Source organism: Cricetulus griseus, chromosome 8, assembly GCF_003668045.3.
Source record: "Cricetulus griseus strain 17A/GY chromosome 8, alternate assembly CriGri-PICRH-1.0, whole genome shotgun sequence".
Lineage (NCBI taxonomy): Eukaryota > Metazoa > Chordata > Mammalia > Rodentia > Cricetidae > Cricetulus > Cricetulus griseus.
The window spans coordinates 1,569,639-1,641,727 of NC_048601.1; the positions used below are offsets into that span (position 1 = coordinate 1,569,639).

At 43.4% G+C, this 72,089-nt stretch overlaps 1 protein-coding gene across 1 annotated transcript; it reads right to left on the reverse strand.

Annotated features, from left to right (window-relative positions):
- Window positions 1–1,368: 1,368 nt before the first annotated feature.
- LOC100758702 (fatty acyl-CoA reductase 2) lies at window positions 1,369–34,455 on the reverse strand. Its single transcript, XM_035448500.1, has 11 exons — window positions 34,267–34,455; window positions 25,916–26,091; window positions 19,935–20,114; window positions 13,292–13,469; window positions 12,927–12,971; window positions 11,901–12,019; window positions 11,229–11,296; window positions 6,156–6,327; window positions 3,089–3,218; window positions 2,579–2,706; window positions 1,369–1,531 (listed from the first exon to the last, which is right to left on the reverse strand). Exons 1-11 carry the CDS (start codon window positions 34,453–34,455, stop codon window positions 1,369–1,371), a joined length of 1,548 nt encoding a protein of 515 aa, XP_035304391.1.
- Between the last annotated feature and the right edge of the window lie 37,634 nt (window positions 34,456–72,089).

Here is a 72,089-nt window from a genome sequence, read left to right on the forward strand (position 1 = left end):
GTAACTTAGAAGTGTCCTGCAGATATCTCACACGGGGAACCCACATCTCAGAGTTGAGTTTCCTGTCTGGAAAGTAGTCCCTGACCTTAATCTGACTTGCAGAAACTGTACCAGAAAAGGCTCTCCTAACATGTTCCTCATGGAACTAAGGAGAGCTCAGTACTGGGGGCACACTTGAGCCACCAGAATGTAAGCATACACATGATAACTGCTTGTCTGTAGTTTGCAGTGATTTCTGTGCAAATGCCTTATTTGAATAATTCATGTTTTTAGCATGCAGAGATCCTGCAGTCCAGTCCACATCTCACATTTGAGCAAAACTGGGGTGATGGCTGAGTATGAGGATTTGTGAATGTATATACGTATTTAAAATATCTAAACAAAAACCTCACTTTTCTGTTTTTGAGCTCACTGGGATGACTGAGGTACAAGGGGCCTTTGGTGCCACAGGAATGTGCTCTTCCCAACTCCACACATGAAGACAAAAAATAGAACTTAAAATTTTATTTGAAATTCTGCTTTCCTCACTGGCAAAGATCGGAGGGTTTCCATAGTTCTAGTCTAGGAACTTCCATCTCCCCATTAGCTTTTCTGGCTGACGCCTGAGTGAAGTACGTGTAAATAGAAGGGCTTTGGCAACATCAATAGATGAGAGAGATCTTGAGAGGGTTTTCAGGGCAGTGGCCATTAATTTAGACTAAGGGATGCCAAAATCATAAGAAGCTATAAACTTTGGCTTATAGTACATAGGACTCCCTGGTGCATGTACAATTGAGTTCATATTTGGTGTGTAATTGTTGTTCCTTTTAGGGTTAAGATGTGGACACAGGTGAGAAATGGCAGATGTGAGTCTGCTTCTCCCACTCCTCAAATCAGCCAGGACTTTAGTGTTTCATATAGTAGGCTATTTCTATGGCACGGTGAGGATGTTGAGCTGCCCTCCTCTGTTCACCATGGTTGGAAGTTTTTGCCTTGGTGTTAAGCATGCTTCCCTGATTAGTGCTGCCTTTCTCTAGCCTGCATAGGCTTCTGCCACGTGTTCTGCCATGCTCAGTAAGTTGAAATTAGTTGTGTCAGGAGGGGAAAGCTAAGTATAGGAAAAGGGATGCTCTCATACTTTGCGTGTGACAGAGTGGTGGTGTCAAGACAATCTGGAATTTAGATTTTCATAAATGTATGCAGTTAGAGGCTTTTCCTCTCATTGAACCAATTTTTTAAAAAATGCACACAGTGAAGAAGTAGGAAAGAAGATGGAATGGCAAGTTTGACTGGAAGCTTGGGTGTGCTTCTTGTTACTTCCTAGTTTAAGACACAGTTTACTGCCTTAGAGGTATCTGAGGTTCCAGATGATGGGCTGGTGGAATGTTCTTAGACCTTGAGTGTGCTGGAGGCCCTAAAGTAGGAGATGAACTTATAGCAGAAGCTCACAATGAAGAACCAGACGTTCCGAGCCATCTGAGACCTTGCAATGAGGAGGCGCCAGATGATAAGAAACAGGGCAGTGTTGAAGAGGTAGTGAATGTTCCGGAGCCTAAGGATCAGAAACAAAAGCACATTTAAGACGGCACCTGCCCCCAGCTGTGTTACCTGAAATGTCAACGTGACCAGCAAATACCTAGTTCTTAGAGACCATGGCATGACTTGGTTGTTCCTTGTTTTTTATGTCTTTCATTTCCTATTCTCGAATAAACCATGTTTCCCTAGCTTGTTACTCTTCCTCCTACTTTTCTGTTTGGAGGTCTTTTTACAAGCACGATCATGGAAGAATGTAGTATTTTCAAAATATACTCTGATCTTACAATATTGAAAATCCTCTGTGGCCAGTGAGATGGCTGAGTAAATAAATGATGTTTGGAGCAAGTCTGGAACTTGAGTTGCAACTCATGTAAGGGTCAAAGGAGGGAGTTTGACTCCACAAAGCTGTCCCCTGACCTCCACATGCACTGTGGTGTGCACATCTACACACCATGGACAAACACAGTTTTTAAAAGCCCTCACTCTTGTTGGCTGGAGGGTAGATAGTGAACTTTGCAGCCTGCTTTTCAAATATCCTCACTTGGCTGGCTGTTTTTCTACCATTATCACCTTGACTACAAACCTTAGTTTTTGCAGGAATCATGACCTAAATCCATTAACTTGTTTGTCACTAAAAGAAGTAGGAAGGAGTTTTAAGAATTGAATAATAGTTACATGGTTTTCCAAGTTATGTGGCATGATCTGTCTTTTAGGTGTTCCTTAGGTCACACTGTGATATGGTGCACAAGAAGAAGCAAACTTGGACTGAAGCCTGGCTCCAATACTTGTTTCCAAGAACAACATTCTTAGGTTCTTTGCCCTAAGTTACTTCTGTTAATGGGTTAACAACAACAACAACAAAATACTGCTTCAGGAGTGCAGTGAGGTCTAAATTCAATGTTGTATATTATAGGATAGTATGGAATGCAGGGTTTCTAATGCCCAAGAAGTGTGAGTCCAGCTTCAATAGGAACTGCATAAATGTGTGGTTTAATTAACATGCACAACCCGGTGTAAAGTCAGTCAACCGTAACCCCTCACACACACCAAGGAATGTCCCTACCTTTTTAGATGTTGCTTTGCTTTGGGGATACCAGCCAGATCCTCTTTTAGTAGATACTTCTTAACCCCCAAAACGTAATTTTCAATGTATTCGAGCCAGTTCAACTGGCGCACGTCAAAGTTGAATACCTGCGTAGTGAAAGATGTTAACATGCTTTGTGCTGTTGAGCAGTAGTCACCTTGTTCAGTGTGGGTGCCCGGAGCTCATCAGTATGGCTAACTTTGCTGGCCAATGATCCTCCAGGATCCACCTGTTTCAACCTCCCCATTACTGGGTTGCCAAACATGCCACTACCCAGCAGCAGTGAAGGTTTGTCACAATCCACAAACTTAGTTCTAGCTGCACTAAACTTGTTTCCTGTGAATGCTGCCATTGTCTGGTTTCCTTAGGGAAAAACATCTGCCTGTACCCTCAGCACTTCCCCCATCAGCATTACTGGCCACACAATTGTGAGTTCCCAGAGTGTCTGTCCCTGAGGCACTGGCTTGGTGGAGCCAGGGCTGCACTTACTCTCTGATCTTCAGGACTCAGCTCTGACAGAAGCATCTCCGTGTTGTTCGTGCTCCATTCCCAACTGTGGTTGATGAAATACTCGAGCATGGAAATGGTTCTCAGTAGGCGGTTCATGAGCTTCAGCATCCTGAGGGAGAGACCACATAGCTGGTGCAGTGCGTCCAGCCCACTGCCTCTTCCTCCACCACAAAGGTGGCCCAGGGTTGTTAAGGAAGTGCAAGCCCTAGTGGGCTCATGCCAGTAACACCAGCACCGGAGAGGCTGAGGCAGGAAGATGCATGAGATCAAGATCAGCCTGGACTACCTACTGAGACCTAGTCCAGTAACAGTCTTTCCTCCAGTTCCCCAGATTGTTTTTTTCAGTTTGTGGGTCATATCCCTCCTTTGGCTAGTTAACAACAATAGCAGTTTCCACCATCAAGCTTCTCTTTAATCTTTTTTAAAGTACCTTGTCCCTTCCTTCGTGTGAGTGAGTACTAGCAATAAATCTAACAAATAGCTCATTCTCTCTAAAGTCTACCTGTACTAAAAGGGTTTATGCATGTCTGTGAGTTAGAGTTACCATTTGTCCTCAGTTTCCATCTAACTCTGTTAATAAAGAGGCTAAATCTTACAGTGTCTGTCAGAGCCTTTACAACCTCCTCTCCCAGACACCCATCCCCTTCTCATCAGACATTGCAAAACTGAGTAAGTTAGTTGCCTAAAAGGATTGCTGTTTTGTTTTGTCTTAACAATCGAGGCAGATCTTTAGAAAGCTAATTTCTTTTTAATTACATGTTCTTAAATTTGTAAAACAAAAACAGCATCCCAGATTTTAGTATGTAAACTTTTGGCAGAGTATTAAAGCAAAAACTAGTTGTAATTCATACTTATGAAGACAGACTTATGTTCATAATCTGCTCTGTTAGACACAGTGTTGGCATTTGTAGGAAACACTGTTTTAGCTGATTTTCATAACAGCCTTGTAGGTAGCTCTTTGCCCACATTTTCCAGAATATGGTTCATAAGCTTAAGAGGGTCAGCATTCAAACTCCCACGTAGTTCTGACCAACTCAGGAGAACCTCTACTGTTGCAAAGCCACTGCCCTGTGTCCACTTCTTCTGGTGGTCTTTGTTTTCTAGCTCCATGTTCAGAACATGAAACAGCTTTCCTCTAGAAACCTCCTAGGACTGACGGATTTATTCACGTTAACTTTACAGAAAGGCTATTTTCAAGGTCACATAGAAAATGCTCCAGATAGGTAGGTCTCTGAGCTTAAAAGTGGTTAGACTCAGCTTGGTACTAGAGTATAGTCAATTCTCTTAGGACTCTGATGCTCTGGGAATTTGGTCTTACTCTTAGTTCAAGTTCCCACCAACAATGGAGAGACTCTTTACTGTATCATGGGAAACTTGTTTTTTCAGGAAGTAGATTTAAATGTTCTATGATTGGTAGTTGTATATCAATGTCCAAGGATTATTTGAACTAAGGTAAGTTTTAGAACAACAACAACAACAACAGTTACTCTTAGGTAGAGGCCTTTTTAGTACGTAAAAGACAAATACAAAACCTGATTGTTTTATTATGTGCACCTTCGTATCAAATAGATCATGGTTAGAACCCCCTTTTTATAGAAGAGAAAGTTAAGATTTAGAAAGTAAATGTATAGTCCATGGCTAAATTAGTGAAGCTCCAGACTTGACAATGTCGGATCCTACAGTGTCTGACTGGTCCTGTAAAAAGCTGTGAAGATTACTGGGGGCCCGTGATGGATGACCTAATGGATAAAGATGCTACTGCCAAGCCCAACAATCTGGGTTCAATTCCCAGAACAACCATAGTAGAGAGAATACCTCCCTTCAAGGTTCCCTCTGACTGCTGCTCTTGTGCAGTGGTAGTATACACACCATAAATAAATATCACAAAACAAAACAACACAACTCATTGTCCAATCCAGTGTTGTTTAGTTTCTCCCAAACAAAAAGCATATTGACATTTTTGTCTTGTGTTTTTCTCTTATTTATCAACCTTGCTTTATCCAAGTGTTCCTAACCCTTCAACCTGACCCATTTTGATAGAATTTCTGCCTGTGTTTTCCTTCTTGTCCCATCTATATTAGGTAAAACTCAGATGTTCTCCACACAGTCATAATGCTTCCTTATGTGGGTAAAAGAAGCTAGGTAAGTCACATGGCCTCTGTGTTGCAATTGTTTTTTTGTGTTAGTCCAGAGAATGCTGCATGTGCCAGAAAGGCCTTCCACCTAGTCCCGTGCTTGTTCAGGTTGTGATCACAGGAGTTTCTTCCTGTTGAGTGTGTTTTGGAGGTAGCCAGAGATGTACTTTTATCACTGTTGGGTGGTAACAGAGCTGGCTTAGTTTTGGTACCTCATCTCTTTGAGGTTTTTTTTTTTTGTTTGTTTGTTTTTCATCTCTCTAGGTTGTCAATAAACCTAGTCTGTAGTAGTGACTGTGAGGTGGTTCTCTGCACCTCCTTGCTGTTAATACGTGGGTTCTGCCCTTCGCTTCTCTTTTGATGGTGAAGTTTAGTCATGAGGTGTGAAGATGAAAACGGAATCACCATGAGACCTTGCAACAGGATGGCCACACAGCAAGCATTCAGTGAGTAAAGTGTGTGTGTGTGTGAGAGAGAGAGAGAGACAGAGAGACAGAGAGAGACAGAGACTGTGTGTGTGTGTGTGTGTGTGAGAGAGAGAGAGAGAGAGAGAGAGAGAGAAAGACAGAGACAGAGAGACTGTGTGTGTGTGTGAGAGAGAGAGACAGAGAGACAGTGTGTGTGTGTGTGTGTGTGAGAGAGAGAGAGACTGTGTGTGTGAGAGAGAGAGAGAGGGAGAGGCAGAGACAGAGAGACTCACACTGTATCATGTCTCTGTGTGTGTGTGTGTGAGAGAGAGAGAGAGAGACAGAGAGACTCACACTGTATCATGTCTCTGTGTGTGTGAGAGAGACAGAGAGAGAGAGAGACAGAGAGAGAGACATGTCCCTTCCATCCTCAGCCGTAAGGAGGATGAAAGACTTTGGGTTCCATGCACTGACACTACTAAAACCATTGTCCCAACTTCACACCTGGGTTTCCTTCCAGTGAGCCTCAGGTAGAAGTCATAGATGATGGCCGGGGCCCGGTGGCTGACGGCGTTCCAGTATTGGGTGGTGAAGTTGTTGGTGGTGAAGTCAGCATTTGGCCTTCTGAAAGCACTCTCGAATGGGATCTTTTCCATGGTTGCCAAGACATGTAATCCTGGAAAAAAGAGAGGAAGTGCTAAATCTCAGAGAATGTTAAGAGTTAAGCAATACGGGTTTTGGTGTGACAGTGACTGAGGCTGAGACAGTGACTCACTATGCAGCTCTGGCTGTGCTGAAACTCACTCTGTAGACCAGGCCAGCCTTGAACTCACAGAGATCCACCTGTCTCTACCTCACAAGTGTTGGGATTAAAGGTATGTACTACCATACCTGGCCTTTTCTTAAAACATTTACTCTCAAATTCTTGGGGAAGTTTCCTCTCCAATATAAGAACAAGCTATTCTGAAAGGTGTTTGATTCCAGGTTCCCAAGTCTACTCTAAAAGGCCAGAGGCTGGGAGGATCCCTTTCGGGCTAAATGTTCTTAACAAAGGCTTGCATAAAAGTATGAAGACGGATTTCTTTGTGTGGTTCACTTTAGATACCACAGCTTCTTTTGCTTTAATATTCTTGCTTTTCTGTGTGTGCATTTGACTTAGGTTTTCACTAGTAGAATATTTATAATTGCCTTTTCATTTTCATATTAGCTTAGTACACATTTTAATATTTATAGATTCAATAGTTCTTTTTAGAGCATTCATTTAAATTCAATTTTGATTTAATTGGATATTTTCAAACAATGTAGTTCATTGTTCAGTCGATGAAGTTATCAATTGATGTGGTAATTTGATTATTCCCTTTTTGAAATTATATCACCAAGAAATGGACATGTAAAGTACAGATGTTCCTGGATAGCTTTAACTCAGAGAGAGTTAATTGAACAATTGTCTGGATTAGAGTGTCCTGTAGGCATGTCTCTAGGGAATTTTCTTGATTGTTAATTGCTACAAGAGGGCCCAGTCCACTGTGAGCAGCACCATCCCTGGTATGGTAGTTTGAATAAGAATGACCCTCATAGGTTCATATATTTGAATGCTTAGTCATTAGGGAGTGGTACTACTTGAGAAGGAATAGGAGGTATGGCCTTGTTGGAGTATATATAGCTTTGTTGGAGGAAGTGTGTCACAGAGCTGGGGGTGGTTTTTGAGGTTTTAAAAGCCCAAGACAGGTTCGGTGCCTCTCTTCCTGCTGTCTGAGGATCTGGATTTATAAATCTCAAGCTGCTTCTCCTGTTAGCATGCCTCCATGCTTCCCACCGTAATAATGGACTAAACCTCTGAGATTGTAAGCAAGTCCCAATTAAATACTTTGTTTTATAAGAGTTGCTGTGGTCATGGTGCCTCTTCTTAGCAACAGAACAGTAACAAAGACACCTGGGCAGGAGGTTCTGGACTGTATAAGAAAGTTCAGCACAACCTGTACAGATGAGCAAGCATCATTCCTCTGTGGTTTCTCTTGTGCTCTCATTGACTGTGAGTCAGTTCCTTGGTCAGAAGTAATTCTCTGTACAATAGCAAGCAAGCCTGCCTTCAAATGTCTTCTTGAGTTCCTGCCCTGCTTTCTCTCAATGATGGACTGCATGTAAATAACCTGGATTGTAAACAAAATAAACCCTTTCTTCCTCTAAGTTGCTTTTGCTTATGTTTATCAAAGCAACATAAATGAAATCACAGCATGGAACTTAAAGGCAGCTACATTTGAAAGAGTCAATCAGGAGAATTCTGACTTTAGTACTGACCTTCTCACCTATGCATCTGCATGTTTGCTCCACGTTTTCATTTGGCTATTTCATATTTAACAGCTCTAAAACTGACCTCTTACATTCCCACTACTAGCCGCCCTTTCCTGACACATTTTACACTCTTATCTTTAAATGATTATTTTCTTTTTCAGTAAGCCAGCCAGAACCTTTAGAGGCATCATGATCATCCTCTTTGTTCACCAACAATACAAACTAGAATAACTGGGCTTCCCCTTGAAAAGAATCCAGTGTCACCATTTGCACTGTGTCCGTGGTTGAGAGCTGTCCCTGCTCCTTGGAATATTGGGAGAGCGTCACCACTGGACTCTTGTCCCCCAGGAGTCTGCTCTCCATACAACAGCTAGGATGAGTCTTGGGAAATGTTGCTCAGAATTTGCTTTTTATAGAATTCTCTTATTTGGAGGGAAGCCAAACACTTAGTCCAGTTGGTAAGACCTTGTCACATCTGTATCTTCTCATACAGAGAAAATGCTCAACGTGGATAAGGCCTCAAAGGATCCTTCTGGGTTCATTTACTACCACTTCCCTCAGGTCTCAGCTGAGATGTCACCTTACCAGAGCTATTTCCTTGGCCTTCACATAAGAAAGCATCCTTCTTACCCCGCTCTATTTTTCTTCAAGCACTTAATCATAGCTGGTGTATAATTTTGCTTTTGTGCCTACTTAGATATTGAGAAATGGCTGTCAGGCAGTTGGTACTCAGGGAATACTATTGGATTGAATGAATGGGTATTTCAGTAATGCATAATAACTTTCTATTTTTTGTCTGTCTTGAGTCTTTAGTTTTTTTCATGGTGACCTCATGTCACCAAAACAGAATCTTTAGAGCATTTCAGATTTTCAGACTAAGAGACAATTACCCTGTGATAGTTTAGCTAGGTATAAGATTAATATACTAGTCTTTTCACATCTTCCCAGTAACCACTAGAAAATGAAGATACCATTAATTATTAACAAAGTGTTTATATTTCCTTGATCCTAGGTATAAATCTGATAAAAATGCTTAAGAACCATATGGAAAGAGTTTAATTTTTTTTCTTGAAAGGCATTAACAGAGGTAACTAAATGGATAGATGTTGCATGTTCAAGCCATCCAGCTATCAATTATTCTCCATTGTTAATTGAAACAACAAATGTTCACCCTATCATGACATTGCTAGTGGTTCCAGTTAGAAGCATTTGGATCACTTCTAATAGCCTTGTCATGAAGCATAAATGCATTTCAAACTGAACAAATGTGAATTAGTGGGTAATGGCATCCTAATGTTCTGTATTAGGCTTCTTGTGTAGAAGCTTGGCACTGGATGAAAGACATGACCAGCTAAGCATATCTGCTGCGGTGTGAGGGGCTGAGAAGCAAGCATGTATGTCAAGTGTTTATCATTTCTAAAAAGACATTCTTCAAGTTACAGCCTGTCATACAACAAGCTACAAGGATTTGGCTTTTGTGCCACACTGTTCCCAAGATGGTACCACTGAAACATGTAGAGAGAATTACTGCGTAACACAGAGAGGGAAACTGAGTCACTGGGAACTATTATAAGATAGCCAGACTGCCTTCCTTAACCTTCTGTCATCATTAGATATTTAAATTCATTTCCATGGGTCTGGGACATTGAATAGATCTAGTCCCTTATGTGTAAACATCATGTGTTGGTTGATTAAGAATGGCCCCCATAGGCTCATATATTTGAATGCTTAGTCACCAGGGAATGGAACTATTTGAAAGGATTAGGAAATGTGGCATAATTGGAGTAGGTATGGCCTTGTTACAGTAAGTGTGTCACTGGGGGTGGGCTTTGAAGTTCCAAAAGCCCATGGCAGGCTCAGACTCTCTCTCCCTTGCTCCCCTCCTCTCCTCTCCTCCTCTCTGTCTCTCTCCTCTCTCTCTCCCCCTCCCTCACCCCCCCAACACCCGACTATGTGTCAGGATGTAGCTCTCTACTTCTCTAGCACTGTGCCTGCCACCATGCTCCTATAGTGATAATGGACTGAACCTCTGAAACTGTAAGCCAGCTGCCAGTTAAATGCTTTCTTTTATAAGAATTGCCTCGGTCATGATGTCATGACAATAAAACAGTGACTGAAACAGAAGTTGCTACCAAGGACTCACTCCATTATTGCTTTGACAAGCCTGGAAAGTTTGTTGGAGGAATATGGAATTCTGTCTTTTGGACTTACTAGAAAAGTGGTTGGATTCTTTAAGTGTGGCTTAAAGGGCCATTCTAGTGGGAGCATGGAAGACAGTGCTGAGAGTGGTTTGAACTATGTGGGCCCAGATCAAGAAGTTTCAGAGGGCAAGAAATTAGTAAATAGCCTAGAGATCATCCTAGTGCTATTTTGGTAAAGAATGTGAGCCAGCTGATGTGGGTGCTGGCAACCAAACTGGGTCTTCTGCGAGAGTAGTCCACGCTCTTAACTGTGGGCCATCTCTCCTGCCCCGAGCTTATAATATCTTATTTGCTTATGTTAATATCCATTTATATGGGTGGAAACTTAGATATCTCCTATTACTGATACAGAAACAGATTTCTTACTATTTTAAAATCAATTCTGATTTAGATGTGATCTAAAAAACTGGGTTTATGATGAAAAGAACTTGATCACAGATTAATTCTATGTTTGCAACTTTGCAAGTACAAATAACACGTGTGTGTGTGTATGCTCTGAGTGGGAATCAGACAACAGCTAGAGGTTCTAAAATCTCAGACTTTAGCAAGAAAACCAACTCCTAAGTCAACAAAGGAATGCACCATTCATTGATTGGTTAGGCAGATCCCTAGATGCACGAGATTGGTTACCAATAAAATACTTGGCATCACAGCTACTGCACAGTTAGGGTGGGGTGTGGGCAGGCAGCTGAGCAAATGAATGAGCAATACCACTGCCCCATCCATCACAGGCAGACTGTTGTGTAACCTTTCTGAAATGGCCACTGTGAGGGGAGAGGTGTGGAGGGGTTGCTGATTGCCAGCAACGTTGTTTATCTTTGCCAGCTTTTGCTTGGTTTCATAGTTGTTTTTAAAACCTCCTGTAAGACTATTCTGTGTAATTACGATGTGTTCCCTCAGCCCACTTTTCTTTTTATCATTGTACATTCTAGTTGACTAAATCTCATTTACAATCTGCAGAGATTTTTCTCTTTTTATGGTTGGTTTTGTTTTGGCTTCCTCCCCCACTGTGTTCCTGGCTGCAAGACGTACTGTTTTTTTTTTTTCCAGGTAGCTATGTACTTACATAGTTAAAGGCACTCACCCATTTTATGCCAATTACAGGGATTGAGATTACCAGATGTAGAATGGTAGATTAATGTTGATTTAGGTCTGGAAGATAAGACAGAAGTTAAACAAATAAAACCAAATTGATCACTAATAGAAAATAAAAATAACACTGAGAAAAGTATCAAAGTTCCTGTGACTACTGCAATCTACACAGTACTTTCAGAGTCTCTGTTCTTTCTTTGGGTTGATAGGAAAAAATGAAAAAGTACACAGCCCATATATCAAATAGGTGTGACCTGTGGAACATGCATGCCTGAGTTCAAATGAGAAAACTTCCCATTGTCCTTGTCATTTACTGACAGAACCACATCCACACAGGCACCCTAGGCTTTACTTGTGTCAGCAAACTTATATCTTATCTCTTGGCATTTACAAGCAACTAAATAGTAGTTCAACAAAAATATAAACTGTGCTGCCATTTCATCAACTAGTTTCCTACTTATTTTAAGATAATAGAAAAGCCTTTTGGTCATTCACAAATTCTTCGGTAAGTGGTTTGATAGCAAATTAGTTTATGACCCACCAAATATTAATCAGTATTCACACACCTTAGCGTATATAGGAAGGTATATTGGGAATTCTGAGATACTGGAACAAACATCCTATCACTTTGGAGTCTTGTAGAAGCTTGTGTAAGCATGCTTACCTATGAACTGCAGTATACCATCCTACGGCTATGGTGAGATTGACAACTGTGTCAACTGGAATCACATCTGCCACTGCCATGGGAGTAGCTTTTATGGACCGAAGAAATCCTTTCCCCGTCTGCTCAGGAAAAGATGGAGCATAAAATATAAACCCAGGGGTGAAGTCACAGCCAGGACTAGCTAGCCACTTTGTGTGTGGGTTGGACATCAAGCACCTTCTTTTGCTGTAAGAATCCATAATGTGTGTGTGTCTAAACTAGCTATCATCTTTGCCTACTAAAAATATAATGTAGAGTTGGTGGAATTCAAGTCAGTGTGATGGTGTGCACTGTAATAAAACTGATTCTAGCCCATGTTAAAATGGTTTTTATCCCCATCTAAACTGTCAAGGGGAAAAGAATGAAAGCAGTCAGAGAACAGAAAGAGTATGGAAAAGCAAGAATAAAGTAAGAATACATACACACAAGCTTGTGTATTTTATCAAGCATTCCCTAATCTTTGGGATAAGATTTTCTTTTCTTTTTTTGAGCCATGGTCTCATGTAGCATGAGGTTCTGATTCTTCTGCCTCTCTGAGGGCTGGGATTACAGGTGTGAGCTGCCACATGCACTCAGTTTATAAAGTGCCAGGGGTCAAACTCAGGGTTTTAAGCATACTAGACCAAACACTCTACCAGCTGAGCCACATCCCTGACCCTTGAGGGTAATATCCCACCCCCCATACCTGATTACATTAGTTCAAGCCATTAATAAAGCAATGAAAAGAAAATACCTCCACCTTGTGGTAATCAAAGGAAAATGGTTGGTGTGCAAACATTTCCCAAGTAAAACTCTGGGATAGCAACTGAACATATCAGTCACCTCTGATAATGATAAATGCCATTGATAAAAGCAACTTCCTGTTGCTTTCATCTTCCCTTCAGTAACTCTAGATAAGCCACTTCCTTTGTCACCACACAAAGTGGACACCAAGGTCTCTGCCACGTTCTCCATTTCAAGGGGTTACTCTCTCATCTTTGTACATACCGCAATAATGAGTCCGCTGGGTCCATTTACATTGTCAACCCAACCCTGGAAAGAGAGGTCTCTGTTGATTACACATTTCAGGAAATTGTAACCCTTGGACAGCCAATCTGTTTGTGTGTGGCAGGGTGTGTGTGTGTGTGTGTGTGTGTGTGTGTGTGTGTGTGTGTGTGTGTGTGTATGTGTGTGTGTGTGTGTCCATCCGTACCTACGCCCATTTATAATACTAACCAATTGGTCAAAGGATGTAGGAAGAGAGGGATGAAGGAGAGAAAGGGTAAAAGGAGGGGGAAGTGGAGATGGACAATCAGAAAGAAGCTGGTTCTTAAGGCGCCTGGATTGAAGTAAAGCAGGAGAAGTGTGTTCACCGGGAAAGGTTCCTGCCAGGTTGCTCCCACGATGGATGGCCTGACAATGGCCACATTCAGGTTTCCACTTTCTTGTTGTACCACTATCTCTCCCAATGCTTTGGTGTAGGTGTAGGTATTGGGCCGGTCCCCAATCAGCTTGGGAGTGATCTCATCAATGATAGAGTCATCTAACCACCTAAAAGCAGAGGGAAAAAAATTGTAGCATCACCCACAGCACAATAGAACCAGAAGAAAACAAGAAATAGCTAATCCAACAAAACTAATACCTTCTGGCTTGAATCTGGGGAGGCAACCATCCCAGGTCACAAGTGCAAGTGTGTATGTTCAAATCATTCCTTTCCTTGTATCTTAGTCTGCTCTGCCCGCCCCCCCCCCCCCGTCCCCAGATACTTGATGGTCTCCACGGACATGTAATGTGATGCATCACATGTCACCCCTATCTTTACTTCCAAAGTTACATTAGTGTGTCCACTGAGCATGTGTATGAGTACCAAGCCCATGTCCAAGAGCAAGGGAGGACTGTGCTCCCCAGCACAGGGGCTCCTCCTCCAAGCTGCTTCATTCAGGATACTCCAGTGAGTTGTCTTGTACAAATCTTAAACCTGTAGTTTTTAATTTTTAAAATTTCAATGTCTGAATAAAGCAGCTACAATTGGCAGACATAACCCTAACGTATTCTTCAGATTTGTTCGGAGTCTGAGCTAACAACTTAGTGACTGTGGCGGTTTCCAGTGATTCTGGTGTGGAGTGAGTTCAAAGCTCTGAGGAAGCTCCAATAGCACAGCTACTGAATAGTTCCACTTAGGGGTGACAGGCATTACCAGAGCATCATTAGAAACAGGCCAGAACCATTTCAATAATCCCATGTTTATTGTGACACTTCCCTAAGAGCAGCATTATTGCCACTTTAGTGTTTTTTTTTTAGTTATCAGGGCTATTTGGTTAAATCATTGGTGTATTCAGGCAGCCTAAAAACTTTAAACTATGTCCATGTAATTATAAAATATTTAAAAATTGTATTTATCTTGGGTGTATGATTGCAGGGAGTGTGCATTTGCCACAGATGACAACTTGTAGGAGTCAGTTCTCTTCTTCCACCATGTGAGTCCTGGGGATTAAACTCAAGTCATCAGACTTGGTAGGGAGTGCTTTTATCCACTGAGTCATCTTGCCAGTCATGTCCATGCAATTCTTAAACTAACAAGTTTAGTGCATTTGTTCCTATTTTGTAGGAGAAAGCATAACTGTGCTATTTTGATTATAGAAAACATTAGCAGTTTTCCCTCCACTCCTATGACAAATTGTTAAACACCATGTCGGATGCTAAGATCCATCCAGTCATGAGGCTGTATTTTAATCACACTCATTGACAGTGGGGTAGAATACAAAGACTGGCTATAATGGTTCCATTTCCCTTCTTTTGCTTCTATTAATACTGAATATAACCTGGACACACAGATGCCTTTGGGTTGAGTGTGGAAAAGTAGAGCAATTCCTAGAATTGAAACAACTTCAAACACAGAGAAATAGATGATATTAAGTTAGATGAGGACAGGGCTGGGGTGATATCTTAGTGTATAAAGTACTTGCCATGCAAGTGTTGAGTAGTAAAGTTTGGGTCTCAAGAACCCACACATGCCACTTTGCTGGCCTATCTGTAATACCAGCACTGGGGAGGTGGAGTCAGGCTCCCTGAAACAAGCTGTCCAACTAGACTAACCATATCAGCAAGCTCCAAGTCAGCCAAGAGACTCTGCCATGGTGTATTCTATAGAAGTGATTGAGTAAAGGTAGATACTTGACATGAACTTTGAGCTTCCATGTGCACCCACGTGTGTGCATACATCTGTGTGCTTACACATGTAAATGTGCATACATGCACACCATATACACATACACACGTCAAAAAGAATTAAGTGACCACATGGGAACTGGAAGAGTGATAGATAAGGCAGACCCCCCCCCCCACACACACACTTGATTCTACTTGTTATCTAAGGGGAATTGGTTTGCATATAACCTATGCATAGCCTCATGTGTACTTTAAACCATCTAAATTACCTATAACACCAAGCATAATGTAAATGCAGTATAAGTGTTTATTGTATTGTTTATGGAGTGTAGCTGGAAGCTTTTCTATGTCTTTCCTGGTCCTGCAGCTGCTTATAAAATGATTCAGAGGCTTGATATTATGATTGTTTGGCCAATGGCTCATGCTTATTGGCTAGCTCTTACATTTAAATTAACCCATTTCTATTAGTTTATATTTTACCATGAGACTTGTGGCTTGTTACCTCACATCTTGCTTCTCTAGCGACTGCTCCTCTCTCTCAACCCTGCCTTCTTTCTTCCTGTATTCATTTTGACTTTCCTGCCTCGCTATATTCTGCCCTGTCATAGGCCCAAGAAACTTTATTCATCAACCAATAAAAACAACACATATTCACAACCTACAGAAGGACATCCTACTCCAATGGAGCAATGACAAAAAAACCTGTACAGGCTCAGTAAAGACACAAGTATTCAGATTAGCAGTTGGTTGGTTAAATGTAAAGATGAAAAGTCACAGATACAGAGGGTAGCTGTACCAGTATCATTTCATCTCATTGTAGGTAAGTAGTGAATTGACTAACCTAAGACCATTTCCTGTGCCAATACAGATTACAAAAACCAAGTTTAATGTCAACAGGGCTGCAAGGAAAAACAATTTCAAGAGAACAAGAGAGCCTAAAAACCACAGGGAGTCAATGCTACAACACAAAGAACAGCTGCTCATTGTAGAGCCCTTGGTTATAGCCGAGGGCTCTACACAGTGGGGAAGGTTAGCTCCTCTTAGAGAATATTGGCTGCATAGATTACTAGAGATGTGGGTGTGAGAGCTTACTGCATTTGCAGAAGGCTTTCCCCACTACTCAGTTTTACCTGTGGAGCCCTGTATTCTGTTCTTGCTCCCTATTTTTACTCAGGAAAGATGCTGGTTATATCTGCTCTAATTCTTGGATGACCATGAGGGCAAGCATGGATATATGCACCTAGAAATGAACCAATGGAACTCTCTCTTCTGTCCCACTCCTCCACCCCTTTTTCATTCTCAGTGCTAGGAACTGAACCCAAGGGTTTACACACACTCCACTCCCAGGCCAGTGGTGGCATTCTGTTTGAATGGAGCAAGCCCATAGTTGATTTTAAAGTAACTTTCTTCTACTGCTCCTCTGACCATTTTCTGTCCCATCTCTAGTCCCTCCCTGGATTTAGAGGGGAGGGCAGTGTGGCAGATGCCCACCTATTGCTGTCGGAGGCCTCTCCTGTGCTCAGTTAACTACTTTCTGCTATTCTCTCTCCCATTAGTTCTTTAAAACTGTAAATCAGCCTGGAAAAAAAGACCGCAGGAATCAACATACATTTCTGAAATCAACTAAATGTCCTGCAGTGTATTTTTGTATTCAAGGACATGTTTTGAACCTACAAGTCTCCAGCTCCCAAATTTGACTTCACTTTGTTTCCACGAGTCTCCAAGTTTAAAATTCTACTTAAGTGGCTTCAAAAGAAACATAAAGTCATTGAAGATCTTAGCAGTAGGTGCATGTCTGATGCAGGTACACATGGCACAGGTGCTTCTAACTCACTATCCTTTACTTGGGAATTAACAGCTTCTTGTTTGTAAGTAGTTGAGTGAAACGAGGAATACATATCCCCCCCCCCAATTTATCTTCTGAAAGACGGATCCTCAAGCATTTTGAGGAAAGCTTTCTGAGAATGAATGGTAGGAATTCTATGATGACCTTTTCTCATATTCTCTAGTTAGGTTATGTTTGTTATAGTCACCATGCTTATATGTTTGACATGTGTCTGATTCTCTGTCCAGAGAGCAGGGATTCCATTTCATCATGTGTCTCGTCGTCCTTCTGTCCCCGAAATCCTGCTTCCTTAGTGAATGTGCCATCAAGTCCTCAGGAGGGCTCAGTTTCTACACCCAGTAGGGAAGCAGGGATGGACAGAGATACAAGAGAACAGGCAGACTCAGAAGGAAATGGGGTTGTGGAGAGATATGTCAAAGAAGGAAAGGGGTGCTTTTATAGAGAAGGAAGCAAAACTGTGAAAATGGTAGCCACAGTGGTGGGGTGCTGAGAACAAAAAGGCAATTGCCCTCAGTTTGTGGGTATTTGTTTCACAGTGAATTTAAACATTTTCCAGGGAGGAAGGGATTTCTAAGCATAATGCTTGTTGCTCCCCCCACCCATTACTGACTGTTAAGTTATGGACTTTTCCTGGTGATGTATACTTGCCAGAGCTTTGGATATACTGAAGACTAAACAGCAGGCTGGCCCCTTCCCTGGGAGGGAAGTTTATTCTTTCCTTTAGCCTTGAAGCATTTAGCGTCTGCATACAGTTTAGAAGGAGGTGACATGTGGAGCCCTTCACTGTGCTGAGCTGGATCCTATTTCTCCTGTCTCTGGTGAACTCTCAGAGGTTTCCAACTGCATAGGCCCCTTTCAGATCTTGAAAGGGAGGATGGTGGATGAGTCCCTGGGAATTCAGTTTTGGTTTTGAATCAAGCAGGTGGGCCTTTCCCGGGAACCTCTGTGAGAGGGAAGCTTAGTGACGAACATCAGTTCCATATTGGACATGCTCACGGGCTTTCTATAGATGTACCAGAATTGGCTTGGGCATCAAAGCACCCGTGCCTTTCCTGCAACTCTCCCGTGGAACCATTAACTCGAAATTCTCCTTTGTGCCAGTTCTTCTGAATGACCTCCATTTTAAAGAGTTTAAAGTGACAGGTAAAAACACCCACTCTCAGAGCCAGGGGAGACAGAAATGAAGGGGACAAGCTCCTAATTTAGCTGAAGTTTTTAAAAAGGGACTATATTTCAGATGCAATTACAGTATGGCATGAGATTATACACTGGCAAGTTTACCATGCAACAGTGATTTGTGTCAATTTTTTTTTTAAATGTAGAGTTTAAAAGATCCAAAACTCAAGTAGTTAAAGCCAAGTAAGTGGAAAGCTGAAATAAAGTTCTGCAACTAGAACCATATCCTATGAAGAAAGTGATTTTGTTGTTGACTGGCAATAAGAGAGAACAGGCTGGAGAGCACTTCAGCAAAGGTAGAGAAGTGTATATCTCAGCAGAACTCGCCCACAGACCATCCCCTGCTAGATTCCAGAAGAATTAGATTCTTCACTGAAAACCATTCCTCCCTAGAAACATAGCGATTGATTTGTATAAATCTGCTCAGTATCACAACTGTAAGGTGGGGTCTATGGTGGTTAGCCTCTGGGCCTGTATCTGCTCAGCATCACAACTGTTAAGGTGGGGTCTATGGTGGTTAGCCTCTGGGCCTGTATCTGAGAGGCTGTGTTGACTGTGCTGATTGAGGTGTGAAGACCCACTCTTAAATGGGAGGCAGCAGTCCCTGTGCTTGCTTCCTGGTTGAAATAAACAGGAGACAACAAGACGAGCAGGAGGATTCCTGTTCTTTGTTTCTTGGCTGTGGACTCAATGTGGCCAGTTCTCTCCCATTCCTGCTATGGGGGACCAAAGTATTTCTGCTATGGAATATTTAAAGATCCAGCCTTTGGTCTCACTGAACATGGAGCACCGGAAAGCTCTGGCTCGCTATTGTATTGTTAATGCCAGTAAGGCTACTACTGTTTACCATGGTGTCAGGGTAATATGCCTCTTACTTGCATCTCTATGTGCCTAAGCATCTGAATCGACCCTCACTTGGGCAGGGAGAGCAGAGATGTGTGAGTAACTTGTGAGGATGGAAGGTGAGGAGTTAGGGGCAAGTGGCCAGAGCAGAGAGGGAACAAAAGAGGGAAATGGATCCCTCGTGGTATTGACAGGATGGTTAAGAAATACCAGAAAAGATGGCTAATAAAGAAATGACTCTAGTTCCACAACATGGAACTGAGAGCTCTCTGAAGATGACAAGATGCCTGTGTTTGATCTTTATCGCTGTTGGGTTGCTGGGAGCTTCCAGGTTCACACACCCCCACTCAGGCCGAACCTCATGGCTGTCGTGGGTTAAAGCTGAGACAAGCCAGGTCATGACATCCTGCAGCTGTAGCTCCCCTGTCATGATACAACGCCCTAGAACTGTGAGCCCAAATAAACCCTTTCCTCATAGGTGGTTTTTGTTAGGGTGTTTTATCAGAGCAACAGGAAAAGTAACAAAAAAGGACCAGGGGGGTTCAGAAAGGCTAAATAATTGCTCCAGTTTGCACAGAAGGTTATCAGCGGTGAGTTGAACCCACATCAGTCCAATTCCAAAATTTCTCTCCTGAGAGGTGAGGGATACATTCATGGTCTAGGGTTTCTGCGGCCCTATCCTCCACAAAGGTGTTTCTTTAGGGATTTCAGGGCTGAGGATATAGCTCAGTGGAAGAATACTTGCTTAGCATGCACAAGGCCCTATGCATCAATTCCTAGTTCATACACATAATAAATTTTCTATCTTCCTTCCCTTGTGGGTCATATTTCTCACTGGTAGAAGGGACTAGTAGAGACATGGTGAAGCATTTTTTTCCAAAGCATTTGGCTTTCAAAGTGTCCTACCTCATAACTTCATTAACAGTGACAAAGAAGAGAAAGCCATCTGCTGCCGCCCAGTTCCTTCATTTGACCCAACTTACTCCATGGAGTCAATGATCTTTCTTGGCTCCACAGGGCATGGGTAGATGACCTCATCTATGTGGCTCAGGTTGCAGTTAGAGAAGGCAGTAGAGATGTGGATGAAGGCTTCAAGCTTTGGCATCTGGCTGGCCATCAGCAGGAGCTGCTGGGTGGCGGTGACATTCAGCTGCACAGCTTCTCTGGAGAGAAAGAAGCAGGAAGAAGCAGTAAAGACACTCAGTATCCTGTTCCTGCTCTGCCACACTCTGCGTGTACCTCCTCCAGTGACTGGTATGCCACACTGTAACTGTACTTATCCTAGGGACAGATGGACCAGGCTTTAATTGGTGTCTGTGCAGTGACTATACCTACTTCAGTAGTGGGTAAATAGCTCCGATCTTGGTGGCACATCACGAGTCAAGGAGGAAAAGAACCAGTCCCTGGCTGCACAATTCTGTGACACTTGAAATCGCGATGTGCTCCCGGTATTCGGAGTCCTTAGTCCTTGTCACTGAAGCACTGTACATACCGTGTCTAGCAGTTACATGATTCTAACCAGTGAAACAGAAGAAAACAGGGTCCTCTAGATTGATCAAGTGGCTTCCATAAGTGGCCACTGAAAGAACAAAGACAAATGATGACTCTAACTCAAGAAGATGGAAAACACAGAGAACATGGGGAGAACTAAGTAGATATTTGATTTTTTTCCCAGACAGGGTTTCTCTGTGGCTTTGTAGCCTGTCCTGGAACTAGCTCTCATAGACCAGGCTGGTCTTGAACTCACAGAGATCTGCCTGCCTCTACCTCCCAAGTGCTGGGATTAAAGACGTGTGACACTACCACCCACCTGAGAGTAGATATTTGAAAGAACAATATAAGTTGTTGTTATAAAGATCAAGTCCAGCCATGGATATTGATGCCAAATCCTAAATTGTAGCTGATACTGTGGAAAGCTATGTAAACTCACTGTAAGCAGCAAGATGACTAGAATTCATTCCAGGGACACATCTTTTATCCAGTATCAGGAAACCTGTTACTCCAAGTTAACTCAAAAAGAGAAAAACTATGTGATCCCACACACATTGTTGTTGTTGTTGTTGGTGGTGGTGGTGGTGGTAGTTGTGGGGAGCCACAGCCCCAAGATGGCGCCTGGCTGGATGCCAGGGAGACCAAGCTTAGCTGTAAACAAGCCTTATTTGGAAGCGCTTAGTGGATCTGGTGTGCCTCCTCCAGCTGTGGCCTATCCGGGATTGCCAGGTGGCGTGAGCTAATTGGGTAATGAGCTTGCTTTTAAGGGCTTGCCAGAGGGGTCTAGTAGGGAGAGAAGCTGAGGTAGAAGCAGAGAGAAACTGAGGTAGAAGTAGAAGCTGATGTACAAGGTTCCTAAATAAACTGCTTGAAGAAGAGTCGTGGTCGTGTTTCTCTTGCTGGTCGAGATAGACGCGACAAGTGGTGCCCCATACGGGGACCTCCGCTGGTGAACGGCTCAGAACTTCCTGCAGTCAGGGCAGTCGACTGGTAAGTCCCAGGTAAGTTGGGACCAAGTTAAGGACCTCGGTAAAGAGGCAATAAGGTCTCCGGTAAGGAGCGATAAGGACTCAGGTAAGGAGCGATAAAGTTCCAGGAACGGACAAAGTAGAAGTAACCAAAAGTGAAAGTATGGGGAATTTGACATCGCAACCCATTTATCTCGCTCTTCAAGAGCTGTTGCACTCTATATTAGAAAGATTTCTTGGGGAGGTTGAGACCATGGTCCCCTGGTTTGCCGTCTCGGGCAATCTTACTACCAGTTGCTGGGATAAGCTTGGAAAAGATCTAGATTTTGCCTGGGCACAGAGAATGCTGAAGCCAGGGACGCGGCCTATTTGGAAAATGGTTCGAAGCTGTCTAGAGGATCAAAGATGCTGCAAGGCTGTAGAAAAGGGGCAGGAGATGTTAGAACAGCTGAAGGAAATAAACAGATGCAAGTCATGGGGCCTGTGCAGCGCGGTTTACCGTTGCTGTCAGCCCTACCTAATCATGAAGAATCCTATTTGTGGTGTGTGCAGGATAGTGTTAGGTTTGCTTTTACTTTACCTTCTGTTCTCCATACCATTATAAGAGTGGGTGGTTTTACTCCAGGGTATAGCCAATAGCCCCACTATGTGTCAGCTTCTTGTGTGTCATGCTATTGCTCCTATTAGAGAGAAATACCCTGCTGTGAGATGTGTCCATTATATGGATGACATTCTGTTAACTAATAAGGAGTTGAAATTGCGGCACTTAGCATATGGAGATTTGGTAAAGACCTTGGAGAGGAAGGGATTATACATAGCCCCAGGAAATGCCTCTTTTCATTGGAATACCTCTCAGATCTTTGAAAGTACAGTTAGTTTGTTAGCTCCTGGTAGGAATATATCCTTTGCTCCTACTCCTGTGTGTGTCTGGCCTCCCTTTGTGTTTGTAATGTGGCCACTGCGTTGGATATCCAATCTACCCTTAATGCTCAATTGAAAGGTGGCATTATGCTTTTGAATCAACGCATTGATCTAGTACAGGAGCAATTGGATACTTTATGGCAATTGGCACAGTTGGGATGTGAATGGAGAATGCCTGGTTTGTGTGTAACAGCTGTTTCCTATCAGAATTATTCCTTAGCAGCAAACATGTCTAAACAACTTTCACAGTATCTTCTAGGCAACTGATCTGGGGATTTTGACAAGCTGATGCAGGAGCTGAGACTCTCCATAGTGCACGTGAATTCCACCAGGGTCGACATCTCGGTTGCGGAGGGGCTGTCTGCATGCATCACTCAAGCCATGAATCATCTGAAAGAGTGGGCAGGAATGGGTGCCCTGGGAGGAATGCTTATCCTAGTTAGTTTCATAGCCTTATGGTGTATCTGCAGGATGAGGGTCACACAGAGGAGAAGTAATGCCATGATTGCACAAGCCTTCGCAGCCCTGGAGGCAGGGCAGTCACCTCAGGCTTGGCTAACAGTACTAAAGAGCTAAGCAGTCATCCCACTCAGGCTGGAGACGAAGTACTGCACTTGAAGTCAGCGTTCCGCAGCTTCATGAAGGGCATGTCTGATTGCATGTGGGTTGGTATCGTACTCCCATCTCTGAGAAAAGATACCGGACAGGTGTGGCACCAGCTCGGCTGATAACTGGGCGTGGGGTCATTACAAAGTCCCTTGATTTCAGGGATCAGACCTCTACCCTTGCCTGTTGTGTTATTTTTAAATAAAAAAGGGGGAACTGTGGGGAGCCATAGCCCCAAGATGGCGCCTGGCTGGATGCCAGGGAGACCCAGCTTAGCTGTAAACAAGCCTTATTTGGAAGCGCTTAGTGGATCTGGTATGCCTCCTCCAGCTGTGACCTATCCGGGATCGCCAGGTGGCGTGAGCTAATTGGGTAATGAGCTTGCTATCCAGGATTGCCAGGTGGCATGAGTTAATTAGGGAATGAGCTTGCTTTTAAGGGCTTGCTGGGGAGGGGGGAGGCTAGTAGGGAAAGAAGCTGAGGTAGAAGCAGAGAGAGAAGCTGAGGTAGAAGGAGAAGCTGATGTACAAGGTTCCTGAATAAACTGCTTGAAGAAGAGTCGTGGTCGTGTTTCTCTTGCTGGTTGAGATAGACTGGACAGGTAGTGTGTGTGTCTGTGTGTAGGCATCTGAGTGTAGGTACCCACAGAAGCCAGAGGCCTTGGATACCTGTAGGGGAAGCTGTAGCCACGCCTTCTTAGGGGCTGGCTACAGGTGTGCCTGACCAGGCTTGTGAGGGCGTGGTCAGAGTGACGTAGTGTGACTGCATTTGCGATTTCGGTTTCTCTTTGCTTCTTGTTGTACAGGCTGATAATTTCCCACTATAGATACCCAGGAAGTAGAGTTACAGGTGGTTGTGAGCCACCTGATGTGGGCGCTAGGAACCAAACAAGGGTCTCCTGCAAGAGCAGTACACACTCTTCTGTGCTATCTTTCCAGCTCTTTTTTTTTTTTTTTTGAAAAAAATTAATGGTATTTGTGGTGATATCTTCTTGTACAAATAATGCCTGTCTGAAGGTCAGAGAATGGAGCTTGCCACTAGCTAACCATAGAGGTCTGTAGGTCTGTACAGACAGACAGGAAGTGAGGTAGCTGGGGAGAAACAGGATATCAGGAGGGAGAAACAGGAACTTGCACTCTGGTCTGCTGAGGCGATAAGAAGGTAAGGTGTGGTGGTTGCTTGCTCCTTCTCTCTGATCTCTCAGCATTTCCCTCTATACATGACTCTGGGTTTTTATTACTTAGTGCAATTATGAACTCCATTTACAGATATTTAATATCCATTTCCCACTTAAATATATTTGCAAGTGAAGTAACAAAAGAGCACACATCTCAAGTTCTATCCAAAGCTATGCTTTGTGGTGAGAGGCTAGGAGTATCGCCTTTTGGGTGTAAGGAGGATGCCTCCAGCCCTTGAAGTTACTACAAAGAACTTCCCTGTTACTGGAGAGAAAAACAAAATTAATGAACAATGTAAAACACTGATAACCCAGCCACAAAATTGCTATAATACTATAAATTATATATTTGGAAAATTTGTAAACAAAAGAAGCTTAAAAAGTTAGAATGCAAATGATCCATTCAGTAAAATATCTACTGAAAATTATGTAAAAATGCTAAAGTAGCATTCTTTATCTAAATGGAAACTAGAGCATACAGTGTCGTGAGGGCACACATTGAAATGAGCACCTGTACTTAAAGGAGTCGGAAGGAGATAGATAAAACCTCAATTTCATTAATGTAGTAAAATGCAATAGTGGAAATACATTGTTATTGAATGGGAAGAATCGGTAGTTTAAAACTATTAGCCTTTTCTAAGTAAATCTGTATGTTGAAGGTAACTTGGAAAAATCAGGCTAAATTTAAATAAATAGCACCACATGAGAATAATCAAGGTGTCTCTATTTAAAGAGTTTCTGTGAGTATGCATGGCTTACCCAAACTTAGTTTTTAAAATGGTGTGGAAATATCCTGAGACAGTCTGATCAATGGAAGAAGCAGTCTTAGTAATTTGGAACAAGAATTTGTTTTCGTATAGATCGAGAACTAAACTCCTTGGTAAGCATCACTTGAGAGAGAACCACCTGCTAGAACAAAGGAAAACTAGTGTCTTCATACCCAGTTCACTGTCTTTGTGGAACTTCCCTGACCAGACCGTCCCTGTTCCTAGTCAAAACCATCTAAAATGGACTGTCTGTGGTGGCACCTGCACACCTTTAATCCCAGCACCCAGGAGGCAGAGGCAGGAAAATAGCTGTAAATTCCACATCAGCCTGGTCAATGTAGTGAGTTCCAGGACAGTTGGGGTTATAGAGAGATCCTGTCTCAAAAATAAATGAATAAACAATGAATGAGAAATGTTTCAAATGGATCAAATATCTAAATGTAAAAACAAAATTACAACAATAATTCAAGAAATTGTGAATAAACATTAACAAGAGTGGAAAGATGTCAATAAGCTAAAACATGTTGAACTTCATAAAAGATAAAGTTAATATGGAGGAGCTTCCAAGTAATCTTGAAACCAACAAAAGAAATCTCAGTTCAAATAGGAAAATAGTATGAATAGGCATTTCAGGAATGAGTAAAATAGCAATAAGCATTTAAGCGTGTCAGCCTTCCCGATCATCAGAAATAAGGGAAAATGTGCAATACCATGTCTGCTGTCATCCCAGCAGCACTGGACAGAGCATGGAACACTCCCAACAGGAGCTCCAACACCCTTTCAGAAAGTGTGTGTGTGTGTGTGCACACCATGGTAGACAGCTGCCTCTGCACAGCGGGATGAGGTGACATTCTGAAGATTCTTGTATGTTTCTTTGTAAACTTTTCATTGGCATATGCTTGTGGTTCTTTCGTTTTTTTTGCTTTTCATTTTTACGGATTCCATGAAGACTCACCGGAGAGAGAGAGGGAGAGAGAGAGGGAGGGAGGGAGGGAGAATGAGTTATAAGCCTCAAGAGTACAGAGGGAGTATACCTCAGGTGTGCATCAAAGCGCACAGTGGCCGCACAGTGGAAAACAATATTGGTGCAAGACAGAAGTTCCTGCATGTCCTCCTTGCTGATGGCGAAGTCACGCTGGTTGAGGTCTGCAGAGATGGGTCTGATCTTCTCATGCACATTTGGACAGACTTCTTTGACTTTCTCAAACAGCTGAAACAGAAATCCACAGGCCTCATTAACACCACAAAGCCTTGCTTTGAATACATGTCTTCCATGATAGCACTCAAAGCCTGGTGTTGGTTGTAATACTAGTATTTTTTCAGTGAAGATGTCTGCATAGTCAAGAGCCTTCTACTTAGTTTCAGGCATTTGGTGTAACTCGTTGATCTGTCAACTCCGGGAACATCTGAAAAAGGCATGTCCAATAATCAGTCAGGTGCATATTTTGAACTTTGCCCTGGAGGTGAAGGGGTGATAATCACTCTACTGGCTAGTTTTATGTCAACTTGACCCAAAGTAGAGTCATCCAAGAGAAGGGAATCTCAATTGGGAAAATGCCTCCATAAGACTGGGCTGTAGGCAAACCTGTAGAGCATTTTCCTAATTAGTGATTGATGGGGGGCAGGGTCCAGCCCACCACTGTGGTTGGTACCTCCTGAGCTGCTGGTCCTGGGTGCTATAAGAAAGCAGGCTGAGCAAGCCATGAAGAGCAAGCCAGTAAGCAGAACTCCTCCATGGCCTCTGTATCACTTTCTGCCTTCAGGTCCCTGCCCTGCTTGACTCCCTGCCCTGACTTCCTTCAGTGATGTGTAAGTAGAATGAATTCTTTTCTCCCTGAGTTCATTTTGGCCACGGTGTTTATCACAGCAATACAAGCCATAACTAAGACAGTCACCACCCCTCCTTCTTATCTGACTGCCTTTGTTCTTTAGAGTACTTGTATTTACACATGGGAGTAGTTTGTACTTTTTATATGAGAAATAATGGTTTTCAGGGCTCGGTTATCAGCTTTTAGCCAACAACATGAAAACACCTTGCTTAATGGGTTCAGCTACAAAGATACAAGCACTAATGTAATTGGAAAACAAAAAATTAGGCAACATTTTATGAGTATAACAGAAATTTTATGTAATCATGATCTAATATCAATGGCAGTTAATGTCAAGAGTTACATGAGCTCATGGTCACTGGATTTTACCTGATTTTTTTTTTTTTTAGCATTCTAATTTATTTATGAATGGAGAAAAGATGAAAAGAACAATTTTAGCTCTTATTGCATTTTCTGGGGTGGGTTGATTCTCTGCTTTCCCCACCACACAGAGAAGATTAAACTTGCATTTTCTATTGTTTTGAAAACACCATTTTAACAAAAACAATCTTGTTTCCAACCATTTTGCTAAGGTGAAATTTTCATATAGCATCCATGGGGATAAATGTTTAGAATTATTAAAAACAGGCAAAGTTGGTCTTTGGTTTTTTAAACATAGGCATTGGCAGAGACAGGTCACTTGGTCCCCAGACTCTAAAGATAGTGTGCTCCTTGGTTCATAGAAGCAGGCTCTTTTGTTGAGTAGTAAAACATTAAGTCTGGGCTTGGGATATAGCTCAGTTGGCAGAGTGACTACCTCCCATGCACAAAGCCCTGGGTTTGACCCCCAGCATTGAATAAAACCAGGCAAGGTGATGCACACCAGCAATCCCAGCACTCAAGTTCAAGGTTATCTTTTCTAGTTAGCGGCTTTGAGGCCAACTTGGATTTCATGAGATCTTATCTCAAAAACAAAACAGCAAAAAATTCAGGTGGTCAGAGAAATCAGATTTTATTTGCATCAGGAAAGAGCAGGCTAAAGACATCCTTAAGCTTGAAGAAGGTGACTAGGGAAGGATCTCAGTTCTACAGGCAGCCATGTTCCTGTCCCCGAGTTTCTACTTTCTACATGTTAGGGCTGGCCTATCAACAGGTGTCACTACAGTTCTGAAAATAATGAGCGGGTTGGGCTAGTCCTCAGAGTTTTGTTTTGACATCTGGGATAAAGTTGATAAAATGTTCAGTCTCACCAGAGAGGTCATTCTAGCTCTTGGAGACAGATCTTTAACAGTTCTAATCTTGATTGATCATAAATATGCTAAGTTGCTTTTACAACCAAGAGTTTTCCCTGTGATAGTTCTTTTTAGCCATCCAACAAATGTATGACCCTGTGTGAAATGATTGCAATTTCCTCCTTGAGGGACTGAATCTGTATAAGCCTCTTTGAGCTGTGGTAGAATTTTCTCCACTAACTTGTGGTTCTGTGGACTCTGACTTTGGAGAGGAGCAGGTGCTGGGTGGAGAGAGGGATGCATCACACCTGTGCACCGCCTTTGAAAGAGTTCAGGGCTGGAATTTAGACTCTTACAATGAAGGGGTACCCCCATGGCCTCATTTGGGAGGCATCTACAGGAGGTTTGGCTTTGTTTTCTGGGCATCATTGAAGGTAGTCTTCTTTCATGAGAGCCTTTGATCTCTATCCTTCTGCTGCATCCCTGTCTTCAAATCAAATGCTATTACCTAGCCCCAGCAACACACTATCACTTGTTTAGTTACTATTTTTATTCTATGTGGGAAAATGGTGAGGTCTGTTAAGTTAAAGACTGTCCAGAGCTCTGATATGGAAGGAAGACTCTAAGGAATTTTCAGGGTGCTGAGATGTGGGGGTGTTAGCTCTAGTTCAGGTGCAGGGCAGTTAAGTATGTCCATATAAACCATACTGAAGAACTTCTACATTCAATTTAAAGTCACACACAAACACACACACACACACACACACACACACACACACACACACACACACACGTGAGTGCTTGCACAACCACAAAACATCAGGATCTTGTTCTTAGCTAGTTCCATAAAGGATTGATCTGGAAGGTTTTAATTACTGCCATGAGACAATGTGGTGTGATCTGTGGTTAGGACAGCCTGGAAGGTTTAGGAGGTTCTGGATCAACAATTCTGACTTGAAGCTTGGGCACCTGCGCTTGGTACCAGGTGTGTAAAGACTGTGGTAGGTGACACACTACAGGTGTGAAACCAGAACTGTGTGTCCTGGAAAGATGTCAGCTCTTCTGTCATCACAGGGCCTAGGCTAAATCCCCACTTTGCTCTTTATTGCTCATGTCACAAGAACATACTGCTAAGTTCTCTGGGCCTCTCTTTTCTGCACATTTACTTGAGATGCCAGTCACGGAACTGTATCATCCCGTGACCTTAGAGAATTAGAGATTAAATATGCAAAGCTATTTCTCAGGAACGGCTTTTCACTTGTCAGAATTCAGTTCATGGCTCATTAGAACCTATAACCAGCACTAATGGTGACACATATTTCATTTGTCACTTTTTTTTTAATCTTTACCGCCACAAGGTAGGCCCCATAGTGTACTTTGAGAATGAGGATATGGGCAGGAAGGAGGAGACCAACCCTAAGATTATTTTGGTGTTCTGACAGGACCATGTTAAGAAGCAAAGGTGCTGGTGGGTACTTAGGCCAGGCCAGCCACACGTTACCTCCTAGTGATTTTGTCATCAAGGAAGCAGGCTCTGGGGGAGGTAAGAGTGCCGTGGAGGAGGCACGGTCCTCAGGAGAGCCACCTTCCAGTTTTGCTGTGTCACCTCCATGGCTCAGATGACACAGAGGACAGTTTTCTGGGATTAATTTCTATCTGTGACATAAGAACAAACCCATCACAAGGATTTCTAAGATTAGATGTGAGAATGAAAGTCAGTGCTTAGCATAGCACATGCCATTTAGTAAGCCCTTAAAGACAGGAAGCTCTCTTTCTGATTTTAATGTTCTATATTTCCCAAAGCTGTCAACCTGGGACTCCTCCTCTCCTCTCCTCCCCTCCCTTCTTTTCCTTCCTGCCCTCCTCTCCCCCTTGCCTCATCTCTCCTCCCTGCCCCTCCCTTCCCCTTCTCTTCTCTTTCTCCTCTTTCTCTTTCTCTTTTCTCTCTTTCTCTCTTTCTCTCTTTCTCTCTTTCTCTCTTTTTTCTCTTTTTTCTCTTTCTCTCTTTCTCTCTTTCTCTCTTTCTCTCTTTCTCTCTTTCTCTCTTTCTCTCTTTCTCTCTTTCTCTCTTTCTCTTTCTCTTTCTCTCTTTCTCTCTTTCTCTCTTTCTCTCTTTCTTTCTCTTTCTCTTTCTCTTTCTCTTTCTCTTTCTCTTCTCTTCTCCTTTTCTCTTCTCTTTCTTCTCTTTTCTTCTCTCCTTACTACCCTCCACTGTGTGGAACAAACTCTGAATTATCTAAGTTAACTGTCACACTGAAGATGAGCTACATTTTTAGAGCATGCCTTTGCTAACTGTGGGATGTTTGGAATTCCTGTGATGTTAGTATTTCTTCTCATTATCTCACATTGACAGAATTTTCTTGCCTTTGTCTCTGTAGGACTGGGGTTGAACCCGAGTGCCACACACAGCACTCTGCCACCAGGTGACAACTCCAGTGCAGAAGGCTCTTCCTTTTTGTTGGGTAGGGGTTAGGCAGTAATGGAACAAAACAGGCTTTGGAAATTTAAAATACAATTTCTTGTGTCCAGTTATCTTTGTCTCATCTAGAGAGAGTTAATAGAATTATTAATGGCAGTCACAACTCTCACATAGGGTGGGCTGGAGAACCATTAGAACATTGGGCTCTTTACAAAATCATCTAAATTAACCAGGTGAGATCTGACCTTTCTATTTTCAGGCATTTTTAATTCTAAGTTAGTATTTTTATGCTAAATCTTTTTATTTAGTCATTCCAAAATGTATATATCATTTTTATTCAATTATAGTAGTCTACATACAAGCATGTGCACCTGGAGAGTATTCAAAGTTGGTATTTTTTCAGTTCATTTTAAAAAAGCATGTTAGGTATTGTCTCTTCTATGAACTGCTGAGCAGTGATAGTCATAAAAGACCTCGGTAAAGTATTTCTTAAAATGTTGTTTTCCAGTGTCTTAAATCAAGCTGTGCTGTGTGAGCTGAAATCATGGCTGTGAGTGCTGCCTGCAATCATCCTCTGTATTTCAAAGTTCATTAGCATCAGAGACACTTGAGAGCTTACTGAGTCATTTCTGTTTTTCCAGGGACACTTGCATAGCATCCAATGTAGCATGCCAAATGACAGGGTTAGCTTATAAAAACACAGCATAATGCTGTATGTGGGCCCATTCCTTTAATCCCAGTGTTTGGGAGGCAGAGGAGGTTCTCTGAGAGTTCAAAGACAACTTAGTCTATATAGCAGGTTCCAGGCCAGACAGGTCTACATAGTAAGATCCTATCCCATAAAGAAAAAGAATTTCAAAAAATATGAAAGAATTAGGAGCTATACATAGGAAGAAGAGTCTTTTCTGGTTCTCTGTAGCCAATAGATTAAAAAGTTCTGTGACAGTTGCCTCTCTCTGAGAGCAGGGAAACAGGAATCCGGAGGCAGCGGTTACATATACCACAGAAGGAGAAGGAAGCGATATTTGAGTTTTGATGGACAGAACAGATACCTTCTCCACCATAATCCTAGAGAGGCAAACTTTGCACCATGTGTATGCAGTGCCCGCAGAAGCCAGGAGAGGGAAGTGAGTCCCATGGAACTGGAACTATGCGTGGATGGTGAGAGCCAGGTCCTCTGCAAGATCAGAAAGTGCTCTTAACCACTGACCCATCTCTCCAGGTCCCCTCTGACGCTTTCTTAGTTGAAGACTTGGTGAGAGTAACACTATTTCAAGAGTGGCATGTGTTACACATTTCCTCAAATGGATTTTCAAAAAAAAAATACAATAGTACATTTATTGTCCCTATATTTCCTCTATAAGTTGAGATTTAAGGTCTTTGTAATCAACATTCTCTTCTCTTTTGGCAATAGATACTCAACCTGTGTTTGTTGAGTGGAGAAGTTCAGGGCATTCCATGGGGTTTAGGTTTGGGATCTCAGCACCGCAAATCCCATTCCTTCTTGTAATTCCTCATTAACCCTTCACTCATGTCTTTCACTTGGGACAAGCTGACCTACGGTGTGCACTGACTATGTGATTTCCTGTTCCTTCTAGATTCACTTGACCCTGAGTCTGCACATATCCACTGGTTCCCATCTTCTGCTATATATCCAAGAATGCAGACAAGAAGTGGACATTCCCCAACTACCACTGCAGCAGAGGGGCAAGGACGAACCTTCCAGATGGTGGAGCAACTGGCCACAAAAATGATGGAAAAGTGGCCTCTTCCCAGAGAGTCCAGCCAGTGACCAGGTAAGGGACATCTTCCTACTCCACTTTGTGATCTCCTCAAGGAGCCTTCTCAGTTCCTACTGAGCGTATTTCTTAACAGACACAGCCCGGTCTCCTGCCTGCTGCTTTGAATCACTTCCTTTGTTTAATTTTCTTACTTCTTAAAATGGTAGTTACCTTGCCTCTGCCCTACTGCTTGCTGTATGTGAAGTGTGAGTTTTAAGACAGGAGAACCCAAAAGCTGTTGTCTTTCCACTTGGTAGATGGAATTGTCTATTCCCCAGCAATGTGGACTCTGATTTGAGAATGGCATGAATGAATTTTGTGATCTAAAGTGAAGATGGTGGGGGTTTCCTCATGGGCACCTGCCTGTGTATTTCTCAGCCATGGGGTGTGGCCCAGTGGCAGCGTTACAGAGTGCGTGGACAGGGGTTAGGGGCACTACTTCCTGTCTAGGCCAGAAGTCTTTCTATAGAATCACTCCTGTCTTTGTCCCCATTGCTAGCTGGCTAGTGCCACCCATGAAGACATCACTGGCTTGAGGGCAATCTATAAAAGATGGCAACCACTCCATCAATCACCTTGGATCCTAAATGGCTAGTGCTTTCAGGGAGGGCAGGGGTTATCTGTTTCAGCACATGCCTGTAATCCACATGGGCTAGAGAGGCAATATCTAGGCTAAGCTGCCCGTGCAGATGTGGAGATGCATCATCATGGGTTTGTGAAATCCCGTGGAGTGCTGGAATCCCCGCCCTTGGGAGGCTGAGTGGGTAGCTTCTGTGCCTGAGGCCAGTTGAAGCTACATAGCAATACCCCCCATCTCAAACACAACAATAAAAGAAACTTTTCTCTCTCACAAAAGCCATGGTGAACTGATAGAGAATGTGGGGATGTATGTGTGAAACTGGTTTAGGCAATCCATGATTTATTTGGCTTTAGGAATAATGGACAGAAGAGTTGTCTGGGTTAAAGAACTCAGAGGTCATTGATGATATCTTTATGTTACACAACACGATATTATTACATGCATCAGCATCTCATTTCAATCCTCATAGACCCCTGTGACATGACTTTTGTTTTTGGATACATTGTGTAAACATGGTGTGGGCGGGTTAGGCAACTGTGGCGAGCTCTTCATGCTGGGTTGTTTCTCTGGTGTGGGAAGGAATGGGTAGGGCTGGGTCTGGTGCTTTTCCTACTGTCCTATGCTATTCCCTGTGCAAAGTCAAGAATAGTGTGACCAGTTACTGAATAGTTACATTTCCAAAACCATCAGTTGTCCAGACAATAGCTGTGAGACAAGAAGACATTAAAAAGGAATACTGCCACAACGATTCGTGACAGCAAGAAAGAGCTAAGCTTGAGCAATGGTGTTCAGAGTTTGCTCAGGGCCATCGACATCAAACATCGCCCTCTACTGACCCTACTTCTGCCAGCAGGTCTAACCTTCACTGTTTACACAGCCTCTCAAATTCCACAATGGGAGAACAGGTACCCAAAACAGGAACAGTGGGGGCATGTCATGTTCAAACCATTATGAAGACAGTTTCCTTTCCTGCCCAATTATAACTGAAGCACCTCTGCCCTCCTTGGGGAAAACACAGGTGACACTATTGTGTCTATCTTCTTCTGTCCCCTGTGTGCTCTGGTGTGTAGTTGGGAGTTTGTCCAGTTTCTCTTACAGCTGCTTTGATAAAATGCTGCCCCCACCCCACACCAAACAGCTTGAGGGTGAAAGATTTTACTTTAGCTCACAGTTATAAGTACAGTCCACCATAGCAAGGTAGTCAAGGCAGCAGGGGCTAGCTTGAAGGAACTGGTCACATTGTATTCACAACCCAGGAGGCTGCTATAAATTCTTGCCACTTTTTTTTTTTTAATACAATCTAGGATCCCAACCCAGTAAATGGTGCCACGCATGACAGGGAGGCCTTCCCATTTCAAATAACCTAATTAAGATAATCCCCCACAGGCATGCTAGACCGACCTAAATAACCGCTCGAAGATGTGCCTGCAGGCTTGTCTCCTGGAGACTCTAGGCCCTGTCAAGATGACAGTTAACACTAACCTTGAAGAGCTGTAAGGAGACTTGCACACAGTCACTCCGACACCCAGCCTTACCAGTCCCGCAGGCCCTCCCATGAGACATACCTTACTGTTGAGGATCTGGAAAACCCTCTCCTGCAGCGTTTGTCCAGACTTGGGTCTCACAAGGATGTAAATGACTTTCAGGTGGGGGCTGGTACGGAACAACTTCTCCATCAGCACCTTCCCCAGGAAGCCCGTGGCCCCTGTGATGAGGACAGACTTGTTGCTGTAGAACGCCGCGATCATGGACATGATTCCTCCGTTTTTCTAGTATGGTTCCGGGAAGAGGGTCCTGAAAAAAACAAAACAAAACAACAACAACAAAAAAACCAAGTTACAGTCTCAGAAGTTTTGAAATTCTCAACCACTTAAGGGGGTTTCAGGAATTTTGAGTGGAGGAAAAATTGTCAGAGCCGCTGGCTTCTCGAAAGCAAGACACATCCTAATCAGTATTCCTGAACCTGCTCTGTGTCCTAGGCTTGATCTTAGTGACCCCAGGGAAAAGATGAGTGTGACATAGCTCTCAGTCTAATGGAAGACACAGATACAATGAGAGTCCGTTAAAGATACCATGGTGACTGAAAAAACATGACCACAGACCAGCATTCTGGAATGGCAGGCACTAGGACTTATGTGTGGTGACGTCCACAGCGGTAGTGTTGGAAGGTGGTGACTTTAAGTTGAGGCAGGCAAGGCCTCGGATAAGGGTATTTTAGGCCTTAGAAACCAGGGTTCACACCGCTATCAAATGTTTATTAAGTTACAATGTATAATTAATACTTCAAATTTATCTAGCAACCATGTTGGGGCAAATGGCATAGTCCCACCTGGTGTTCCTGCTCCTGTCTCCCTGTCATTTCTAAGTATATATGCTTTTCTCTTCCTTGGGATGAAAATGGGTGGCTGTCACTTTCTTCCTGCATATGCCACTCTGGGGGCTCAGTCATTATACACAACAAAGAGGGGTTTTATAAGAGAAGCCCAAAGTCATTGGCTTTGGGGTACCCAGAAGAAGCAACAGGCACAGCAGCTGCCTTGGCCATTTGGGATTGCTATTTGCAGGAGGGTAGGAAAAGAGCTGACAAGTTATTTGAGGACCAGAAGTGGCCCAGGATCCTGTGGCTGCTGCTGAGAAGACCTCTTGTAGATTGTAAAAGAGCAATCTTCAATCTTGTTCTCTTCAATCCCAAGTGGGAGACTGACAATAGCCCAGAGAGCTCTCTCTCTGTGTGTGTGTGTGTGTGTGTGTGTGTGTGTGTGTGTGTGTGTGTGTGTGTGTGTGTACCTGGTACCCTCAGAGGCCAGAGAGAACATTGGATCTGCTGGAACCATAGTTACAGACAATTGTGAACAGCCATGTGGGTGCCTGGGAATTGAACCCGAGTCCTCTATAAGAGCAGCCAGTGCTCTTAACCACTGAGCCATCTCTCCAGCCCTCATTTCAGTACAGTTGATTAAGTACGTATGTAAGCCTATCTATCTTTGAGGTGTGACCACAGTTCAAGGCATCAGTGTTTCTAAGATAAAGTCAAACATGGCATCCAGAAATCCAAACACATGTAAATACTGGTGTTTCTCTTTCCACTGGGAGATTTGTAAAGGGAGAGATGTTACAAAGGAAGAATCAACCAGTTAACCCAATGAGAATGGGAAGCCAACTGAATCAGTAGTAAACCAGCATAACTTTAAAAAATTTTTTTTAAAGATTTTTTTCTATTTTTATTTATTATGTATACAGTGTTCTGTCTGCATGTATGCCTGCAGGATGGAAGAGGGCATCTCATTACAGATGGTTGTGAGCCACCATGTGGTTGCTGGGAATTGAACTCAGGACCCCTGGAAGAGTAGTCAATGCTCTTAACCTCTGAGCCATCTCTCCAGCACCCCCAGCATAACTTTCATACTTTGCTTAGAATGAAAATCTTTTATAGACAGATAGAACTTTCCATTCATATTCCAAGTTATCAACATGATCAACGAGGCACTCAAAAGTTTTGCCCTCTAGAATTACACCACAAGGAGCTGCAGCTGTCCACCTTGGGGCAGTGCCGGCGTACCGTGCAGAAGCATCTGCAACCAGGCCAGACTCATTGAAAACCTCCCACGATGCCATAGGCTCCTGCTTTGGAGAAAGAGGGCAGGATGGTGGGAATAGCATCATGGGAATCTGAGCTACTTTCTTTTGTAACTTGTATCTACAGGGGCTGCCCAAGCCCATCCACACCTCACTAGTTCAGTGTGAAAGCCAGGAGCTGCATAATCCCTGTTCACAGCCTATTGGCTCAAGCAATGCTCAGAAATGAGTGTTAAGAATGTGCTAAGATAACGATCCAGACTTATTCTATTCTATCACAGCCCAGAAAGAGACCATGAACCATTTCTTAAAGGGATGGTATCCTAAATCTCTGTCTGTCTGTCTGTCTGTCTGTCTGTCTGTCTGTCTGTCTGTCCCTCTCATCTCTCTCTTCTCCTCTCTTCTCTCTTTTCCCCCACCCTTTGGTGTGCAAGTATGCTTACACATGTATGTGGAAGCCAGAGCACCTTGGATCTTATTCCTCAGGTGTCATCCATCTTGTATTTTGGCTTTTTTTTTTTTTTTTTTTGAGACAGGACCTTTCCAGGGCTTGGAACTTGCCAAGTAAACAAGGCTTGCTGGCCACCCAACCTCAGGGATCCACCTGTCTCTGCTTCCCTAGTACAAGGATTATGGCTTTACAGGGATTCTGGATCTTTATGTTTGTGTGACAAGGGTTTCCTGCTTGAGCCATCTCCTTAACTCTTGCACCTAAACCTTTAGGGGCCTCTATTGTGAATCATCTACTGTGGCCTTCCAGGGCAGCCGCTGATCATTCATGCACATTGGATCTGCTGGGTATTAGACCCAAGTGGCAGAACGGCGTGTGCAGAGCCCGAACCTGTTGTACAGCTCCCTCTTGTTCTGGGCCCCCCTCAAAGCCAGGTACTCTGGAGATCGTTGGATGAATGGGCTATAGTGACACATCTAAATGAGGACTGTGTGGCCTAACATCTAAAGAGGCCCACAGAATAGCGCACTTCTAATTTTGGTTTTAGGCTGGGTCAGATGTAATAACTTATGTTACCTTCAATGGAATGTCTTTACCGGCCTCAAACAGCTGTGTGCCTGGAGACTTCACTGGCCAAGAACACTCTGAATTTTTGTCAATTTGCTTGCTCTCCCACTGCAGATGTCCCTAGGTTTTGCCATGCTTTGCTCACAAGATCCTCTCAGCGTAGTGCCACAACATAATGGTGTGGTGTCTTTTGTTTATGATCTAACAAATAAAGCTTGCCTGAAGATCAGAGTGCAAATCTAGTCATACTAGTTAGCCTTAGAATCCAGGCAGTGGTGGCACACACCTTTAATCCCAGCACTTGGGAGACAGAGGCAGAGAGATCTCTTTAAGTTCAAGGACACTATAGGCTACACAAAATTGATCCAGTCTAAAAGAGAAACAGAGCTCACACAAAGGTGATCCCGGCACTTGGAGTGACAAGCCCTTAATACCGGCGCTAAGGAGGTGGAGACAGGAAGGGATACAGCTGGGTGGACAGAGAGAGAAATATAAGGCTGAAGGAAATAGGAGCTTAGAGCAGTCTGAGCAGCAGTGAATCTGAAGCAGTCTGAGGAGGCAGTCTGAGGAAAGGATCGTCCCTTTGGTCTGAGCATTGATAGAGGTAAGAACTCTCTAATGGCTGGCCACTCTGCTTCTGTGATCTTCAGGCAAGCTTTATTTGTTAGATCATAAACAAAATACCACCACATAATGGTGTAGAGTGACAGCTTGTGGAAAGGAAAGGCAGTCAAGGTTCAGGCTAATTAAATTTATCCCAGGGCTGGAGAGCTGATTTGCTCCTGTGGCAGGACGCTGAGGTGTATTGATGGTTGTCTAAGCTGAAATTAAACAGCCTACTACATAGTTATGAAGGGTGATGGAGACGGTGGCAGTGCACTGACCTGAGCATGTGGTAACTGAATTAGCTCGAGCAACATACACTAGCTGTATGTTGGATATCGAAGATATAGTTAGGGCCACTGCTTGGCTAGGTTGAAGACAATCAGCTGCCATTTTTCTAACACTGGACTCTGAAAGCTAAGTAGATAATTTGAATCTGGATGTGGTGGAAACTGTGAGCCTGCACCTTTGACATCCTTTATGGGAGCACTCACTTCCATAATCTGGGAGCACTCACTTCCATAATCTTTCCAGGAATATGATCTTGCTTTGGGGACATGTTTTGATGGATAGGGTAGTTCTAGTGGCTTCCACTGGACTTTGCCCACCATTATATACTCATTTCAAAGGTAGTGAGGCAAGATAAGCTTTCTGTCTGTTCTGGGGTGCATTAATTCCATTATGTAACAGTAACCCAGAAAATCACCACATGTTGGTCCTGGGAAAACCCTCACCCACTGTGAATAGGACCTGGCTAAAAGGCCAAACCACCTGATCTCATAACCCCCTCCTCTTCTCCCACCCCACCAGGGTAGTTTTTCATTTTAGGGCTGATGTCTGATATACTGAGTTTTCCTAGTAAAAAGCCTCACCTCATCAGCCTCATTGGGGGAAACTGGGAAAAAAGAAGTTCATAGGACAAATTCTTGGTGTTGTATTAGGGTTCTTCCTCTAGGAGACCCAGACTTCCCTTCATCCACAAATTGTTGCAGCCCTGTAAGTTAATTGAAGGGCTTTGGTGATCTGTTTTATGGTTGTAGCTAGATTTCTGTTCAGTTGTCCTAAAACTTTTCTGGTTATACAGATCCAGTAAAATTTAGTAGACATCCCTCCTAATTCACTTACAAGAGCATCATGGGGAGTGGGTAAAGATGTGACTTCGTGGTTTAGAACAAATGCTGCTTTTCCAGAGGACCTGAGTCACAACACCCACACTGAGCCAATATTGCCAGCTCTAGGGAGTCCCTCTCTGGTTCCCACCAGCAGCCACACACATGTAGCAGACATTCACACAAATATACACAGGTATAAATCAATAAAGATAAAAATAAATCTTTTTTTTTTTTTTTTTTTTTTTAAAGAGCGCCCTGGCTGTCTAGCCAGGTTCCTACAAGTCAGCCATTCTGGTAGCTGCTTTGACCTATTGCCAAGCCAACATTGTTGCCAGAATTGGGGTTACCACCAGCCTGTGACCCCAGTTCTGCCCTCACAGCAGGAGCCACCACAGGGCTCTTCAGGCAGGAAGTGGTTCCCTTTTCAGGCTTATTTCTGTGTCACAACTAAGTCCACATAATGTTTGTGTTACTTTCTGCAGACACATTTGCCATGTGAAGGATGACTCACACTTTTAGGGCTGAATTCTTGCTTGATGCTTGGTAGTCAAAGATAAAAATACACATTTTTATATTTATATTTATATTATAAAAATTATATTTATTTTATTTTATATGTATGTATATGGTTGCCTTATATATGCACCATTTGTATGTAGTGACATCAGATTCTCTGACCTAGAGTTACAGGTGGCTGTGAGCCTCTTGGTGGATGCTGGAAACTGAACCTGGGTCCAGTTAAGTGTTCCTAATTGCTGAGCGCTTTGTCTCTCCCCCCCCCTCCAGGAAGAAGGTTTTTTTTTTTATTTGATCAGGAACTGTTTTTCTATTTTTTTAAAGAATTGTTCATTATGGAAACAGATTTCATTTTTAGGCTGTCTCTGCTTAAGTCACAAAGTAAATTGAAGAAGAGATTTTTTTTTCCCCAGGAATTGGAAAAACTGATGTGCTAACTGGTCATTAACCAAATCTCCAGTCCTCATGATGAGACTCAAGTGTCCCTGCTAGTTTATCCACCACAAAGATTTAATAACCAAATAAAAAAATAGAAGGGATCATTCCAAGTGGTCTAAACAAGACAGAATGGTATCTTTCTTATTCTGGACACTGCATGTTGGGATGATAGTGCTGTCTTGACTATCTACTGAAGCACATGGAGAAGATTCTAGAATTTACACTTTTTTAATTTTTAGAGATTTAATTGTCTATATGTGCCTGTGTGTGTGTGCGCGTGTGTGTGCATGTGTGTGTGTGCACGTGTGTGTGTGCGTGCGTGCGTGCGTGCGTGCGTGCGTGCGTGCGTGCGTGCGTGTGTGTGTGTGTGCGCGTGTGTGCTCGCACACATATGTGTAGTGTTTTCAGAAGCCAAAAGAGGATATTAAGTCCCTGGTCCATACATCTGTGTCTTAGCCATTAGCCAGCCAACGCTGACTAATAAAACCAATTGCTAGGTGTGAAATCTTATAACAAACCTTGATTAAAAGGCTATTGATTTAGGTTTATGAACTCAGTCTACCAAAAAGAGTATCGATTTACGGAATGTCACTGGAAAGCTGCCAGACATAGTACTTGTCAAAAGGTCTTAGTGGTTCTGTCACAGTATGTAGGTTGTCAGAACTGGTAGGGACAACTGCTAGATACACATTTACTGTGTCCACCCCAGAGCAAAGACATAGCATTAGTCTCTTCATGTACTGATGGAGATCCCAAGACCTTGGCCACTGCCATGTGCCAACAGCTATTCTTGATCAACATGGGAAGTTGTATTTTTAAAAAGGCTACTACAAAGGTTAGTTGGTTGAATGCACAGGGATACCATTTGGTGAACTGGAAATCTGTATTTCTTAACATAAACTATTGATCATACCCGTGCTAATGAACTGACAATCTCCCAGAAAACATCAGAATAAATACAAGCATACTACTTGAAAATACAGAGTTAGTCAAAGCTAGTAATTTCTCTGTCAAAGTTCCCTCCATGGGACCCTGTTCCTTGTCAGAAAAGCGGCAAGCCGCAGTAGCGTTCATTCTTCCCTGAAAAGGCACAGTGAGTTCTATTGAGAAAATCAAGGAGGGCGTTAGACATTTGTCTTAAAGAGAAGGCACTTACAGGTCTGGGGACATTTCTTCCCCTTTGTATTAAGCTGCAGGTAGCGGCTTTAGAACAAGAGAAGGAAAGTACAAGTCTTGTGCAACAAAGTCAGTCAGTGAGAAGGGAGCCTATCAGAACTACATGGGGTAACTTCCAGAGGCTTATGATGTAACTGTCACACAGGGTAAATGGCCCACTCTTTTCCCTCCCGGATATGTTATTTGAGTGTCTATTAACTCTATTTTAGCTTTCTTTTATGATGACAGTTAAGATAAATAACGTGGTCACACTTTGCAGAGCAGTGAATGGAATCGTAAAATGCACACTTTCTGCATAGTTCCACAGACAGGGATAGAATCTTTTTATTATTTAATAATAAGGCCATCATTGGGGTATCTGACCCCTGCCACCTAGTGCTTGAGTCTTTGTTTCTGTGCTTATGTGCTGATACCATTTACTAGCAACCTTGTTTTATGCCCAGGGCAAGAGCCCATGTTTACTTAATTGATTAAAAAAATAAACAATTTGCTTTCTTTTTTATTTCTATTACCCCAACTCAAGTGATACTTGAAATATGGGGCTAAGATACCGGGCTGTCTTCTATGGTCTGTCTCCCACAGGGAAGAGTTCACATATTCTGAGGGGAAAATGGCACTATATATACATATATATATATATGTATATATATATATATCATAGTTTATATGTGTATAATATGGCACATATAACTATACAAAATATGAAAATGTTAATTGTAACTGCTCTGGTAGGAGGGAAGATATTATAAAGAGAGATGCTTGTGCCTCTCCTGTTGGCTATCAGATTACTAAAACAATGGTCCCCAGGAAATGGGAATATTGGCAGGAATCTTACCCTGAGAGAAGGATAAGCAGAGGCAGGAGTGTGGGTGCAGCCAGAGGAAGGCTTGCCTCCTAGGAAGGAACTCCACCCAGTGCTGACAACTTGTCAGACCATCTTGTGGGAAGACTGAAGCTGAGTTAGTGATGGATGAGTGATGGGAGGGACCACGCCCTGACCATGCTTAGTTCTGCATACCTCTTGTCCTCTGTTTAGATCCAAACCTCATGTCAGGACCCACAAATGGACTGGAGGGTATTACTGAACCTCTCTATGTTTTCTTCCAAGTGTGGCTTGACTGAATCCCCTTTCTCTGATTTTTCACTTCTACTTCTTTTTAACTTACCAAGTGAGGGGATATCTGAGCCTAGCTTGTTAGGGTTGCCAGTGCCCAAGTGTCGACCCTAACAGTTCTGGTACATAGCTGCAGAAAGGAAATTTTATGCCTGGTATGTCCTATGAAGAATCTGAGAAAGAAGTGATTGGAAATGCAGAAGTGTAATTAGGTGTTTGGTGTAAGTGGATAATAGTTAAGAAGTATGGTACGTAAACTAAGCATAGAGTGTGGGCATGAACAAAGGAAAAAAGCAAGGAATCCAAGGCTAGCCGAGTGGATGCCAGAAGACTGGAAAATTAAGTGCTCAAAGGGCGAGGTGTTTATGGGGTTAGGATTCCCTACAAGGCCAGAAGAGATTGTCAGAGCTCCTGGAATTAGTTATAGCTGGCTGGGAGCCAATCAGTATGGGTGCTAGAAACCAAACAGGTCCACTAGAAGAGCAGGCACACTGTCCACTATTGGGCTACCACTCCAGTCTGTGCTGGTCTTTCTAACCCCGAATGACTATATGAACCAACCAGCTTGAAATACATTTTTGTGATACCATTTTCATACTGAATATGGTTAGCATCTAATGTGAAATTCTGGTGCCATGTCATATGGAACTAGTAAGAGACACCTTCATTTTCCTACCTGTTCCCCGGGCAGGGCTATGCAACAACACTTCATGGCATGGTTGTTCCAGAACTCAATATTTCAGGGGTGAGGAAATGACCAAAAGCCATTCCTGGCTCTGACTGTGAAATGTCTAATAGAATAGGCAATCACTTGACTGTCTTTTTCTCAGTTCCACATGAGGAGCACTGATGAAAAGAAATGCAGGGTTGCCAAAGGATAGCATCTGACAAGCAAGGGGACCCCTGCTATCTTTACACTGGCTGCTTGAGTCAAGCTGGGAACTCCCTTCCTTCCTTCCTTCCTTCCTTCCTTCCTTCCTTCCTTCCTTCCTTCCTTCCTTCCTTCCTCCTCCCTCCCTCCCCCCTCCCTGGGTGTTGAGGGTAAACTATGGTCCAAGAGTTGGGTGAGATAACAGATACAACCAAAACCACAATGCCAAATAGCTCAGAGTAAGGTGCTTGGCATTGTGGGAGACTTCTAATTGTGAAGCTTCCCGAAACATCCTAGCAGATGACTTCAGAGGCCTCTTAGGATCCTCAGTTTCTTTTGGATTGGACAGTTCCTAGACACAAAGAGAACTAGATGGGAAATTTCAGTGTCCCTGAAGAAATTCAGCAGCGTTTTGCTTATGACAAGTATACTACCCCAACTGTGGCACTGCAGGAAAAATTTATGCTATAATCTAAGCATTCTACACACACACACACACACACACACACACACACACACACACACACACACACACACACACACACACACACACACTCCACCCAGGTCTGGGGATGGAACACAGAGCCTCCTGCATGTTAGGCATGGGCCCTTCCACTAAACTATATCCTGACCTTTTCACCGTTAACTTTGAGATAGGGCCTCTCTAAGTTGCTCAGGCTAGACTTGAAGTCACTCTGTAGCCCACACAGTCCTTCTGCCTCAGCCTCCTGTAAACCACGTTCAGCTCCTCTAGCCATCCCTGGTCCAAACTCAGGCACTGACGTGAAAACACGCATCACTGGGCGGTTCTACACACTTGTGAGGACTATGCTTCTCTTGAGTGACAATGTAACTTTCAGGGTTACAAATAAACAGAATAGACAAATGGGAAAAGTCGGCCCACAACCTGCAGCAACACAATTGAGAAACCATCCCTGTATCTGCAACAGACAACCCAGGAAGCCAGACTGCTGTCGCTGGTGATAACCCAGGAAGAAAAACAATTTCTGGAATACTTGGCTGCCAATTAGTAACTGACAGCTCTTCCAGTGTTTGCCTCCCCTTCCAGATTAGCAGGAACCACAGAAGGCCCCCAGTAGCCCCAGACAAGCGCACAGGCCCGTGCTTCTGGCTTACCTGCCCCAGGGCCACAGCAGGGCTTTCTTTCTCTGGATTGCACTTGCCTGCTGCCTGATGCCTGCTTAGAGTCTGCTGAAAATGCAGTGATGGGCAGCATGTGGAAAGTTAGGGTACACAGACCCACACGGGGCAGAGGATTCACGTGCACACATGAGTTAGGAAGGTAAAATTCCTTGCGTGACATTGCTCAGAGGTCAAGAAGAGCTACTAGAATGACAAACTTTTAAGAACATGAAGTTTCTGTTTCAGGGACACCTGTGCTGCCGCAGTTACTGTGGATTAACCAGTTGCAGCTAAAGGTTCCAAATCCTCACCAGGAGGGAAATGCATGCACTGGGGTGGACGGCTAAGGTTCTGACGCCACATGTGAAGCCCATGCTGTCACACAGCTGCCACCTTCAGCTGCTGCAGCCTACTCTGGTTGATTCACTGGCTAATTCAGTGATTTCTCTAGAGAGAAGCTAGAAAATAAAATGGGGTGTTGGCTCAGGCTCTGCCACATACCCCAGGGCACTTAGTATACCCATCAGTCACTCCCTCTGGACAAGTTACACAAGGGGGAAAGGGAGCTGTTTGCTTGGCCAGTGTGTGCCTTTGTTTCTTATTTCATGTGCTGATACCAGAAGCAAAGGAGAAAGGTTTACATTTTGTACATCTTGTTGGAGAAGTATCTCAGAATACCACAGGAAAGGAAGCACTGAGATCATCATCAGGCTACCATAAAAATGGCAATCATCTCCAGTTGTGAAAAGAGAAGACATGAGGGAACTGATCTGGGAAAACAAGAGAGGCAGGAATTGTTGACTCCCAGAATCCGAGTAATATATATTTAAAATTTCCAAAAGTTATTCCCATTTCTTTCTGAGAAAGTCTTTGTAGCTCTCTCTCCAATATAAAACAAAAATTCTAGTTGCAGCTACACAGCACAGAACACTCACACGGCAGGGACATGCTCAGTGCAGGGTGTCACATGTGTGCATGATAGACTAGGCACGCACTTGGTGACAAAGGGCTCCTATATGGGAAAAAGACCCATCCAGTATGGAATTCCCCCACACACTCAAAGAAATAGAACTCTATATTAATTTGTAACTGGCCCTCAATAGTGCTTAAGAGGGTCTGGCCTTAAGCTCATCTTCTAGAGCTTATATTGGGTGAGAATCTTACGTATGCTTTTATATGGACACAGTCTTCAGGTTCTCACCCAAGTTCATTTTCTGTGCAATTAAGCGAATTCTAAGATGTAGAGGAAACTGTGGTCTCAGTTATCTTAAGTAAATAACTTGCTCTCAAAGCAGCTGACAAAGGTTCACTTCTGATAGGAGGAAGCAGCTCCAGGGATTGAACTTACAAAAAAAGTGAACTTAAGTAACCAAGATCTAATTAAGTCAGAAGTGTAACTCTAGTTCTTTATCTTTCTACATTATCCAGGCAAAACCTGTCAGTAAGCTACCCACCTTAAAGCTATGTCTGAATAACAATTGAGGTAGAGCCCTGAGCTTAGTTTTCTTCTTCAGTCGTCTGTACAGTGGGCCTGGACATGCAAGAAGTGTAGACACACACACTTCACTGTGAAGTCAGAACTAGACTTTTGAGTAGACAGTGGGCAAAAAGGCAAACCAAGTTGAAGTCATATAGGAGCAGAAGCTCTGGGGTAGGCGAGATTGCACAGTTGGTGACTTGCAGATAACAGCCACAGACCACATCACAAAAAAAAAAAAAAAAAAGAAAAAAAAATGACAGAAGGAATTTGGAAAATTTTTTTGCCCCAAAGATCGTTTGAAGAGACAAAATGTTTCGCCAGCTGAAAGCAGTATGTAGGGGAAATGTGTGTATAAACATTACGTGGTAAATGTTTATGATTTTTGTGTATCAGTTAGAGACTGAAATAATTAGCTGGAGGTGGCTCAGTGTGTCATGCACTTGCCCTGTAAGCGAGAGGACCTGAGCCCAGATCTTAAGCATCTGTGTAAAATGCCAGGCACAGAGATGTACATCTGTAAACTCAGGACTGGAGGCAGGAAAGGAAGTGCTCTCTACAGTTTGTAGGCCAGCCAGTTCAATGTATGAGCAAGCTCCAGGTTCAGTGTACAGTGACACATTTTTATTTATGATTTATTAAAGCTTGGCCAAGGATTCAGAAAAGCAAAGTTAGCCTCATGCTATAGAGATCAGGCAGTGGTGACGCACACCTTTAATCCCAGCAGCCAGAAGCTAGGAGGTAGTGGTACACACTTTTAATCCTAGGACACAGGATTTAAGAGATAGAGGGATCTCTGTGAGTTCAAGGCCACCCAGATCTACACAAGAGTGAATCAGTCTAAAAGAGAATTATAGCTCACACCTTTAATCCCAACATTAGGGAAGTATATAAGACAGGAGCAAGGTCTCAGAGAGGCATTCACTCTCCAGCCACACTGATGATAGGAGTATTCATTCTCCAGCCACATTGAGGTTATAGTCTGAGGCTTGGTGAAGAACTCATGTGTGGATCAGCCCTTTCTTTCAGCCTGAGCTAGAGGTGAGAGCTAGTGGCCAGCTGCCTTGCTTTTCTGATCTTCAGCTTGAAGCATGGATCCCAATATCAGTCTCTGGATCATTTATTTATTCGTGTTACATCAGTGAGACACCTTTTTAAAAAAATGGTGAAGAGTGACTAGGAACATAGCTGATGTCAGTCTCCAGTCTTCACATTAAGCATGCACTCACATGTACCAACACACAGACATGCCACACACATAAACGTGTGTGTACACCACATACACAGTTAAATAATTTCAGTGACATTTCTAGAACATTAAATATTTTAGATTCATGATGATAATCTAGTTACCATTTAAAAAATATGTGTATGAGTGTTCTGCCTGCATGTATGTAATTGTACCGTATGTGTGCAATGGCTTCAGAAGCCGGAGAGGGCACCAGATCTCCTGGAACTGGAGTTAGTTTTGAGCCACTGCTCTTAACCACTGCTGAGCCATCTCTCCAGTCCTGTTACCTTTCTAACAGTGCAAGGTTAATAAACATCATAACTAGCTTCACCCCAGAGGAGCCAAAGGTACCCGAAGGTGAGGGAAGAAGCCATCTCTAAGGGACAGGCTATGCCTATGGGAAAACCTGGTGGTGGATAAAGTGGCTATACACAGAAGAGAAAATTTTAATTGAAATACTCCCTGTTCTGCAGTGTACACACACTGTCACCTCACACCTTCCAGAATACATTTCTGTCTGTGGGGCTCTTGGGAAACAGTTAGGGCCTGTCAAGGCAGCAGAATTCAGAGGGAGAGGACACCCCCAGAATCCTCGGAAATGTGGAGAAACTCTTGGCAGGACATATGAAGTGGCTCTGGCCTGTGTTGTGTGGGTTTTAGAGGACCACATCCAAACTTGCTATGCTGCTGAAACTCGTGTCTCGCCAGACAAGAGGTGCCGCCTGCCTCAGTTTCCTTTCCTGCTCCAATGATAAACTCCATAAGCTCCAACAAAAGCAACTTAAGGGGGAAGAGGTCTACTTCTGCTCCCCATTCTGGGCTACACTTACCAAAGCCGGGATTCACAGCAGTAGGAACTTGAGTGAGTCGGTCATATAGTGTTCATAACCAGGACAAAGAGGGTTGCATGGGGCACAGGGTGGGAAAAGGGGAGGGAGAAGAACTAGGGCTAGTACATAAAATGAAAAAAATTAAATGAAAAATTTGTTTTGCCAAAAAAAAAAAACCAAACCAAAACAAATCGATTGTGATGATATTTTGTTTGTGCTTTAACAAATAAAGCTTGCCTGCAGATTAGAGGGCAGAACTAGCCACTAGTTAGCCATAGAAGCCAGGCAGTGGTGGCACACACCCTTAATCCCAGCATTTAGGAGGCAGAGGCAGAGAGGCAGAGGGATCTCTGTGAGTTAAAGGCCAGCCTGGTCTACATGAGATTATAGTCTAAAAGAGAAGCAGAGCCAGGTGGTGGTGGCTCATACCTTTAATCCCAGCACTAGGGAGGTGGAGATAGGAGTGATATGGCTGAGCAGAGAGAGGAATATAAAGCGGGAGGAAACAGGAACTCATGGCATTTAGTCTGAGGATTTGTAGGAACAGGATTGCCCCCTTTTGGTCTGAGGATTCAGTAGAGGTAAGAGGTCTCTCTTGTGGCTGGCTCCTTTACTTCTCTGACCTATCAGCATTTACCCCAATATCTGACTCTGTGTTTTTATTATTAAGACCAATTAGAACTTGTGTTACATTGACTAAAGCAAAAATAAATAAATAAATAAATAAATAAATAAATAAAATGGGGATGCATGCAAACGAGCTCAAGCTCTGCTGGCTTTGTCACCCTTTAATGGTCTGGTGTCTCCTGCCTAGGGAGAGGTGCCACCCATAACCAAGGCTGTGAACATCAACTAAGGTAATCAAGATACTATCTCCCAGGCATGTCCAGGGGCCTGTTCTCCCTGGTGATTCTCCCTTCTGCCAAGTTGACAACAGTGAGCTCAGTATGACATAAAAACACATCATTTTAAACTGCTATGAAGACATTCTTAAGGGAAGTCTTATGATGGACATACAGCACTTTGGGTGCAGCCTGGAGTCACTGTGTCAATTCATGGCAAGCTTCACCTTGCTACTGCTTTTGTGTCAGCACAAATGCCAACCCACCAAAAAGGCAGGTAACACATCGCCGCTTCTATGAAAGCAGTCTTTACCCTTCACACTTCATATTTGAAGGTAGTGTCTCAATGGCTTCCCCACTTAGTTTGGGGCAAATTTGGTGGCTATCATTTGCTGAGACAAGATCTCTGGCAGTCCAGGCTGGCCTTAAACTCACTCTGCAGCTCAGTTGATGCCGAGCTTCTGGTCTTCCTGCCTCCACCGGTAGTCTGTTGGGATCGTAGGTGTGCACCACTACAGTCAGTTTAGATCATCCAAAGGATCCAGTCCAAGGATCCCAAGCAAACCCAGCTGGCACTCTACAAACTGAGCTGCCCTCAGCTCCCCCAAGGTGCACTTAACAGTTCTTCTCTTTTGTGTTTAGAGCTCTTTAGGTGTTCTCAAACACAAAGGAATGTTGATTGCATTTGTAAGCACAGAAGTCCTTACCTTTGTGGTGTTAGGTGCACTAAAACAAGGCAGCCAAGAGGTTTCTATACATGCTAGGCTGGGCTACTATCAGAGAAGTTCATGGCCAACCTACCTAGCTTTGACTAAAGGTTACAGTCTGACTTCAGTTTGATATGGCTGGCATCCTCTTGCTTAATTGTCTTGGAATTTTAGGCATTTCCTATTTGAAGTTCCCAAACCAGACACTAAAACCCAAGTTACCAACAGGACCAGAATCCCTGCTTTTCTTACCAATGTCCCAGTCATCTGGCTCAGGATATACTTCAGTGCTTCAAGGAATTGAGGGCAGTTTTCTTTTTTTTTAATGTTATACAACATTACTGTCACAAAGCAGATCTGTCCTACTAGTCCATGCCCTTGGCTAGAAGCTGGATTCCCCCAAGGAAGGCCTCTTCCTTTTTACACAGCCCAGAATTTACTTCACTTTTTGGAGAAACAGTGTTATTAGCCAGTGGTACTTTTTCACCTGACAAGAAATGTTGCAATTGCTTCATTTGCTTCCTCACACTCGCATATGTCCCCAGAGGCCCTCCAAAGCACAATGCTTCCTAGACAGGGTGCTCCCAAAATGCTAATGGGTGTTAGAAGCTCTGGAGTGGTCTTCGGGTTCATTTCAGGAGAAAAGAAGCCAACTACTGGAAAATGCACACTTCCTATTGGTTTATCTTCTTGCTACAACAGCTCAGTAATAGCTTTCAAGTGAAGAAACTGTGAGAAAATACCAAGAGATCTATAAGAGTACCCTTCCAGAATGCAGAGTGCTGCAACTGTGTATCCCCAGTGTATCCCAATGGACATACAATAGAACTTTTCTAACCAGCCCTTTAAAGCTCCAGCATTGTTTGCAATGTGGCTGTGACTTAGAGTCTTTGTTTCCATCCTGTTCCTGTTGTCTGGCTTCCCTGGAAGCATCTTTCCCAGGTCTTGCTGACTGTGGCTCACGGCATTCATTTGAGAGGCAATTATGGAAGTCCATTACACAGCAGGCACAGGACAGCGAGACTGAGGGGAGGGTGACTGATTTCTGCCATGTAAGGTGGAAACAAAGGCTGCTGTGAGGACCAACTGAGGCGATACAAGCACAACACTCAGAAAAATGCTGGCAGCTGACAGCTTGTGTGAGGGTTGTTGTTACTGCTACCCTCACTTCAGTGGAATCATATACTCAACTTACGGCTTTGAAAATATACAAATATGTCAAGAGCGACCGATACACAAGACAACTCACTGGGAGAGATGGTGAATAACTATAGTGCATAAACGGGGCTGTCCAGACACTGTTGGGGGTGCATGCCATGGAGGAGTCCCCCCCAAAATAGTGCTGAACTGTGTTTGGAAGAGTAAGAAGGCAGTAACAGCTGTGATCATGGGCCACGTCATGGAGAAATGAACTCCTTTGGAGGCTAAGTGTGCCCTTGAACAAGGCAATAAGGTAAGCATGTGTGAAATTTAGAAAGTTGGTTAAGTTATAGATAGCGAAAAGAGTGGGTCAGACAGGTCAAAAATGGAGGCAGCGACTATAGAGGAGAACCCGGCCCTCACAGAGCAGAGGGGCAGGAAAGTGTGGTGTGGGAGTGGGAAAGGGAGGTCTCCTCCCTCCTCCACAGCTGGGCAAGCAGGTGAGTAGTCCAGAGGAGACTGGCTGCTTTCTGTCTGAGGAACTTGGATTTAAAGAAAAACAAAGGTTGGGGTGCAGTTCAGTTGGCAAAGCCATGATCCCCAACAACACATGAACCTGATGTGGTGCTAACGCTGGGATTGTAATCACTACACTCAGGAAGCAGAGGCAGGAGGATCACAGTGAGTTCAAAGCCCACCTGGTCTACACGGTGAGTTCAGATCAGTCAGAGCTACAGAGTGAGACCTGTTGAGATAGAGATGAGAGAGAGAGAGAGAGAGAGAGCAAGCGAGATATCCAAATCTCACCTCCTGGGTTTTTGTATGAATCAAATAAATTCTAGACTCATTCTGGAAACTCATACCTTGTCTTATTTTTTTTCCTCTTCATCAAAAGGATCAAAAAGCAAATTTCATAGTTCATGACGACTGGAGAGTGTTTGAATTAGTCTGCCATGGTGAAATAAACCAAAGCTGGTTTACCACATGGGTTCTAGAACTTACTCTTTTATGGGATGGGAATGCTTTCAGGATCAGCCTGTAGCTGGAAGGATGAGCCAGCGGTTAAAGCCTGAGTTGTGCACACATGGTGACTAGACTATCTCCAAAAGCCCACATAAATGCTGGACAGCTCTGCTGGCCCATCTAATCCAAGCCTTGGAGGGTGGAAATGGGATCCCTGGGGCAAGCTTGTGGAGACAGACTAACTACATCACCCCAAACCTGGTGTAATCGTGAGACCTCGACTTAATGAAGTTGAGGTTGTACACACACACACACACACACACACACACACACACACACACACACACACACACCCTCCCCCACATGTTCCTACACACACTCACATACACACCTACACACACATGCACACACCTACACACACACACATACACATGTTCCTACATACACACACACTCATACATATACACTCACACAGACACACATATATCTACACACACACACACACACACACACACACACACACACACATGTTCCCCCACACACACATGCACTCACTCATACAGACACAGAGACACACACCTACACACACGTACCCCTACACATGTTCCTACGCACACACAGGAAGAAGGAAGGAAGGAAGGAAGGAAAAATAAAGCAAGCACTGTTGATCTATCCACAAAGAAAATCAAACTAACTACAGACAACATTAGAGTTCCTGTACACAGAGGGGGACAAAACCTTTCATAGTTTTGTGCATTTTCTGTGTCTGACATAAAGACTTTCTTTTTCGGTTTTCATTCTAGTATTGAATGCTGATAAGACATCTCCTCTGCAGGGAGATTAGTAACGGTTAAATGTATTACAAGCTGAATCATTGTAAAAATAATCATTTTTATAGTAGGTTTTCCATAGGAAGGTTTTGCCATTATAACACTTGAAACGATAACTTATTTGATATTAAAATCTTCAAAGTAAATGCAATGCTGAGAATTCTGTTTTCCAGAAGATTTTACCCCAGTATTTTAAGATTTAAAAATTCTTTTTATTCTGTTTGTTTCATGGAGAAGCAACACCAAATGAAACTCTTTTGCTGAGAAGGTAATGATTTATTTAATACATTTTATTATTACATGTGGCATATAGTAATACTAAATTTACTTACTAACAGCTGTAGTAATGTTCGAAAAAATACCTGCTTGAAGAATGGAAACGGGGTAAGTGGGAGAGCTGGTGGGATGGCTCAGTGGTCAAGGCCTTCTGTTGCCTCAGAAGCCTGGAACCCTGAGAACCAACTCTACAGAGTTGTCCTCTGCTACCTCTGTATGACACACACAGAGACATACATGTACTAAAGATTTTTTTTTTAAAGAAGCTTATTTTCAACTTTAGTAAAGTATTCCTATTGTGATGTTTAGTTTTTATTAAAAGCTTGATGCAACCTGAAGGCACCGGAGAAGAGGGAATCTCAGGTGAAGAACTGCCTAGATCAGGTTGGCCTGTGGCCATATCTATGAGAGTGTCCTGGCTGATGACTGATGTGGGATGGCCCAGCCCACTGTCGCTGGCACGATCCCTAGACAATGGCTTTGGGCTGCATAAGAAACTTTAGCTGAGCAAGAGCCAGAGAGCCAGCCAGCACACCCACCTCATTCATGGTTTCTGTTTCAAGTTGCTGCCATGACTTCCTCAACGATGGAAAAGGCACCAAGTATAAGCCTTCCTCTGCTAAGTTGCTTCTGGTCAGAGTATTTTATCACTGCCACATAAAGAGAACCAGGACAATAAAATGTATGTGGATTTTGGATATTATTCTGTTCTAGTCTTAAGTCTACTGCAGGGCAGATTTTAATTGTTGTGGGAGACTAACTGCAACATTAAAGTTCCTTGAGTGGGACAACGCTCACATCCTGCCTAGCCAAGAGAACAATACTGTTAGGACATTCCCTTCTAGTTTAGAAAATGGATTGATTGGCAGACAAAACCTGTCCAGAACAAAAAGTTATGACATTTCCAGAGAGAAGATGTTTGAAAAACGACGGCACAGAAAACCTGGGGAAAACGCTGTAAACACAAGGGTATCTGGTCTGTTGTGAGAAAACTGCACCATGTGGTTGGTAGAGAAAGGCACTCACTGTCCATCTCTCTGGCCTCTCTGCACCTCATTTGAGCTCGCTCTCCCCACTTCCTCTCTCTTCCCACCCTCCTCTCTCTCACACAGGAAGTTTAAACTGAAGAAAGTTTTCAGAGTCTACGTTACCAAATTAAAGTAAGCACAGAGGTCTTGACTAGATTTTTAGAATAAGACACTGGATTACCCTTCTCTCCATTCCTCTTCTGTGAGTCAAAAGAACTCTATAATAAAACCATGGTGGCATCTAATTTCTTAGTGCAAACATCTTCCCAGAAATAAAGAAGCAATAAGGGCAGTTGCACTTACTGAGCCCTTATTGTGGTGTAAGCAATGTCTCCCACACCATGGCATTATTTTCTCATACAGTCCTTACAGCAACTCCAGGAGATGGCAGAAGACACAGTTCATCCCAGAGGGCTTTGAGGACCTTGTGTAAGACTGACAGCAGAGAGAGCAGGGTGAAGGGTATAAACTTTCACCTCCATGCACGCTTAGTCCATTTGGAAATGAAAGAAACTGTGGTTGCTTTTGGAATTGAAGCAGAATGAAAACTAGGGATGCCTAAAGGTGCATTAAATTGACTTTTGTTGAGCAAAGCTATGACCCCATGGTTGAGGGACTTGCCAGGGCTATTGCTAACCTTCGACACTGAATTTCCACATCAGTGTTTGTCTTGATGTCTCATTGGTTCACTAGAAAGACCAGGAATATCCATGGATTCTGACTACACCCCCTGCCTTGAGACAGACTCCCACAAGAAACAGCACTGTTGAGAGCCCAGTGGCCTTCACCCAGATTTCAAATGGAATACAGACTCATGTTAATCACTTAGAGTCTTATGCAATTGGTGCTATCCTGCAAATTAATCTTTGATTAAAAGCACAACCCCTACCTCTAGTGTTTGCAGCGACAACTTAGACATTTTTTTGTGCCATCCCCTTGCTAAGACATCCACAGACAATCCTGTTTAGTCCTTGTAACAACCTTATGAGGTAGGCATCATCAGTGTAGGTGAAGCAACTCAAGCAATGAAGCTGTCCAATGACTGGGCACACTCCAGCTGTTCTATACGGTCAGACATCTTTCATTGCACGGTGCCAGTTCTTCTCTGCATTTTAAACCGAGACAGAGTCTTAACTGATTACTGTTGGGTTTACTCAGTTACCACTATGGTATGTATAGAACTCAAGCATGGCCTACAGAGAGCTGAGGTGGCATATAAGTCAAATTTCTATGGAATGAAAGTCTGTTCTGATTTCTCCATACCCACAAGAGTAAGACAATCAGCCCTTTGAGTACTTTGAACTTGATTAATTCATAAGAAGACAAAAAAAAAATCCATTGTTAGATACAAGCTGGAATGTATAATCTGTGCTTTGGGTCTGAAAACTAAGTTCTGACCTTTAATTGATTTTTTTCTTCTAGGCAAATTTAATAAAATGATCAAATGAAATTGAAATATCATATTCTTCCCTAGAGCGCTTACGAACGCTTCTTTATGTTTAAATCCCACACGGAAACCCCTCAGACTCTAAATGTGCTCCAGATGTGCCAGAAGGAAGCCTTGGTGGTACTCATTTTCCTCATGGCAGAACTGAATTTCAGAGGCTACAGTCAACAGCTTTCTTTTCCCCTAGGAATCCCTCTCCATTAGAGCAGCATATAGGCATAGCAAACTTTTCCAGTTTTGTTTTAATTAAAATGCTTAACCTTCAAGCAGTCAATTGGCTCAGACTTCACAGCACAAGGTAAAACAAGGACTCGGAGTGTTCCATCTATCACACAGAAAATTAGCCATTGGGGCATGTGTGCGTGTGTGTGCGTGTGTGCGTGTGTGCGTGTGTGCGTGTGTGCGTGTGTGCGTGTGTGCGTGTGCGTGTGCGTGTGCGTGTGCGTGTGTGTGTGTGTGTGTGTGTGTGTGTGTGTGTGTGTGCACGTGCTATGGTGGAGAGCAAGGAAATGTGCAAATGAGAGAAAGACACCAGTGTCCCCTCCCCAACTCAGCTTGTCACATCTACAAGTTTGACTGTAGCCACCTTTGAGCCTCTACACATGCTTAGGTTTCTCTTACCTTTCTGTATTTTCCCCCTCTGTCTTTGCGTTTCCTCTGAGACCAGAAGGTATGAATAAGGCTGAATAGAAAATATGGCAGAATTGAAATCACCTCCAAAGAGCAGAGAGCCTCTCACAGCATCCCAGGAGCAGCAGCTGTCACCGAAAGACTCCAGAAGAATGGCTCATTGCACCATTATATCCTGCCTGAGGTCCCGCTCTCCCCCAGCCAAGCTTGGAAGGCTCTGTGGGCTGGGCTTCCCATGGACACCTGCAATCATCTCTATATTGTGACACACAGACAGTGCCTTCTGGTCCTAGAATGTTGCCATTGCAGCCTTCATCACACCAAGGTTTGAGAAACGAAGAGTCTTCATATCTTTTTAGAGATCAGAACAGAATATGCAGTCGTCTTAACAAATTCAACCAACCGGTCATTCAGTTAATTAAAGAGGGGACTGATAACCTGCTGTCTATCAAACGCCACTCAGGACTTTGTAGATAAGGAGCTCAAAGTGAGCCAAAATACATAGACACACACACTTGCAAAATATACAGACACCATCCCACTTCCCTTTACTCTGCCCCTCCAGGTCCTGTGTGCTTTTCACAGAATCCCACCAACCCGACCGAGAGGCTTCTCAGTCACCACAGTCTTAGGTTTCAGTGACATCCTGCTCTGTCATCATTGGGTAATTTTGGACAAGCTTTCTAACAGCCATGCACTTTAGCTTCTCTGTAATCCTGAAGCGAAGATAATACAGTCCTTCTACCCGAAGACTCTGGGAATTTAAAGGGGTCAACTTCTATCAATGATTCAGGACAGTGCTGTATTGATATGTAAGTGTGTTTGCTATCCACTGAAGTTCAGATTTCCTAAGTCTCCTTTGGACACTTGTATGGGTGTGTGATTCTGCTAAAAGATGTCACTTGGAGATGCCGACTGGTGACAGTCATCTGTAACAGCATATGAACAGAGAGGGATCTTACAGTCTAGATTTAAAAGCATTTATTTATTTATTTGAGACAGGGTCTCAGTATTTATCCCTCTCTGGTCTGGAACTCGTTATGTAGATAAGCCTGGCCTTAAACTCAGAGACCCACCCCTGCTTCTTGCCTCCTGGCTATTCCGGACTTAAAAAAAATGTGTGCAATAGGTCTTGCATTCTTTGTGTGAAAGTGTTTTGCAGGTGCAGCTATGTTTGCAGGAGTCTCCACAGCATGTGGAAGTCAGAGGTAAACACTGGCTGTTATTCATTGGGAGTGTCTCACCTTGTTCTTAGAGACAATTTGTCCTCACGGCCTGGAACTCAATACTTAGGCTAGGCTGGCTAGCCGGCAAGCATCAGCTTTCTCTTGTCTCTACCTCTTCAGGGCTGGGATTCTAGCATGGACTACCATGCCTAGATGTTTATCCTGGGTTCTGGGGATGGAACTCAGCTTTGCCCAGATCATGCTTTACCATCACTATCGTCCCAGCCCCACATGTAGTATTAAGTGAGCCTCAGGAGTGGGTGACTCTCCAACCACTCTGTCCTTGGCCTAGCTTCACTCAGGGTCCTCTGAACCTAGTCTTAGCAACACACATTGCTAGGTACTCTTGACATCTAAAGAGGTTTAATTTCCCACATCAGCCTTGCTGATATCTCAATCAGCTTCCCTTTATCAACTTTCCATCTCCCCCCTACTGCCTCCAAATGCCCACTTGAATTTACTCTCACCTATTGTAGTAGTATGGAATAAATATCAAATGCATGTTAGAATAATTCCTCTTTAGTACTCACAAAGCCAAAATATCAGTGTTCCTGTAATAAGATCGATTCCCTAACAGGCAATGGGAAAGCTGATAAAGGTTAGGGGGTTGTGATGTTCAGACAGGTTTTCTTTGGAGGGTAACAGAGGGAAGAGTGGCAGAGGCCAACAGCCAGCACAGGGGAAGAAAGTGCCCTGAGAAGTCACCTGCTGTTGTATTTCTCATAGAACACAAAAGGAGCAGGAGCTCAAAGCCAGCCTTGGCTATATAGCAGATCCAAGACCAACTGGACCACATGAGGCCTTGTCCCAAGCAGAAATAATAGAAGTTTTATGGTTATCTCAGTTGACCCTAGAACAAGCTTGTTCTCTAACACTGGTGGTGATCATAATGAGCTCGCTCTCTCCATCCTCTGTCTCCCCCCTCCTCAACATCATGCCAGAATAGGAAGAAAAACCTGACTGTGAATTGGATTGTTTTCAAGGAAATCAATTGCCTTAAACAATGTTTTTAATTTGAAAAGAAAGCAACTACATGAGGGAGTTGAGTTGCATTTCAGCTCAGCTTGAAATATCTGTTAGAGAAGAAGGAATTGTAGGGAATAATGGTGCTTGTGTTTTTCCATTTGAGAATAATACATTTGTGCCCAGGATACTTCATGTTCTAAAAATTATAATTAGAAGGTGGTGGTGGTGTGGCATGGGTAATAGGAGAGAGAGAGAGAGAGAGAGAGAGAGAGAGACAGAGAGAGAGAGAGAGAGAGAGAGACAGAGAGACAGAGAGAGAGACAGAGAGAGAGACAGAGAGAGAGACAGAGAGAGAGACAGAGAGAGAGAGACAGAGGAGAGAGAAGAGAGAGAGAGAGAAGAGAGAGAAGTGAGAGGGAAGAAAAAAAGAGAGAGCATATCAATGAAGAGAAACGTGCATTTACATTAATTACTGTGAAAGATTTTCCTTTGGGTCGTTTAGTATTTCAGTTGGTAATGGGAAACCACTTTCCCAAAAGAGGGACTTGTAATTGGTAAAACATCGAGGGCATGAAGCTTAGAAAGTTCTCCACACCCGTGCCAAGTCACCAGTTATGTCAGTAGAGTCAGAGCAAAGCTCTTGACAAGAACTCCATTTCCATCACAGTGAACTGAGCCCTCCTTTGTGCACAAGGACACTTAGCCCAGGCTTGCTAAACTTCAGTGTCTGGGAGGACACCAGCCTCAGCATCTTCTGCATTTGCTTCTCTCAGTCTGTTTCTGATGTCCTTCACCCAGGGCAAAAGATTGGGTGTCAACCTAGGCTGAGTTTAGGATTAGGCCAGTGTGACACTTAGAGATAACCATGATCTCTGAGAGCCCTACTCACTGTTACACTCTCTCATCTTTGTGTGTGTGTGCATGCGCGTGTGTGTCATGCATGTGTGTGTGTGTGTGTGTGTGTGTGTGTGTGTGTGTGTGTGTGTGTGCATGTATGCCTGTGTTCACGTGTGTATGAGTTTGTGCATGCATGTGCAGGCACCTGTGTGTGTGTGTGTGTGTGTGTGTGTGTGTGTGTGTGTGTGTGGTGGTTGCTCATGAGCCTGCACCTGTGCATTCATGTGGAAACCAGAGGTGGAATTTGTGTATCTTCCTAGATTTCTCTCTATCTTTTTGAGACAGGGTCTCTCACTGAAACTGGAGCTCACCAACAGGCTGGGTTAGCTTGCTAGGGTGCTCCTAGGATCCTTGTGTTCCCCCAGTGCTGGGTGTAAAGGCACATCCTTCCAAGACCAACTTTTTCATGCATGTTGGGGATATGAACTCAGGTCTTTCTGCTTGCCCAGTGAGCACTTTTCCTGCTGGGCCAGCTTCCAAGCCCCTCACTCAAACATTCTTTTGATCTGCCTACTTAAGCACCAAGAGAAAAGAGCTGTTTCTGAATTTGACATGAATGCCTCTGTTTTTAATTTGATTTTTTTCAACCCCTGAAAGGGAAAGCTTTCTGTGTCTGATTTGTAAGAAATAGTAAAGCCTTTAGAATAAAAGAAAACAAAGGAAGCCATTGCTGTCCTCTGCATAGGTAGCTGGTCCATGGATAGCCTCATGTCCAGTGAAGGAACCAACTCAACCATGGCTTCTAAAGGGGTAAATTGCCCTGGATTTTAATTATTTCTCTTCATTTTCCTTCTAGTCTGTTCAGAGTTACAACATGGTTGTAAATTAACACTAGGAAAACATTGCCACATTAGTGGTGTGAGTGAGCTAATCTATATTCTTGTTCGGATCCCAAGGTTAGTGGGACCCAAGGTTGTTCTCACAGAGCATGGCTTCTACTGTACCTGTCCTGTTTTATAATGTTTTTCAGCTGTTCCGTTTAAACAACAGTAGTCTCTGCTTGTAGAAAAGTATGGAGGAAACACATAACCTCCTGCAGGAGACACTTCTGACAATGGAGGTCCATTCCTCCAGAGTTTAATGGGTTAGTGCAATGTAAAACCAGGATTTTTTAAAGCCATGTTTTAAAGACATCATTCCATCATCTGGTGATTTCCCTTGTTTCTAAGGAGAATTCACATATCATCCCCTACAGTGCCTTTCCTGAAAATAATCTCATCCTTAAGCTTCCTTTAAAGATTTCCCTGTTTATTTTCTAGCCATGATCTAGGTCCTTTTCTTCACCCTGATTGGCTTTGCCTAGGGTTTCAGCAGGTAAAATGACATTTTTAAAAGTCAGTTTCGTCACACACATTCTCAGCAGCGTCTATTCAAACGTTTCTTCTTTCCTGACCTTTTTTGCTCCCCACCTCCCACCGCAAGACTTCAGACTAGAATGTCTCTGCATTTGCTTTTTGAGTCTCATTCAGCTTCATGTTTTATTCCTTTCTTTTCCTCGTGCCTCTGAGTGGGTAATTTCTGCTGGCATCGCTTATCTCTGGCTTTCCACACCCTTCTCTTCTCTGATGGCATACTCCCAAGCCCACCTTTGTTTTGTAGATCTATCGTCCAGTCTTCAGAACTCATTCTCTCCTCTCTCCTAGTTCTTCTTAATTCTCTTCTATTTGAGTCCTGAACTTTACATCGTTTTTGTTCCTTTTCTCTTAGTTTCCTTAGCATTTCATGGCTTGTTTCAAAGAGCTTGCCTATGAATTTTACCACTTGAATCTTTTATGAGCTGTTTCTATTGACTCATTAAAACCTAACTCCGAGCACTGGTGAGAGGGCTTGGCAGGCAAAGGTGCCTGCTGCCAAACTTGATGACCTGAATCAACCCCCAGGACTCTGAGGCAGAAGGAAGGACTCCTACAAGTTGCCTTCTAACCTCCACATGTGCACTGTGATACTAATGCCCCCCCATACGCCCCACCCCACAACGCAAACAAGCAAATAAATGTAATTTAAAAACAAAACTATTGAAATGCCAAAAAGCAAACAAACTCCCCAAATCCTACTAGAACTTGGATGCCATAGATAGAGAGGATAAAGTTTGCCTAACACTCTGTGTGTGTGTGTGTGTGTGTGTGTGTGTGTGTGTGTGTGTGTGTGTGTTGGAGCATTGTATTTAAAAAGAACCGTAAAGACCATACAAGAGTAGAAATGTTTCTGCCAGAGATGACAGTGCACTTTTCTTCTATTAGACAGCTAGCAAGAAGTTATTCACATCAACACAGTTCAGACTTTTGTTGTTGTTTTCATAGTTTTGAGACAGGCTTTCACTCTGTAGGCCAGATTGGCCTTGAAAAAAACAAACAGACACCTGTGTAGCTCAGGCTAACGCTGACCTCACTGCAATTCTCTTGTGTCAGCCTATGGAGTCCTGGGATTTCAAGTCTAGGGGCCCCCATACCTGGCTGCCAATGAAGAGCTGAGCCACCCTGAAGTGGGATTAACTCTTGCCTGCTTTGAGCATCTTTAGTGGTAAATCTGCCCCATATATGTCATGGGTTCCTGCCCCCAGTGGAGCTTTGGATTTTAGGTACCCTGAGTCAATGGACACCCTCCTGTACCTGTCTAGCCGCACCTGCCATATACACACCTGCTGCACCTGCAGCCCACACACCTGCCGCACCTGCCACACCTGCAGCACACACACCTGCTACACCTGCAGCATACACACCTGCTACACCTGCAGCACACACACACCTGCCATACCTGCAGCAACACATCTGCCATACCTGCAGCACAACACCCAACACACCTGCAGCACACACACCTGCCACACCTGCTGCCTTCTCTGTGTACCCAAGGTTGCTGCTTCCTAGTGTTCTCATTTCTCATTTCTGGATCTTCACTCTGGATTATTCTCATCAATAGTTTGTAAAAATATTTTTTAAGTGTACACTTCCCCCCCCACTCCTCCTCCCCGGGCCTCATTTAGCCAGAATGTATAGTTCCTTCCATGTTAACATGGGCAGGTAGGGGTCAGTCAACCTTGCTCGCTGCTCTCCTCTGTCCTTCCTGCAAGCTACTGGAACTATCAACACTGATTCACGTTGCACAGAAGCTAGCTCTGTGACTCTGATTGGGCTAGCTTTCCCGTGTGGTGTGAGTTTAAGTCATTTGGGATCATGGTAGGAGAACACCAGCCTTCCATGCTGTGCGTTTTAAGAACTAAGATGCCAGGGAGTAGCTTGAAAGGCAGTGCAGTGTGAGATGGCAGGATATGAAACTTCTGGTAAGCAGAAGTTATCAGTTTCCTGTCCTGCCTTTTCCTATGGGCTTCAGGTGGTTGTGATGAAATGGGACGAAGTGCAGGGGTAGGGCTAGCAGGGGTTTAAAACCATCCTGTCATAGATGTGTGCTCTCTTGGAAATTTGTTCAGGTATTTCCCTCTGAGTCTCATGGTTGCCCTGGTACAACATGAGCAATGAAAGGCTGCAGAGCACTGGAGCCTTCTGTGGACACAGAACTATGCCCCCACTAGAGCCCTAATGGGCCGTGGCCTGAAGGAAGTTTTTGATATGGAACCCAGCAATACTGATAGGCTACTTGAGGACATCAAGGAGCTACACTGTCAACTGAGTAGGCACTCAGAATAAGATTGATGGTGGAGAGTGCTCTTCAAGATCCCCATGAAGAAAATCACCGTGGAGTAGTCAGGGAGTGAACATATCAGAAGAGAGATGCTTTCAGGCTGACACAATGAGGTATCTCCTAACTCACGGTCCTCTCTTGTGGTTTTGGTGACTAGCTAAAGACTGGAGCAATAACTTCTGTATTCAGAAGGACAAAGAACTCGGGGAAGTCCTTGAGCATACAGTACAGATGGGTCTAGGAGGATGCTGAGGTGAACACTGAAATTCTGGGTGCTCAGAGGGGATGAACAGGGCCAGGAGCAACCATCACATGCTGCCCTTGGAGATCACACTCAAAGGAATACAGGAAAGCAACTTTTAAACTTTTAAAATAATTGATACAGCCCGGCGGTGGTGGTGCACGCCTTTAATCCCAGCACTTAGGAAGCAGGTGGATCTCTGTGAGTTCGAGGCCAGCCTGGTCTACAGAACTACACAGAGAAACCCTGTCTCGAAAAACAAACAAACCAAAACATGATATATAGCCTATGCCTGTGCTGTGTAATAACTCTTGTCTTCTACATGTTTATATTTATTCTGTCAGTAAGCCACAGGCACAGTATGACTGTTTCAGGCCTTGGTGAGCACTGAACCCAAATGGGGCTTTAGGTTTGGATTTTAAAAACTTAAATGATGATTCCCTTTAAAACAATTTTATGAAGTCACTACAGATGGTCTCAAATGAAAGTGCACATCACCAAGTTACTCTTATTAGCATCTAAATAAACAACTCCCAAATACCCAAGATCTTGTTTCTTTGGCAGATGCATTTCTTATTTGATGGGTTTTCAATAGACAGGGTTGCCTGTGGTCCGTAACTAAGCAGTATAGTAAGAACCATCATATTTAAAAACATTTAACAGTGCTTCCTTAATTCATATTTAAATCATTAAATCATATTTAAATCTCTACAAATTTTTCATTGCAACTTAAGGCCTATGTGAGCAAGCTCTTGTCTCATTCTTCCTTCATAACGACAGCCTAGGTCCTCTGGAATATGCCAAGCTCATCTCGACTTCAGGGACTCTGTATTTGCCCTTCTCTGAACAGAATATCCTTGCAGCAGACCTTAGCAGGTTTATTCTGTATACATTCAAATCTTGGCTCAACCACTCAGATTTTCAAGGAAGATGTTCTCTGGCCAACACTAACCTAAGTGTCTGCTCCACCCTGTTATCTTCTGTAATATCACCCATGTTTATATTCTCATTGGTTTATTTGCCCAATCAACTTCTCACCCAAATACTGTAATGTTTATCACAGAAGAACATCAGCCACTTTGTTGTGACCCCTGTTTACCCAGCAATTTGGACGCTTCTTGGAGTACAGTAGACATCAAAAATGAATTAGTGATTTCCTTTTCTCCACATATAGTATGTAATAGAGTCTAGTTAATCCTGGTGAAGAGACCTAAAATCTGGCTGGAGAAAATGTTGCATCAAAATTTGATCAAGAACTAGTATTCTTAAATACTACTTGAATAACACCATGAAACAAACCAGGACATTTTTGTCATTACTATTGGATTTATGAGAAGGGACTCATGGTCTCTTGAAGGATAGGCTACAATTTTGAGACAGGGATTTATGGCCTTGATGGTGAGCTATGTTCAAATGTGGTTGAAGACATTCAAACATGATGGTTTTATGAAGACAATAAAAGAGAAAAATCTGAGCCAAGGAGCTAAAAGAGTAATTAAGACATGGAATGTTGTATTATATGTATTTTCAATCCAAGTCCCTTACAGGTGTTTCCTTACAGACTGTTGGTTCCAGAAGACTTTTGCCATGGCCACCCTGGGCCTAGCTATTTGAAAGGAACTTGGTAAAATCAGATGAATGGCTTATCTCAAGACCTTCAACATATGAAGGTTGGAGAGTTTAGTGTGACAGGGGGTGGTGTGAAGGAATCACTCACAGATAGAATAGTTTACCATGGCCATCTGTGGCAGGGGATGTGTACACCTTTGCTCGTATCTGCCCCAACTTGTGTTCCTGTTAATGTCCATCAACCTTTGCAGTTTCTAAAATTGGATGTTTTCCGTGTTGGTTTTACCCACAGAAATGCTATTCCAATAACAATAATCATGAGATATTTCTGGTTGCTTATAGCTATGGTGATTCAGGGGTTGAGGGCTGTAGCCTCTGTTAGACTGTGAGGGGACATCAAATGCTTCTGAACTGGGGGATTCATGGGTGAGATACGTTTTGAGGTGAATTTGATGGAACATACAGACTCGAGGAGGAAGGAGCAATTAGTACCTCACTGCCATTGTTAGGCAAGAAAAAATGAAAAACCAGCTGTCATTGTGTGGGATGAACAAAGGGTGAATAAAAATGACAGCACAAAGCAGAAGTGACAATTACTCATTATACATATTGTGTGCCAGCTATTCGGCTATCTTACATGTGGCTGTTACAGTAGGTCGCTGACGTTAAAAAACATGCTAGAGGCATTAAGCTCTTGAAGGCAGGATGGGACTCAGCCATGAGTAATACCAACTGACAGCCATGCTTGAGAAGGAAAGCAGCGTTGTCAATAAGCGTTAGCAATGCCGTGTTATGAGGAAAGGTTCTGTCTGGATATGGTATCTCCAGTGTTGATACCATATCAACAGGGACACAGGTGAAGATCTGGGGTGAATTAGGGCTTGGTGCATATTTGGGGTCACCTGTCACATGACAGTATATGAGGGCAACAGAAATGTGTGTAGAAGGTGATATTCTCAGGAACCCTGTGTATAGAAGATATGTCATTATCGAGCCTAGAGAACAATAGACAACGGCAGAGGTCATTGTCATGTGGAACCATCAAGGAGAGACTGTGGTTAAGGTTTCAGGGAACAGGCAGGGCAGAAAGAATGCATGGGAAACTGGTCACTAGATTAGAAGTTGTCTGCTTTTTTTCCCCCTGAGAGAACACATTTCTTGTGCTTTAAAGGCAGCAGTAGAAGCCATGAGTTTTAGGCACTACCTTCCTATTTCAAGGCCAGAACCCAGGCTGCCCCTCCCAGAAGCTTCATGAAAATATATGCATTCTCTGTAAACAGAGGGAAATATTTCTGAGCATCCATGTTTTGGGATGTCCTTTTCCTCAAGGTTCCTCATTTAAGGCAAAGAAAGGTCACATCAACCACAGATTTGTAAAATGTGTTTTCACTCAGACCAAGTGAAAACGACTCTCCATTTTTTCTGTGAGAGCCAGGGGCATCCTCCCCACAAACAGAGGGTAGGTTTGGGAAAGAGTACAGCCACGAGGCTGCATTTTTACCCCACTCCTGGTACCTTTCTCATAAGTGTTTGATTTTTAGGGCTCCATCCATTCGACCTTACACTCAGGTTTGTCTCAGGTAGGATAGAATTTTATTTTCCTTAAAGTTTTATGTTTGCTCACCACGGCCTTGCTTATAACAAGGGGAAAGACTAACAAAATGCATAACAGGAAACTAAAGCAATTAGTCTGGCCATGAGGTGAAATGCTACAAGTCTATTAAAAACAGATGTACCGCAATTAACAATATTTTAAAATGTTTAAATTGTAAGTGGAAAAATACATGCAGCCTGTATTCTGGTTAAAACAAGAGTACATTTATGGAAATAATAGAGAAGCCTATTTAAAGTCGGGTTTCCTTCAAAAATAACATATGGTCCCAAGCACCACGTTAAGCAGGGTTGGGACACGGAGCCTCATATCACGCCACAGTATAAAATACAGCCATTCAAGCCATGTGCTGTAGTAAATGGCTACCAAATGTCTCTGCATACATTTACAAAAAAAAAATTCTATGGCTTTGAGTGGTTTATAGCTTATGTCATGTCCCAGTAAAAACTTTCAGTTTTGTTTAAGGAGATTTTAAAAACATAATCACATTAGCATCTTTCAGGAAAGTTTAGTATGTATTCTAACAAAACCCAGAGGGGGCCTGTAATGGGGTCCATTATCACTCCATGGGCCGACCAGGGAGTTCATTCGTGTGGTTTGGTTACATGCCACTAAAGCAGGACCTTCTGGGCCATCTGCTTTGATGCTTTGTCTTGGAATTTGTAATAGACATTTAAACAGAAAATTGAAGCTTTATGTTTCATTTTAAAAAGAAAAGGCTAACACAAAACATTTCCATATTAAAATAGCTATGGTTAAATTAATTTGATAAAAAATCAAGTTATAAGAGAATCCAAGCAATCCGAAGTATATATCCTTTTGCAAATAAGGTATTTGCAAAAAGTTCCAAACCTTGAACTTTCCTGGCAGACAGGGCATTTCTATTTACTATTGAGACAACTGAACTCTAATTCACAGAGCACCTTAATAACACGTACCATCAGCTCCTAACCTCCCATGAGTTGTGGGGAGGAAGGCATCGTCTCCTCACTCTAAATATAGGACACCCAGCCCAAGACACCAGCTACGTTATTTTAGGAGATTGAATTATTCATCGGGGGAATGGAAATAGAATGTGACTTGCACTTTCCTCCTTTACATGAAGTTACAGTTTTAGGCTGTGAGAGATTTCTAGCCAGAAGATGGGTTTCACAAGACACTAAGTTATTACTATAGCCACTAACAAAAGAATTAACCTTTTAATTCCACCCTTTCCTCATAACATCAAAATCCAGAAGATGACATTTGCAAATATTCAACACAAATCCAGAGTCTACTGATCTCTCCCCCTCATCTCTTCTTGTCTCTTACATACACACACACACACACACACACACACACACACACACACACACACACACACACGCACGCACGCACGCACGCACAATCTGTAATGAACACACACACTGTGGAGTATTATTGATCAGTATCATTATTCGGAGGACACACAGGTTTGCACAACTGTTCAGCAAGCAGGACAAGTGTGAGTTGAGGAATAAATAAGTCAGTAAGTCTTAAAATGAATCTTTTTTCCAGTGTCACTTGGAGGTGGAGTAGAAGTAATTTGTGAACACAAGGGAAATCTATCTATAATGTGTGTTGGTTTCTTGGTTGGCAAGGAGGATACTTAATCTCTGGCTAAATTTTTAAAGAAAGTACATTAAGGAAGGCTCTATCTTTGAAACAAACAAACAACTGGTCAGGGCAGTGGTGATGGTGCACATCTTTATTCTCTCTGTGAGTTCGAGGCCAACCTGGTCTAGAGAGTGAGTTCCAGGACAGCCAGGGCTACACAGAGAAAATCCTGTCTCACCCCAGCCCCCCAAACAAAACAAAAACCCAACCAACCACATAAACACTCAAGAGGGAGGCCTGGGTTAGTGCCAGCAGGTACACCTGCATTCACCCACTTAGTGGGACTGGGCCCTTCCCACATGGGATAAAGTCAATCATGTTTGACCTGATCCGACTCACTTACAGAAAGAAAGAAAATTAGCGAGAGGCTTGAAGCACAGGACACACTAGTGAAGCCAACAGCAGCCCTGAAGGCAACACATGCTACAGACATGATTGTTGGAAGAGATGCTAGGCCCCAGCCCCCACGGGGTCTCCATGAGTTGATAACCACAGATGCATCCTGTTTTCTAGTCCTGAATTACAGCCATGGCTTTGCCCCGCTGGCATCAAAAAACACAAGCTCTTACACCTGGGGTTTTTCTACTGTGCTGTAAGTCTGTATATAAGGCTGCTCCCTTCCTGCAAAAACAGACACACATAGCACAAGCGGCTGGACGGTTCTACTTTCAGTTAGATCTCCAAGCTTTTGCCCGATAGTCGGACTTAGTTGTGGCCAAGTGGAGGTTCCATTAGACTTAGTCGTGGCATGGACGCCACACATGATGCTAATGGTGACACATTCTTTTAAACCCATCTCAGATATACCTTTTCAATATTATATTTTATCTTGTGTATGGGTGAATATTGCATGCCTAGCATGCATGTGTAGGTCAGAGGAAATCTTTCAGGGCCACTTTTCTCCTTCCACCATGTGGAGATTGAACTAGGTCATCAGCCTTGATAGCAAGGTGCCTTTACTTGCTGAACCATCTAGCTGTCCCCCCCCCCTGCACCCTTTAACTTAGAAGCAAGCATCTGTGATCCTCCTCAGACTCTTCCAATGAGTACACCCTTGGGTCTCTTCCTTCATCCAGTTTGCTCTGCTTATCTCCTGCCTGAGTCTGCCTTGCAGCCCGGGTGTGTCTATCATCACTCTTCCTTCCAGAGTCTTCTGTGCACGTCTCTCTACTGATCAATCACGGGCAGTAGATTGCTTTCCCTCTGCAATCCCCCTTTTGCCACACGGAAGCTTCAGCTCACACGGGAACACTCCCCTGTGACTCTGCTCATTGTCCCCCCACTATTAAGAAGTTAACCTCACTGGTGTGTCTGTCAGAGCCCGTTTTTGAGACGCACACCCCAGGGCACATGGTAATTTACTTTCCTTCCTAAATCTACCCTCAGATGTCACAAGCACCTCTCACCTTGGCATTCACAGACTCCCAGGGTTCACAGTTTTGTATCCAGATCCAGATGAGCCCAAACCACGCCTTCCCTTTTCTTTTTCTATGACTCTGCTCTAGAACAACATTTTCAGTAAACTTTCTGATACCCAAATAACAAGGGACTGTGTTTCTTACAAAACTCAGTCAGCCTTTTAGTAGGATAAAGTGGAGAACACAGAGACCCAGATCAGCAGCCATTTGCTGTGCTTGGACAAGAGCAATGCCAACAAAATCAGGAGGGAGTGTCTGCGCCAGCCTCTGATGTGAATCTTATTGCAATGGACCAGTTAGCACGGTTAGGCCCATGCAGCCTTGGCCTAGCCTACGCTGCATCACAAGGCTGAGAGTGGAAAGCAGGAGCTGGGGTGTTCCCTGGAGTTCTGGGAGTGCCTGTGCAAGGAGAGAGAAGCCTGGCAGGGTTTCAGTGGCTGTGCATACTCCCAGCTGAAGAATCGCAACTGTGCCCACATGCTTGTGCAGTCAGGAAATGCCGAGGCTAGAGTTCAGTTGGGGCCGTTCACCTCTTGTGCCATCAAAACACAACCTAACTTTAAGTAGTGTTTTACATAAATCCCATCATAAAAATAACAACGAGTAATAAAATAGATTAAATAAATAAGTAATAGAAAATAAAATAAATAATAAAAACTAAATAAAAATCAGGCAAATAACAAATAACAATAAAAACAAATAAAATAATATAAATAAATAATAAAAACAAATAAATAGTAAAAATCAGATTTATAGTCCAGGTGCTATATTCAATTTGGTGATCTGGGTAGGAATGGGGAATTTATATCCTTCGAGCTTTAGCAGAATCTCATCTACAGTCTTGGAAAATTCTGGCTGGCAGTTGAATAATTTCTTTCTGGAGAGGCAGCCCTCTCTATTCTTTATCTGTCCATTGTACATTGTCCATACACTATTCAGCCCCATCTATCTCATCCATCTATCTACCCATCCATCCATCCATCCATCCATCCGTCCGTCCGTCCGTCCGTCCGTCCATCCATCCATCCATCTGTACATCCATCCACCCCATACACACAGCTGTATCAATCCACTGTTAACCACAGTAGAGTCAGAGTTTTAAAGCTGGTCCACCTTTCAAAGGAAAAGGGGGCTAGAGAGAGTGTTAAGAACACTCACAGATCTTGCAGGTGTGATTCCCAGCATCGACGTGGTAGCTCACAATCATTAGTAACTCGGGTTCGAGGGGAACTTATGACCTCTTCTGACCTTTGGAGACACTGGGCACTTGTGTGGTATATATGTGTATATGCAAGCAAAACATACATAAATAAGCAGAAATAAACAAAGAAAAAGAAGGGATCCCTGGACATTTCCCTAGTGCCAGATTTCTCTTTAAACCTATAATGGCTCCCTCTATTAAGGTTTCTCTTTTCTTGTTTTCCTTCTCTATTCTTCCCTGGACTCGACCTTCCTGATCCCTCATGTTCTCCTCTCCTCTCCCCTTCTTGCCTCTTTGTTCTCCTCCCTCCCTCCCCCATGCTCCCAATTTGCTCAGGAGATCTTGACCCTTTCCCCTTCTCCAGGAGACCATGTATGTCTTTCTTAGGGTCCTCCTTGTTTCCTAGCTTCTCTGAGGTGGGGGACATGGGAGGACAGGAGGGAGAGAGAACTGGGATTGGTATGTAAAATAAGATTGTTTTTAATTTAATTAAATTTATTTAAAAAAAAAAGAAGAGAAAAGAGACTGAGACAAGCCACTGTAGCAAGGGGCATAATGATGAAGTGTTACCACCACCAGGGCCCCGTGTGCTCCTGAAAGGTACTCAGGGTGGTCACTTGTGGCTTTTTGTGGTGCCCTCTCCTGACCTTTAGGGGAATGTCACACAGAGCTGAACTGGGTCCCATCTCTGTGCTACCCCTAAGTGCCTATATATCAGACGATAAGGAACCAATGAGGTCCTAGCAGGAGTCCACCCTTATTATCTGTTAAACTGAGCTTCCAAATCAGGAGGCAGAAGTGGAAAGAAGGGAATGGCGGGAGACATTAGGTCCGGGATGTTCTAGCTGTAAGAGTAGAGAACCCTGGCAATTCGTGTCCATGTGTTCCCAAAACCCTTTGGCCAAGCCTGCCAGACCTGCCAGACTTTGTGATTGTTAGAAAAAAACCTAATGTCTATCTTCTCTTGTTCTGCTCGATAGCAGGTTTTTACCCCAAGCAAGCAAGCTTGGTTTCTAGAACATCTCTTCACAATCCCAAAGCCACCACACCCATCCTATGCCTTCCTCTGTGACCCCATTGTAGCATTTTTAAAACCTCCCCCAGATGCCCCTCATGTCCCGGGAAGGCTAGCAATCACTGACTTATCCCAGGCCCACTTGGCCCACGGTGAGCGTGATCTACTCTGCGCTACAGGCTGTCACCACCCCCCATTCCCACTGCAGTCACCGTTCCGGGAGCAGCGTTCGCTCTGCATAGTTAACAACTTCCTCCTATTACTTCTCCCTCTGTCTGTCTTTTTCTCCTGCCTAGCACCAGACTCCCTGCTCTTTCCACCCCTTGAATGTCAGTGTGCTTGTTACCCCGTGCAAAGACAGAAGTCATCTGGGTGCGTTGGCTCATGCCTGTAGTCCTCAGGAAGAAGGCTGACATAAGAGAGTCAAGGATTCAAAGCCAACCTGAGCTACATGTGCAGGCACTGTCTGAAAAAGACTCAGCAAAGCTGGGGAGACAGCCCAGTCAAAAAATACCTGCTAAGAAAAAAACACGAGGGTGTTGTGGGGCAGATCACCAGTACCAATGTAAAAAGCAGAGTGTTGTTGTGTGCACCTACAATTCCAGCTCTGGGAGGTACAGACTTCAGATCCCTGGAGCTTGATGGCCAGTCAGGCTGGTGATTGGGTGAGCTCCGGGTTCAGGGAGAGTCTCTGTGTTACAATAACACTTTCCCACCAGCCCCGCCCCACAACTGTGTCAGCCCCAAATGAACACACAAAGACTTATATTAATGATAATACTGTTGGCTGGTTACCAGGGTTTCTTATTGGCTAGCTCTGTCATAATTACTAACTCATTTCGATTAACCTAACTATTTCCACGTGGTCTTATCTTACTGGGGAATGCCGGACCTGCAATTCATTTGCCTGCTACATTATGACTGCTTAGCGTCTCCAAAGAGAAGGGAGCGGTTTATATCCTGCTTATATCCTGATTCTGTCCAGCTACGTCACTTCCTGTCTA

Coding starts and splice junctions, on each gene's coding strand:
- LOC100758702 (XM_035448500.1), bottom strand. CDS start 34,455: ATGTCCATGATCGCGGCGTTCTACAGCAACAAGTCTGTCCTCATCACA. Junction 26,092..34,266: donor TCCAGATCCTCAACAGTAAG/GTATGTCTCATG, acceptor TTTCTGTTTCAG/CTGTTTGAGAAAGTCAAAGA. Junction 12,972..13,291: donor CCTGGCAGGAACCTTTCCCG/GTGAACACACTT, acceptor CTCTCTTTCCAG/GGTTGGGTTGACAATGTAAA.